This window comes from Coturnix japonica, chromosome 28 (genome assembly GCF_054131305.1).
Source record: "Coturnix japonica strain WE chromosome 28, WE-NBRP24, whole genome shotgun sequence".
NCBI classification, from domain to species: Eukaryota; Metazoa; Chordata; class Aves; order Galliformes; family Phasianidae; genus Coturnix; species Coturnix japonica.
This window is the reverse complement of record NC_140690.1, coordinates 6402280-6472093: the sequence shown is the minus strand read 5'-3', so window position 1 is coordinate 6472093 and position 69814 is coordinate 6402280. Positions and strand designations below refer to the sequence as shown.

The window sequence follows — 69814 nt, the reverse complement described above, 5'->3', positions numbered from 1 at the left end:
AGGGAGTTGGACTGTGTAGGGCCATCTCGGTTGGCTGATCCTCGGGTGTTTACCAGCCAGGTGGCTTCTGCTAGATGTTTCTCCCAGTTCTTAAATGTTCCACCACCCATCGCTTTCAGCGTGGTTTTCAGCAAACCGTTGTGGCGCTCGATCTTACCAGCGGCTGGTGCGTGATAGGGGATGTGATAGATCCACTCGATGCCATGATCTTTGGCCCAAGTGCTCACCAGTGAATTTTTGAGATGAGTCCCATTGTCTGATTCGATCCTCTCTGGGGTGCCATGTCGCCACAGGATTTGTGTCTCTAGGCCTAATATGGTGTTTCTGGCAGTGGCATGGGGTACCGCATATGTCTCAAGCCACCCGGTGGTTACCTCCACCATGGTGAGTACATAATGCTTACCATTACGAGTCTTTGGCAGGGTGATATAATCAATCTGCCATGCCTCCCCATATTTATACTTTTCCCATTGCCCTTCCCCCCAGAGAGGTCTCATCCTCTTGGCCTGTTTGATCATGGCACAGGTGTCACACTCATGGATGATCTGCGCAATAGCATCCACAGTTATGTCCACCCCTCGGTCTCTAGCCCACTTATGTGTTCCATCTCTGCCTTGATGGCCTGAGGTCTCATGGGCCCACCGAGCTAGGAATAACTCTCCCTTATTCTGCCAATCCAGGTCTATCTCAGCCACCTCAATTCTGGCAGCTTGATCTACCTGGTGGTTATTTTGTTGCTCCTCTGTTGCTCGACTCTTGGGCACGTGGGCATCTACGTGACGCACCTTTAGGACCATGTTCTTTATTCGGGCAGCAATGTTCTTCCATAGTTCAGCGGCCCAAATAGGTTTACCTTTCCGCTGCCAGTTGTTTTGTTCCCATTGCTGCAACCACCCCCATAAGGCATTGGCCACCATCCATGAGTCAGTATAGAGGTAAAGCACTGGCCATTTCTCCCGCTCAGCAATGTCTAGGGCCAGCTGGACAGCCTTTACCTCCACAAATTGACTCGATTCTCCTCTTCCTTCCGTGGCCTCTGCAACTTGTCGTGTGGGGCTCCACACTGCAGCCTTCCATCTGCGATGTTTCCCAACAATGCGGCACGATCCATCAGTGAACAGGGCGAACTTCTTTTCATTTTCCAGAAGTTCATTGTATGGGGGAGCCTCTTTGGCGCGTGACACCTCTTCTGCTGGTGGTGCTTCAAACTTTTTACCTTCGGGCCAGTCCATGATCACTTCTAGGATCCCTGGACGGCTGAGGTTCCCCATCCGGGCCCGCTGTGTGATTAGTGCAACCCACTTACTCCATGTGGCATCTGTGGCATGGTGAGTGGAGGGAACCTGCCCTTTAAACATCCAATTCAGCACTGGAAGTTGAGGTGCCAGGAGAAGCTGCGTTTCGGTGCCAATTACCTCAGAGGCAGCCCGGACCCCTTCATATGCGGCTAAGATCTCCTTCTCAGTTGGAGTGTAGCCTTCTTCCGACCCCCTATATGCTCTACTCCAGAATCCTAGGGGTCGGCCTCGGGTCTCATCTGAGGTTCTCTGCTACAAGCTCCAAGTGGGACCTTTCTCCCCAGCAGCCGTGTAAAGGATGTTCTTCACATCCTGTCCCATCCGTACTGGCCCCAGGGCCACAGCACGGGCTATCTCTTGCTTGATTTGCTCAAAGGCCTGCTGCTGTTCAGGGCCCCACGCGAAGCTATTCTTCTTTCGGGTCACCTGATAGAGGGGGCTCACAATGAGGCTATAATTTGGGATGTGCATCCTCCAGAAGCCTACCACACCCAGGAAGGACTGTGTCTCTTTTTTGTCAGTGGGCGCAGACATTGCAGTAATTTTGTTGATCACGTCTATTGGGATGTGGCGACGCCCATCTTGCCATTTCACCCCAAGAAACTGGATTTCTTGGGCAGGGCCCTTCACTTTGTCTCGCTTAATAGCGAAACCAGCAGACAGGAGGATCTGGATTATCCGTTCTCCTTTTTTAAAAACCTCCGTCGCTTTATCACCCCACACAACGATATCATCTATATACTGCAGGTGCTCTGGAGCACCGCCCTGTTCCAATGTGGCTTGGATCAGCCCATGGCAGATGGTCGGGCTGTGTTTCCACCCCTGGGGCAAACGATTCCAAGTGTACTGAACACCCCTCCAAGTAAAAGCAAACTGTGGCCTACACTCTGTGGCCAAAGGGACAGAGAAGAATGCATTGGCAATATCAATGGTGGCATACCATTTTGCCTCTTTTGATTCCAGTTCATACTGGAGTTCCAACATGTCTGGCACTGCAGCACTCAATGGGGGTGTGACCTCATTAAGGCCACGATAGTCTACTGTCAGCCTCCATTCTCCACTGGCTTTGCGCACTGGCCATATGGGGCTATTGAAGGGTGAATGGGTCTTACTAATTACTCCCTGACTTTCTAGTTGTTGAATGAGCTTATGAATAGGGAGCAAGGAATCCCTATTAGTACGGTACTGTCGTCTGTGTACTGTTCTCGTGGCAATTGGTACCCGTTGTTCTTCCACCCGTAGTAACCCCACAGCAGACGGGTCCCCTGATAGGCCAGGCAAATCAGACAGCTGCTTAATATTGTCTGTTTCTATAGCAGCTATTCCAAAAGCCCATCTGTATCCTTTGGGGTCCTTGAAATGTCCCCTTCTTAGGTAATCTATTCCAAGTATGCAAGGAGCCCCCTGGCCAGTCACTATGCGATGTTTCTGCCAGTCTCTACCAGTGAGGCTTATCTCGGCCTCCAATACAGACAGTTCCTGCGAACCCCCAGTCACCCCATGTATATGTATCCGTTCTGTCCCTTTGAAACCTGAGGGTATCAGAGTGCACTGTGCACCGGTATCCACCAGTGCTTTATATTTTTGTGGTTCTGATGTGCCAGGCCACCGAATCCACACAGTCCAATACACTCTATTATCCCTTTCCCCCCCCTGGCTGAGGGCAGGGCCCCTCTATTGGTTGTCTGAGGCGGTAGAGGCAACCTCAGTAGTGGCTGACCTCTTTTGTAATTTTCTTACCCGTGCTCGCAGTACAAAATTGGGTCCGTCATGCCACTTCTTCATATCCTCTCCATGGTCACGCAGGTAGTTCCACATGGCACCACGTGACATAGGCTCACTGCGGTCCTTCACTCGGACAGGTGTGCATTTGCGTCTGACAGCTGAGACTGCCACAGGATCACTGTGGTTCCTTGCCGCAGACCAGCTCTTCTGCATGTTGTCCTGTCTTTTCTCCATTCGGTCCATTCTATCCACCATTTTACAGATGGCTGCGATGGTGGTACGGTGTGGCAGTAGTGAGTATTCGATATTTTGCAGTGAAAGGATGAGCTTAAAAATTTCAGGTCTCCTATTCAGCTCATCATACCTGTTAGAGTTCGTTAATAGTATACTGGAATACTTCACTGGTGCTGACCGTATGAGTTTCTTGCATATTTCCGGAGTACCGCTCACCTTTTCTGGGTCATGGTAATCCTCTGGGTCCCCAGGGACAAACGTGGGATCGAACAGCATTTCTGCCACAGCCATTTCTCTCAGGTACTGGATACCTTCCTCAGCTGTACTCCATTTTTCCAGTACAGGCTCCAAATCACTTTTGAGAAGACAGGTTGCCTTTACAGCTGATAGAATCCTCTCCCAGAGATTGGCGACTCCATCGAGACATCTGCTGATCCCTCTATCAATAGATGAGTCTCGAGCAATGTTTCCTAATTGACGAGCCTCATCGCAGCTTAGAGACATGCAGGAGGCCCCATTGTCCCAACACCGGAGCAGCCAAGTGACAAGGCGTTCACCTGGGAGTCGGGCAAACTCCTTTCTCGCACTTTGGATTTCAGTAATTTTCAGAGGTTTACGAGTAGAGGAAGCAGTGACTTTTCCCTCATCATCACTATCTTCTCCGCATCTGTTAGTCTTCTGGGTTGCCTTTCTCAGTGGTTTTGGGGAGGGTCCCTCACCAGGATCTTCCTCTACTTCCTCCATCCGTTCCAGACGTGAGGGCACACGCTCCCATCTCTGGCCTTCATCGTCACTATCTTCTCCATGTCTGTTAGTCTTCTGAGTTGCCTTCCTTGGTGGTTTTGGGGAGGGTCCCTCGCCCGGATCTTCCTCTACTTCCTCCATCCGTTCCAGACGTGAGGACACACGTTCCCATCTCTGGCCTTCCACTGGGGCGACTGACACTGATGCTGGTGCTTCCTGTGGTCGGCTGGGATTAACTTGTTGCCTTCCCCTTAGGGTTTGGATCTCATTCTCGAGACTCTCTATCTTTTTCATAAGCCATTCGTTCTGAGATCCCCCTGATCTCCCACACTCACTCAGGGATTCTATTAATTTCCCAAGGTCCCTCTGGTGTTCAGGGGTGAGATTACCTGATACTGGGGGTCCCGATGCTTCTGGCCCTTTTCCTGAGTCTCTCTGCACTATTCTTTGCAAGTCTCTCTGCAATTTATAGTAAACTACTACAATTAGAGAGACTAACAACACAGTATTCCAATTGACACCCCAGTCATACTTAAGGAATTCAGAGCATTCGTGAGCCAGTTCAAGCACGGTGCCTGTGATGTTCGTTAGTCTGGAAGGGAGCCAGGCAGATATCTCTATCCCTGCCAGCCATCGGCTTAATAAATCTACCCCTACCCCCAACATCAGGAAGTCCTTAAGCCAGGACCACAGGAACCTACGGACTATCAGTCCTACATACAGGGCTGCTGAAAAAAAACACCTAATTACTGTCCAAAACATTGCCCTGAGCTCTGCCCGCATTCTCCACCAAAAATGTCACGGAGTTCTCTCTAGAGCTCACTCCGGGACAGTGGGCACAAACCCGGGGCAGCAGGAACAAAAGCCCCCCCCCCTTTTCTCTAGCGGCAGTGCGGCGCGGCCCGGCCCGGCCCGGCCACGTGCGTTTAGGGAGACGGGGAAGGGAAGGGAGATTGCGATTAGGTCTAACAAAAAATAAGGGAGAAAAAAGGTGATCTGAGAACGAATGGCAGTTTAATAACCTAATAACACTAAACAACAACAAGAGAGTTTCAACAAAGAGAGTACCAAGACCCCAATCTCACCTATGGAGCTGTGGAAGGCAGGAAGCTCTGACCACGTTGTCTACTAGCAGGGAGCCGGCCAGCAACCCCGTCCCCTTCCTCACTTCCCTTCCGGTGCCCCTCCCCATATGCCCATTAAGGCAGTCCACAGAAAAAAAAAAAAAAACTTGTCCCCTTTACTCCCATTATGAAGCATGGTGTTCTGATGTGGAATACCAACACCAACCAAATTGCAAAACCATAACAGAGGTGCTCAAGAGCCACGGGTATGTGGCACTGGGGACGTGGTTAGTAAGTCCAGTGAGGGTGGGCAGGGGTTGGACTCAGCTATCTCAGTGGTCTTTTCCAGCCTTGGGTGCAACTTGTAAGAGGGAATGAAGCAGCAAACTGCCCAGCACTGAGCTGCATTCTTCCGACACGTGGTATCAGTGAACTGCTGTATTTCCCTATCTTCTCTGGAGCTATTCATCTAACCTAACTGAAAAAGTAAGCCTGAACCTAGATATAAATCAGGATCATAGTCACCAGTGGTTGCTTATATATTCAGAAAGATACTCTAGAGGGTAATTCAGTGCATCTAGAAATTAAAGTAGAAGTTCTTTAGTCAAAAATATTCCACAGCCAGGTTTTCAGCTCACTACCACTACATTAAAAAGGAGAATCCAATTAGTGGTGTGGGTCATTGATATTGTTCCAGGGGGAACTGTGGCTGTTCCATGCCCACAGGGTAGAAGACAGCCAGTCTTCCTCTAAGCCACATAAACAGCTGCTTAGTGCTCCCAAAGCCAATGCTCACCAGTTGATTCCAACTTGAAGGTCATCTTCTGGCCAGCAGCCTCGCAGATGTATTCTCCAGCATCTTTCTTCTCCAGCTGCTCCACAACCAGACGCCGTGTTTTGTCCACAGATTCCAGTTTGAACTTGTATATCAGCTATAGAGAATATCAGCTCTTCTGTTGAAACAAAGTGTCAAATCTAGGCAAGAAAGAACCCAGGAACTGAAGGAACCAAGAGGGTCCTTGAACACCAGTCCCATGGTTGCAAGTCACTATGCAAACATATTGAACCCAAAAGAACATCTGACCTTCAGGCAACCAAAACCTGAGTTCCTTTTGCTTAAGACCCACTGTGAAACATCAAAACACATAAACATGCGATAGTCAAACCACTGGCTGCCTTTTCATGCCCCAGAACAGTACTCCTGGCTTCCTGAACAGACTCCTCATGGCCTCTACCATTGCCACAACTGTGACTGTCAAAGGCACAAAGGAAATATGCTCACCAATGCAGTCCTTTGTTCTTTGTGTGTGATTTGCAGATATCTATTTTGCTTTGAGCTCTGGGAATAGTCAGCTCTACCAGGTCTCTTACTGTGAGTAGCAGACTCACCTATCCAGATGCAGCCTCCAACATAAAGGCATAGTAAAAAGGCAGTGTACTACTAGGAGAAGTTCCTGCTTCTCCTGCCACGAAAGGCTGCACGTAGAACATGCACTCCAGCCTCACTGCACATACTTATCTTAGTCAAATGTTTCGGTGAACAAGAATTACAGTTTGGGATCTCAGGCACAGGAGAGATTTGAATAATATCTTGAATATTGCTTCCACTGTACATATATTACTAATTATTGTTCTACAGACAGACTGAAACAGGTCTTTGTGTCATACTGAAACCAAATACTTTCTACAAACGCAGGCAATCAAGTACAGGGAAAAAACCTCAGCACAGACTACTGCACCTGGATCACTGTATAATGGAAACTAGATTTTACTTTACTGTTCTCTGCTGTATTTCATACAACACCTGTCTTACCTGTGACATGAATCTTGAAGGTGAGTTTCTGGCCAGCAGCCTCGCAGCTGTACTCCCCTGCATCTTTCTTCTCCACCTGGCTCAGCACCAGCCGACGCTGTTTGCCCTCTGACTCAGCCTTGAACTTCTTGCTCGAGGTGATCAGTTTCCCCTCCTTGTACCACTTCACCTCCGTCTTCACCTGGGCCACCTCGCAGCTCAGCGTGACATTTTCTGTTGGTGCAGCCTTCACCTCCTTCTGTACCTTCTCCTTGTTGATAAAGGCATCTTCTGCTTCTGGAATTGAAGGCAAATGGGCACATTTAAGACATGAATCTTTTCTACACAGCCTTCCCCAAATGCCCAAATTAGTCTTTGGACTGTACCGTTGAGGACAGCTTTATCACTCACATTTCCTGACAGTGCTATGAACTGAATGCCAACATCTGAACTATATCAATTGCCAGTGAAGAACTTCCTCCCTGCCAGACCAAAACAGCTTAGATAGCCCTAAACTTGTTTTCATTTCCACCAGTAACATGTTCCAAAATCTTCAAAAAGAAAACATCACCCCTTTCCCCACTGTCCAGCAGCACACCAGCATACGCAGTCATTGAAAAGTCTGTTTCATACAAGGGGACAGGCATTAAATTGTCCAAACAAGCTGACAGCTGTAAGTTGCTTTGCCAGCAAAAGCCAGGTGAGAGTCAAGGTTAAATTCTGTTTGTGATTAAGTCATAGTGAGGAAATATATTTTTCTCACCTACTTATTTCTGAAAACAATTCTAATATCTCCTGAGTTTTCAGAGGCAGTAATAAAATGGTTTCCCCTATGGAATCATAGAACGGTTTGGGTATAGAAGGAAGCTTTAAAGATCATCCAGTCCAACCTCTTGCCGTGGTCAGGGACATCATTCACTAAATGAGGCTGCCCAGGGTCCCCATCCAGCCTGCCCTTGGACACTCCAATGATGAGTCACCCACAACCTTCACTGGACAATCTGTTCCAGTGTATCACTACCCTCATCATAAAGAACTTTTCTCATGTCCAAACTGAGTCTACCCTCTTCACTTTTGAAACCATTGCCCTTTGTTATGTTGCTACAGACCCTGGTAAAAAGCCTTTTTCCACTTTCTTATCAGACTCTCCTAATAAATGAACGCCTGTCTTCCTCCATTTTTGGAAAGAAAAGCACCAGCTTGAAGCCTTTCTATTTTTAAGCATTTCTTTTGTACCTGCTATAGAGAAGAAAACAAAAGAAAATACGGGAAAACCTTTTTAGTTGCAGGTTTCTTTAATTTAATAGAAACCACCAATGCTGCCGTCTAGCATTGTGACCAAATGCTGTCTCTGAGACTATTTAGGAAGAAGCATTTGCAGGGGTGTGCTTGTGCCCTGAAGATACCTTTAATATTCTTTAATTTCCCCTGAAATTATTGACTTCTCATTTTGCTATCATTGCATCTACTTGAGATCCCCAGGGAAATTCCCGAATTATTTCCAGCCTGTCTTAAGCTGAGGCTACCCAAGTCCTCTGTGTTCATAGCTTCAGAAGGCAAACAGGAATGTACACAAATTAAACAGAATTTAAGCACCATCTACATCACTGAATGCTGGGGTTGAATGTGTCAAACCACTTAACATTCCCCTCCTTCTTTGTTGGGGGGTTCAATACAGTCAAAACAATTTCTCTCACCTGTGACATCAATCTTGAAGGTGAGTTTCTGGCCAGCAGCCTCGCAGCTGTACTCCCCTGCATCTTTCTTCTCCACCTGGCTCACCACCAGCCGACGCTGTTTGCCCTCTGACTCCACCCTGAACTTCTTGCTCGAGGTGATCAGTTTCCCCTCCTTGTACCACTTCACCTCCGTCTTCTCCTGGGCCACCTCGCAGCTCAGCGTGGCATTTTGAGTCAGTACAGCCTTCACCTCCTTCTGCACCTTCTGCTTGTTGATAAAGGCATCCTCTGCTTCTGGAACTGGAAAACACTGGGTAAAATATACATTACATATGAACAACTTGTGACTGGAAGACATTAAAAGTTGCTTCTATGTTGTATTGGACCATTTCCTGGAGCAACACTGCTTCACAGTGTTTATCACACATTATAATGCATCTCAGCACAGTCCCTATGGTCATCCCATCCCTCTGGGTAGTCTTTACTATCAGCTAGGACTCCTAATTTTCAGATTTCTTTTAATGAAGACAATGACAGATCTTCATCTGTGTGTCTTTTTGATATTGCTCCACTCTGCGCTGGAGAGCAGCCAAATACAGCTCAATTATGAAGACCTCAAAATCAGGAAACCATAGAAATTTAAGAGCAGAAAACCATCTTTTGACTCTACCATATGGCAGTGATATAGCCCTTAATATTGTGAATACTTGGCCTACATTAGGTTTTGTAGCTCGGTTTTATGCATAAAGCATGGTTTTCTACTCTCAGCAACCCCTGATTCTTCAGAGAACTGGCTGAGGTCATCTCCTCTTAATACCTAACACATATAGAATAAAGTGTTTAAAGCCCACCTTACCCTTTGTGTCAACAAATGGAGTTAGCATCAGAAAGATAGCAAGTGTAATTAGTTAGGCATACACACTTCAGTTAAGGTGATTCAGTTAATCACTTTGCTAAGTGGGATCGATTGATACATTGAATCTTTTATTGATTACTTTAATGACTGCTTTATCTGATTCTCCTTTTACCAACAACTGGTTGCTGAGAGCTTTCATGCTAGCTCCTATTTGAGGCGTGGGAGAACAGATAAACCCTAAATAAATGGGCTTCCATTTCTATTCCATGGTTTGCCCTACAAAAGGCTGTAGAAGTGCAGAATATTTCTGACGCACTTACATCATGGACTTCTCTAGTGCTAGCCAGCTTCTAACAGCAGAGCAATTTTGAATAAGCTTCCTATGCTTGTTTGGGTCCCAGGAAAGATCCCAGGGTCCTGATGTTGATACCAAGACAGAGGCTCCAAGCATGAATGCAGGACTAGCAGGTGTGAGGGGGATTGACATTGCCTTTTATTTGCAGTGGAGACATGGAAGACCACTCATTCAGATCATTCATGCAAGCATATTCAGGCATACCCAGCTCAGGTGACCGGGAAGGCTCCTGCTCCCCAGCAGTCATGGCAAACCCTTCCATGACCTGTCCCCTATCTCCTTCCTCCCCGCTGTCACTCTGTGAAGCCTTCTGCTGCCATCCCTTTCCCTTCCTTCATGACTTTCTCCTCTGCATGCTGTCTGAATTCTGAGTGGCAGCAGCTGCCCAGGAGGGTAAGTTCAGCTCAAGTTCCTGTGCTGCTGACCGTTGCAGTATGTGCAATCCCAGGATTCACACCACAGCTCTACCACCAGCACTGCAGTCCACTGAAGGCGAGGGAGCAGGGCAGCAAGCCAATGCAAGAATGCAGTTGATACACTCTACATTTGATCTACCTGCTTGTATTGACTGCAGAAGCATCATTCTCTCCGCCCATCTACAACAGCCCCTGTTCTGACTGATGATTTTCAGGGGAGGTTCAAGTTGGATGTTAAGAAAAACTTCTTCTGAAGAGGAATGGTGATGTGGTGGCACAGCTTTGCAGGGAGGTGGTGGGGTCACCATCCCTGGGAGTGTTCAATAACCATGGAGATGTAGCACTGAGGGACGTGGGCAGTGTGCATGGTGGGATGGGGTGAGGCTGGATGTGGGGATCTTTGTGGTCTTTTCCAACCGCAATGATTTGATGAAGATCAGAAGGGTTGCTTATTAGCAAGACAACAAACATGGCCTAGACCAACCAGGTGATGCAAAACTTCTCACAAATGCAATGGAGCTTTGGCCCACTTCAAATAAGGATTTCAGCGTGCACCACAAATACTGAGATAATGAGATGGCAGAATCAGCCCTTTTTACTATAGTTTTCTATAGGTTTCCAAGGTGTACAGCACTTGTTTCTTTTAAGCAAGAAGGTCTAATCTGCATCCCGTAATGCTCAACACTCAGCACCTAACATTCAACATGTCCTTAAAATGGGATTGTTCTGTGCTACCAGTGGAACCCTGGGGTAGAGGAACCCTGAAAATCTTTCTGAGTGCAATGGTAAGAGGAGAAATTAAGACTCAGGAAGCCATTGCACTTTGGGAGAAGCTAGTAAGATGAGGATTTCTGTAGTGAAAGAGCCAACCACTCCAAGAGTACTCATAATCCCTCCTGACTTTCACACCACATCATTTTGCAGTGAGTGCTGGACTTGCACGTCATGTTACAGTGGTAAACATGAGAAATACAGCAACGGTAGCTAGGCAAGCACTCTCCACGTATGGCAGAGGAGGAAGTATTACATTACCCTGTGCAGCCATGAGCTCATCCGGTCTGAAAGAGAACAGAAAACCTTTGGTTTCTGAGGCAAACAGCTAATAATAGCCCTCAGCTAGCAAAATTCAAGTGTAAAAGCACTACATTGCTGGGTTTTCTCCCTACGCCTCTGCAATAAGACGTGGGCTGGCTTTGGCTGCTGAGGATTAACTTGGTTGATTCCAGCTGTTGCCATAGTCTTTCTGTAATCGTTCATATTTCATTTTCTCTGACAGATACCTCCCAAATCTACCCTTTCTGTAATCCACTCTTTGCTGAAACTGCCAGTTTCCTGAGCCAAAATCATGAGCGACACAACTCACGGAACAGATCCAAAGGCCCCAGAATCACATCCACATGGTGTGGGAAACGTAAAAGCTGATAGTTTAGAGTCTACACCACAGGCAGCAGCAAAACTGTCTACTACAGGAGCAGAGATATATTGCACACCAGGGACTGAAGGAGCAGAATGCCCCAAGATGGAGAGAGCAAAGACTGCAACCTTTACAAGGGAACAGAACGCAAGCTATGCCCTGCAAGGACACCAGGTCTGCGTGAGCAGAAAGGCAGTAGACTCCCAGTACAGTTGCTCCTCCACATAGCTGATCAAATGCCAAACCTTGACCAGGATTAAGCTCCAATGTGTTCACTGCCATAAGAAAGAAGAGGAGAAAACAGATTCCCTGTCCTGATCAGCTCAGAATACAAGACGAGAACTGTAAAGTTAACAGAGAACAAGTTGACTTATGAGCAAAAACCAGTAGAGTGCAGCTACAAATAAAACAGAAGACAAACCCTCGTCATCAGCCAGCTCACTAATGGTCACTCAGAATGCAGCTGATGTGCCCATGGCTATCTGGAGTCTATGTTAAAATTTACTGGATCTTGTGCAAAATATACTGACACCAGAGCAATCTCTACTGCAGCTGGAGTGAGAGATCTGCCTGTGTTCTAAACCCTCAGACTAATGAGAAACGTACAATTAGAAAGGTATCAATGGATTCATGACTGGTCATTACATTTACAGAACATGGAACGAATGGTTGTCAACGTGGGATTCAACAAACCAAAGGCAAGTGCAATGCCTATGACTAAAAGTTCTTAGGACACCGACAACCAAACCTTCTCAGTGCAGCCACAGTAGAGATCTGTAACTACTACTGTTGAAATATCAACTGGTAGAGCAATGTTGCACATTGTACAAATCACAGTTGGACATCTATGGACAGCTGATGATAAAGTAGTTGTAGCGGAAGAGCTGGATGAAACACTGTTAAAAACAAATAATCATTTTAGCTGCACGTTTGTAAGCATTTCTTTTCATCCTCCCCAAAACAGTTTCATGGCAGAATCAAGACACATTCACACAGACGTTTCCACAGCCAGACTATGGAATAATCAAAGAATATCAACCAAAATGTGTTTCCTACCAGTTACATGAATCTTGAAGGTGAGTTTCTGGCCAGCAGCCTCGCAGCTGTACTCCCCTGCACCTTTCTTCTCCACCTGGCTCACCACCAGCCGACGCTGTTTGCCCTCTGACTCCACCTTGAACTTCTTGCTCCAGGTGATCAGTTTCCCCTCCTTGTACCACTTCACCTCCGTCTTCTCCTGGGCCACCTCGCAGCTCAGCGTGGCATTTTGAGTCAGTACAGCCTTCACCTCTTTTTGTACCTTGTCCTTGTTTGTAAACACGTCTTCTTTCTCTGCAGGGACATCACAACAGTCACACCGTTTTGCTGTAGTCTGCTGCAGAGCTTACTCCAGTTCCCCGTTTTCACTAAACTTGCCCTTCACAGGGAGCATCATGATACCTCATTAAGACAGGAAAATACTTTCCCCTCTATCTTGCCTTGGGAAATGATAGGCATATCATTTCATATCATATCATATCACATCATATCACAAAGCTAAACATTTCGCAGTCTGATAGCAGATTTGGACATGAGATTTAGAACACCTGCATGCACTGCTGAACCTCCTCCCTTCTCTTTTTTTCTTCTCATGTCTCTCTACATTACCAGTAAATCAGAAGGGAACGGCCCTCTAGAACAGGTTGCCCAAGGAGACTGTGGATGCTCCATCCCTGCAGGCATTCAAGGCCAGGCTCGATGTGGTTCTGGGCAGCCTGGGCTGCTGCTTGGCAACCCTGCACATAGGAAGAAGGGGGTTGGAACTGGATGAGCACTGTGGGGCTTTGCAACCCGGGCCATTTATGAGTCTGATTATTGGCATTTTCCACCTAATTGTGTCATTCAAATTTTGTAACCAGATCTCTTCAAACACCTCCCCTTTTCTCACTCCTTGCATGCCTGGTGTGCTCTTGCACTGTAACCCTGCAGACACCAGATGACTACAAGAGCTGCACAAGTTACCCTCCTTGCCTATGGTTTGTTGCAGTAATTCATTCCTGGATGGAAAAGCACATGTAGAAAAGTGTTGCTATGACACTAGATGACAAAGAAAGTCCTATAGCCAAAATGTTTTGCACCAGAGAGGCTGTCAGTTGATCCTCCCAATGCAAGACACACAACATGAAGGGTTCCTTTATCTCTGGGATTTCAAGCATTTTCTCACCTCTGACTTTCACCTGGAATGTTGCTTTGTCATCTTTTGTTTCACAGCTGTAGCTCCCTTGGTCTTTCAGGGTCACATTTTTGACCATGAGGTTGCAGTGCGTCCCCTTGGAGATGATGGTTGTCCTCTGGTCCTGCTTCACCTCTGTTTGATCTTTCTTCCATACGACAGCTCCGCTTGCAGCTGACACCTCACACACCAGCTCCAGGTCTTCAGAAGGACTGACTGATATTTCTGGAGTTGTTTTGGGCTTGTTGACAAAATTAATGGCTTCATCTGAAGAAAAAAAGAGAAAGTGGTTTACATCCTGACTCAGGCTTATTCAGCACAGCATGAAGATACAGTTAGAACTGATTGTAATGTCTCTGCTCATTACATTTGGGTGATTGAGTTTCACCTCTGGAGGTACTCACATACAAACGTGTGCTTGATTCTCCTGTGTAAAGGAAAGAGTAAGTTCTATGCAGACAGTTCTTATTTCTTTTAATCAATTCTGTATTCTGCACACGTTCTTCTGAAGCTAGAATGAAGGCAGCTAAGTAACATGTTTGCAATACATGAACAAACCTATTTAACACCTTGTCTCTAAGCTAACAAGCAGCGTTTGATGAGCACATCAGTATTTCATGCCCTTTATTCCATCCAGACAGAACCTGCCTGAGGAGCAAGCTGATGGCTGTCAGCTACAGGCAGACCTAGCTTAGTATTGCATTTCTTAGAGCAACAACTGTTGCTTTCAGTCACTGAATATGAATCCTTGGGACCTGATGAGGTGCATCCATAGGTGCTGAGGGAGCTGCTGGAGGTCGTTGCTGAGCCGCTCTCAGTAATCTGTCAGAGGTCTTGGAGAACTGGTGAGGTGCCTGAAGACTGGAGGACGGCCAGTGTCACTCCTGTCTTCAAAATGGCAAGAAGGAGGACCCGGGTAATTATAGGCCACTCAGCCTCACCTCTGTCCCAGGGAAGGTGATGGAACAGCTTGTGCTGGATGCCATCTCCAGACAACTGGGAGAAAAGGAGGTTATCAGGAGTATTCAGCATGGGTTCACCAAGGGGAGGTCGTGCTCGACCAACCTGTAGGCCTTTTATGAAGATGTCACTAGCTGGGTGGACAGGGGGAGAGCAGTAGATGTAGTCTACCTTGATTTCTGTAAGGCTTTTGATGCTGTCCCCCTTGACATCCTTATAACAAAGCTGAGGAAGTATGGGATAGATGAGTGGACGGTGAAGTGGGTCGAGAATTGGCTGACTGGCCGAGTGCAGAGGGTTGTCGTTGGTGGTGCGGAATCTGGCTGGAGGCCTGTAACTAGCGGCGTCCCCCAGGGGTCTGTGCTGGGTCCGGTCTTGTTCAACATCTTCATCAGTGACCTTGATGAGGGGATAGTGACCACCCTCAGCAAGTTTGCTGATGCCACGAAGTTGGGAGGATTGGCTGACACGCCTGAAGGCTGTGCTGCCATTCAGAGAGACCTGGACAGGCTGGAGAGCTGAGCAGTAAGAAACCAGATGAGGTTTAACAAAAGCAAGTGTAGAGTCTTGCACCTAGGGAGAAATAATTGCATACACCAGTACAGGCTGGGGGAAGAGCTGCTGGAGAGGGGCTCTGCTGAGTGGGACCTGGGCGTCCTGGTGGACGACAGATTGACCATGAGCCAGCAGTGTGCCCTTGTGGCCAAGAAGGCCAATGGCATCCTGGGGTGTATTAAAAAGAGCATGGCCAGCGGGTCGAGGGAGGTGATCCTCCTCCTCTACTCTGCCCCGGTGGGGCCTCCTCTGGAGTGCTGTGTCCAGTTCTGGGCTCCCCAGTACAAAAAGACAGGGATCTCTTGGAAAGAGTCCAGCGGAGGGCCACTAAGATGGTGGAGGGCCTGGAGCATTTCCCCTATAAGGAGAGATTTAGCAAACTGGGTCTGTTTAGCCTTGAGAAAGGAAGGCTGAGAGGGGATTTGATCCAGGTTTATAAATACCTGAGGTGTGGGTGCCATAGTGGCGTGGCTGGTCTCTTTTCAGTAATGTGTAGGGACAGGACTAGGGGTAATGGGATGAAACTTCAGCATTGGAAGTTCTGCACGAAGATGCGGAAGAACTTCTTTACGGTGAGGGTGACGTAGCACTGGAACGGGCTGCCCAGGGAGGTGGTGGAGTCTCCTTCTGTGGAGATATTCAAGATCCGACTGGACGCCGAGCTGTGCGACGTGGTGTAGGGAGCCTGCTTTCCAGGAGGGTTGGAATCGATGATCTCTAGAGGTCCCTTCCAACCCCTGCAATTCTGTGATTCTGTGAGGCAACCACAGCCTCACTGGGAAGACTGTTCCAGTGTTTCACCACCCTCACAGTAAAGTTCTTCCTGGTATGTATTCTAAATCTACCCTCTTCCAGTTTAAAACCATTTCCCTTCATCCTGTCACTACATGCATTTATAAAAAGTCCCTCCCAAGCTTTCCTATGCACTCCCTTCAGATACTGGGAGGTTGCTATAAGGTCCCCCTGGAGCCTTCTCTTCTCCAGGCTGAAGAGCCCCAGCTCTCTCAGCCTGTCCTTCTAGGGGAGGTGCTCCAGCCCTCTGATCATCTCCATTTCCCTCATCTGGACCTGCTCCAACAGCACAGTGTCCTTGTGTTGGGGTCCCCTGAGCTGGACGCAGTACTCCATGTGGGGTCTTACGGGAGCAGCGCGGAGGGGCAGAGTCGCCTCCTCGACTCGCTGGTCACACTTCTCTTGATGAAACCTGGGATATATTTGGCCTTCCAGGCCGCAAGCGTACACTGCCACCTCGTGCTGAATCATCTGAGACCCCCAAATCCTTCTCCTCGGTGCTGCTCTCAAGCCATTCTCCACCCAACCTTTATCTGTGCTTGAGATTTCCCCAACTCAGGGCACTTGTCCTTGTTGAACTTCATGAAGTTGACATGGGCCACCAAGTTTGTCACGTCTGACTTGCCCATGGTGAAACCATTTTGATTACCACCAGCCACCTTGTCTTTATTTTTCCGTGTGGTGCAGTAGGGCCTTCAGTTGGATCTACCCCGCGATCTTACCAAGCACAGAGGTGAGACTGACTGGCCTGTAGTTCCCTGGATCTTCTTTTTTCCCGATCCGGAATAGGGGGGTTATGTTTCCCCTTTTCTGATCAGTGGGAACTTCACCAGACTGCCATGACCTTTCAAATACGATGCACAGCAGCTTGGCAAGTTCATCCACCAGTTCCCTCAGAACCTGCGGATGGATCCCTTGGACTTGTGCAGCTTCAGATTCTTTCGATGGTCTAGAACCTCATCTTCACTTACAGCACTTACAGATCCACCTTTTCCAAGTTTTACTGTTGCTTTCTGCAGTTTGGGCTCTGGGCCTAGAGCACTTGCCAGTGAGGCCTGAAGCAAAGAAGTCATTGAGCACCTCAGCTCTCTCTGTATTCCTCATGACCAGGCCTCTAGTTGCCTTCCAGAGAGGGCCCACATCCTCGCTTACCTTCTTTTTAATCACTGATATACCTGTTCCCCTTTCTGTCCCCAGCTAGATTTAGTTCTGCCTGGGTTTTAGCTTTCCTAACCTGATCTTTGAGGTTCCCATACTACTTGGAAGAGGAAGTTATCATCAGCACATTCCAGAAACCTCTTTGATTTCTGGTGCAATGCTGTGTTGTCCCTCCCACAGATATCAGGGTGGTTGAAGTCCCCTGTGAGGACCTCATCCTCCATGTCCTTCTTGTAGTGAGGAGCCCAAAACTGAACACAGTACTTGAGATGCGGCCTCACCAGAGCTGAGTACAGAGGGATGATCACCTCTCTGCTCCTGCTGGCCACACTGTTTCTTATACAGGCCAGGATGCCCTTGGCCTTCTTGGCCACCTGGGCACACTGTGGGCTCATGTTGAGCAGAGCATCGACCAACAGCCCCAGGTCCCTTTCCTCTTCACAGTCATCCAGCCATTCTGTCCCAAGCCTGTAACACTGCATGTACCCCCAGCAGAGAACAACTACATCCCCCAGAGGATTGCTTGCTGCTCTGTCACCCTTTATGTTCAGTGCAAAAGATAAAAGCCATCCGTATATCACTTGATCTCCCCTTTCCTTTTTGATCCCAGCAGCACGAGAACTCCCTGGGTTGTCTCACCTCGGCTTTAGAATAAGGACTTCAGTTTTCGGACACACTTTGTAATGTTATTTTTTTAATTTTTTTTATTGGTTTTAATTCTAATTCTGATACTAATTATGATATATTGTACTGTAGTGTGTTATCTTGCATTCTGGTATCATCTTTGGTCAATTAATTAAACAAATTAAAACGAATTAAACAAATTAAAATTAATTAAGCCAATTAAAACTAATTTGTTGCCACTGTTTTGGTTTTTGGCCAATCTCTCTACTTGTTTTCCCCTTTTTTTCCTTTTCCCTTCACTGGGGCCTGGATGCTTCTAGGGACTCTGGAGTTTGTTTTTGGGTCAGAAGCAGTACGAATGCTTCTGGGGAGTTTGGAGTTTGTTGTTGACGCAGAAGTAGTCTGGATGATTCTGGGGACTCTGGAGTTTGCTGTTGGGTCAGAAGCAGTACGAATGCTTCTGGGGAGTTTGGAGTTTGTTGTTGACGCAGAAGTAGTCTGGATGATTCTGGGGAGTTTGGAGCCTTCCCTGCCCAATGCAGGTTTGGGTGACTTCTCAGGCAGCTTCATTGCACGCCCTGTGCTCCATGAGTCTCCCTGAAGGCCACGCTCCATCAAAGCCACATTCCTTCTGCATTGTCCAGACAGAAGATTATAGCATGAAGGAGAGGGGCCAGCTGGTTTATGAAGCATTGTGGGTCTGATTTTCGAACCCGCAATGTAATCCACGGGACCGGGCTGGAACTTGTCCCTGGCCATCTGTAGTCTGTGGATCGATTTCTTCAAATTGGAAATCTCCCGAAGAAGCTCATCCTGGAAGGGAACAGAGGGTTTATGCTTGGTCTTGTCTTAGAGAGTGCTTCCCACCCTAAGTACTGCTGCTTTACGCAGAAGAGGGCAAGCACACTGCTTCAGCCTTGCAATGAGGGCAGAAGAGAACGGCTGCCACAGTGCTCTGCTTGTAAGCAAGCAACTTTCCAGGCTGCCTTTACACCAGCACGCTGTGCTAGCTCAGCTCTGAGCTGAGCTGTCCTTTCCATGCCTCAATGCCTAGACCACCAGCCCGCCCCTCACCTTTTCTGCTTTCCCCATCTCCCTCAGATCCATCAAGTAAAGCCCGTGCCCTCAGTGCCATGCTGCTGACACGTGCCTACCAATACTGGGCTTTGCCTACCTCTTCTCGCCTCTTTGCTTGCTTTTTCTCCAGCTTCAGCCTGGTCAGGTACTGCCTGTACTCGTTGAACTCCTTCAGAGTGCAGACAACCTACAGAAGAGACAATGACAGATGGTTGTAGTGTCAGGCCCCTGCCTGGCAGACTGGAAAGCCCTCCTGAGGAGACCCGTGTTGGTCAGCCCAACAGCCAAACTTACGTCGCCATCCTCGGTGACCAAGCCCCGTTTCTTCAGGTTCCGCAGGTTGTTTTTGCGGTTGTGGAACTCCCGCAGATGCGGGTCATGCAGGCTGTTGTACTCTGTGCACAGATTGCGACTGTACGGATCTCTCAGGTCAAACTGAGGAGAAGGCTGGTGGAGCTGGAAGAGATGTGTTGTAGAGTGTGAATGGGGAAGGAGAGAGCAGCAAAGAGACAGAGACACTTCCAAGCTGCTCACACCCACAGGCTGGCCTCTTGCCTCTTTCCCAAACAGTCATGTCTGGGTTTTCCTAAGTCCTCCAAGAGGGAGAGCAGAGGGTTGCACCCTCCTCCAGGAACGACCCGGTCTCCACATTTCTGTGCCTGATGGGTGCCTGGCCCCAGCATCCCAACACATGGGATTGGCATCCCAACACAAGGCCTCCTTGGCATGGCGGCAACCCCAGGAAACAAGAGCCCTTTTTGACGCTTCCTTACTCCTCTCACCTTTTCCCCCAGCTTTCTCCTGGCGAAAAGGAGCTTGGTGCCGGGCTGCACAGGGATTTTAACCCCGAGTGGAAGGTCCAACAGCCAGCTACCTCCTGCTCCAACTTCCTGTCCTCTGGGTCGGAGCTAGAAAGACAAAGACACGCTTGGACACTCAGACACTCCATTCCCCTCTCCAGCCCACCTCCGCTCCCTTTGGCAGCTCCCTCCCCACTTCTGTAACCGATGCTGGGATGTGCAGAGAGGTGCGATTCCCTGCAAGCCTTCTCCAGCACCAGCATGAGGAGAAGTGTCCCTCAGCCTCTGGAGAGCATCTACAGCCCCAGAGCAGCCCTGCATACCCCAGGCTACTGCACTCAGCCCTCTCTTGATGTAGCAGCGCTCACCTTTCCGCTCTTCCCCGCTCTGCTCAGAAATTCATCTGGATTTTGGAATCCAGCACTGCAACAGCACTCCATGGCTCCTGGTAGGAACTCTCTGAGAGCTGCAACCCTCCGCTACCACCTCTCGCTCCAGCAGCAGCGAACTGAGGCCACCCCAGCCGGAGTTCCAGCCTGCAGCTTTATGTCACGCTCACCCACTGTTGCATCACAATGACATGCAATGACATGCGGCAAGCCTGCAGCTGCATGGAGGCCCTTCTGGGTGCACTCGTGGTAAGCTGCTCCAGCTGGCCCTGCTTTGAGCCAAAAAGGCTTGCTGAGTCCTGAGGCCTGCTGTAGGCTTCCTTGGTTTCTATCACAGGTGATGCTGCACGTGGAACAAATACCTTCTCGGGTTGTCCCAGAGCTTGTTTTATAAGTAAATGACACTGAAACAATGTGGGAGAGCTGGCCTGTTTTTCTGTCCTAGAATCTTAGAATGGTTTGTGTTGGAAGGGACCCTTAAGATCACCTCGTTCCAACCTGCTATAGACAGGGACACCTCGCTGTAGACCAGGTTGCTCACAACACATCCAGCCTGGCCTTGAGTGCTTCCAGGGAGAGGAGGGATGCTGAGGAGGTGGAAATAGTGAACGCCTTTTTTGCTTCTGTCTTTAGTGAAAGGGCTCTCCCTCCGGAATCCCAGGCCCTGGAGGTTAATGAGAGAGTGTGGGGAATGGGAGATTTCCCTTTAGTCAGGGAAGAGGTGGTCTGTGAGTGCCTAGGAAACATTAAGGTCCATAAATCCTTGGGACCTGATGGGGTGCATCCACAGGTGCTGAGGGAGCTGCTGGAGGTCGTTGCTGAGCCACTCTCTGTAATCTATCAGAGGTCTTGGAGAACTGGGGAGGTGCCTGAAGACTGGAGGACGGCCAGTGTCACTCCTGTCTTCAAAATGGCAAGAAGGAGGACCCGGGTAATTATAGGCCACTCAGCCTCACCTCTGTCCCAGGGAAGGTGATGGAACAGCTTGTGCTGGATGCCATCTCCAGACAACTGGGAGAAAAGGAGGTTATCAGGAGTATTCAGCATGGGTTCACCAAGGGGAGGTCGTGCTCGACCAACCTGTAGGCCTTTTATGAAGATGTCACTAGCTGGGTGGACAGGGGGAGAGCGGTAGATGTAGTCTACCTTGATTTCTGTAAGGCTTTTGATGCTGTCCCCCTTGACATCCTTATAACAAAGCTGAGGAAGTATGGGATAGATGAGTGGACGGTGAAGTGGGTCGAGAATTGGCTGACTGGCCGAGTGCAGAGGGTTGTCGTTGGTGGTGCGGAATCTGGCTGGAGGCCTGTAACTAGTGGCGTCCCCCAGGGGTCTGTGCTGGGTCCGGTCTTGTTCAACATCTTCATCAGTGACCTTGATGAGGGGATAGTGACCACCCTCAGCAAGTTTGCTGATGCCACGAAGTTGGGAGGATTGGCTGACACGCCTGAAGGCTGTGCTGCCATTCAGAGAGACCTGGACAGGCTGGAGAGCTGAGCAGTAAGAAACCAGATGAGGTTTAACAAAAGCAAGTGTAGAGTCTTGCACCTAGGGAGAAATAATTGCATGCACCAGTACAGGCTGGGGGAAGAGCTGCTGGACAGGAGCTCTACTGAGTGGGACCTGGGCGTCCTGGTGGACGACAGATTGACCATGAGCCAGCAGTGTGCCCTTGTGGCCAAAAAGGCCAATGGCATCCTGGGGTGTATTAAAAAGAGCATGGCCAGCGGGTCGAGGAAGGTGATCCTCCTCCTCTACTCTGCCCCGGTGAGGCCTCCTCTGGAGTGCTGTGTCCAGTTCTGGGCTCCCCAGTACAAAAAAGACAGGGATCTCTTGGAAAGAGTCCAGCGGAGGGCCACTAAGATGGTGAAGGGCCTGGAGCATTTCCCCTATGAGGAGAGATTTAGCGAGCTGGGTCTGTTTAGCCTTGAGAAGGGAAGGCTGAGAGGGGATTTGATCCAGGTTTATAAATACCTGAGGTGTGGGTGCCATAGTGGCGTGGCTGGTCTCTTTTCAGTAATGTGTAGGGACAGGACTAGGGGTAATGGGATGAAACTTCAGCATTGGAAGTTCTGCACGAAGATGCGGAAGAACTTCTTTACGGTGAGGGTGACGTAGCACTGGAACAGGCTGCCCAGGGAGGTGGTGGAGTCTCCTTCTGTGGAGATATTCAAGATCCGACTGGACGCCGAGCTGAATATACCAAGGCCAATTGCTATGCCAGGCACATTTATGGCATCAGTGAACAAATAATGCCTTAAAAATTGTAATAGACAGGAGCCATCTATTCTTTTAAAACTAGGTGACCAAAGAAGAACAGTCCCTCTAGAGTCAAGCTGTTAAGAACTAACAGCATCAATCAATATCACATAGATAGATTACTTCCCTGCCCTAAGACCATCTTGTGACCATTTGGTGCTCCTAATTAAGCCCTCTTGATGGCATTTTGTGTGAGCCATGTGACATTTTGTGATAGGAGTTACTGCCAGTGTTCCCTTCACCCTACACCAAAGTAGGAGGTATCCATTCTCAGGGAATCATGCAGGCTTCCTCCGTATTTGATGCTCAGAGACAGCCCCAGAACTTTTTAAATCTTAGCTTAGCTCTCATCCAATAATGTTCATCAAACAGTGCAACTTGTCCTTTGGGGATGCCTTTGTTCTGCATCAACCAGTTCCAACGGAGTCTTCTTGGCTTGTTTTAGATCAGTTTGTCAACAGATAAAGCCAGGGTCTTTGAATTACAAAGTGAAATTGCAGAATGCATGATTCTCAACCAAACAGAACGGGAGGTGGGATACAGGGTGAATACCTGAGCCAACACCACCTGCAAGCAATCCTTCAATATCTTAGGAATCTCTAGCCATCCCAAATCCAGTGTTGTGCTTGATCTATCATCTCTGCTGAGTTTTTAGCTAGCTGATGGTGAGCATCATGGTGGTGATGGGTGAGCAGTCGGACTAGAGGGTCTTAATCAACCTTAAGGATCCTGTGATCAGAGGAATGTGAATGTGCTGTTAAAGGTCACAAGCGCTGCACTGCAGCATGAGCATACACAGCGAAAGGCTTTCAGTAGAGCTTCAGTTCATAAATGAGGACTGGTTTATGGAAAATAGGCTCAAGATAGAAACCAGAAAACAGATCTTAACGCCAGGTTCTGTGAATGCAGCCAGCTGAATTTCACAGATATTGAATTTCAATGACAATTTCTTGTGTTATTTTACCCTCCAGCTCCACCCTGAACATGACCATGTCAGTGACAAGCATTACTCCTCCAGGCTTGACCTGACAGTGCTTTACTTGTACTATGAGCTAATGCCAGGAAGAGCAGGAAAAGAGTTTCATCCACGTGCCTTCTCCTTCCTTAGTAAAACCAGTGTGAAACTGCAGCCACGTCAGGCTGAAGGAGACGTCTCAGATGTCCTGCCTGGATGCAGGAGGTCACGTGTCAGAGGATGTCTGGCACGTCAAGTCTCATGGCAGTGCAGTGCATGACAAACTGCAACAACACTTTCCTGTGGGCTCCTTTGGGCACGAGGCCCAGCGGGTGACACACCTCTGGCTGCAGCTCTTCAGAGCCTCCCAGCAGCCACGTGATGCCCATGGGAGAGACACAGCTGACCCGCACAGCAGATGATTTACCAGCTCGCTCTGATTTACAGCAAGAGAAGATACAAGTGGTGATGCTGAATGGTGAAATACTGCGAGTGTGTGGCATAGGTATAAGATTTGTGAGCCTGACGATGTTCAAAGTCAGGCTGGACAGGGCTCAGAGCACCTGATGGAGCTGCGGTGCCCCTGTTCATTGCCAGGCAGTCCAACTAGCTGACCCTTAAGGGTCTCTTCCCTATCTACGAGATACACGAAAGCTGATTCTGCAGTAATCAAGCTACCAACAGCAGCTGTTTGTCTTACAGCTTGCCAACACAGGTTTTAAAATAACAGCATTGATTACTCATTTGATAGTCACATTACAGTGCAAAGCACATGGAAACGTCCATCAGCTAATTCAATTAATTCTGGGGGCAGACCTGCCTGTATGAAATATTATGCTAACATGACTGAGAGAAGAAAAGCAAAATTAAGACTAGCTGACAAGCCTTGGCAGGAATTCTGCTCTCCATCAATTTAGTCCCATTATTCAATTCTGTTTGGAGCTGTCTCCATGTCTCTCTGGAGTTTGTTCTTTGAGAAGAAGCAATTAAGTAAGCTCTCCAATGCCAAAGTGCATACACTACTCTAGGGCTTTGTTGTTTCTCCATGGATCAACAAGGGTGACAAGCCAGCAGAATATGATGAAGAGCCTCATGCATACTCAGTGTGAAAAAAAAAAGGCAATTGTTGCTGGGAAGAAGGTGCATTTGCATTTGTGTCATCTGCAGAGGGTACTGCAGAAATGGAAAGTCTTCCACTGGAGAAAACAAAGGGCTCTCATTTATTGCAATCAAGGCCCAGCTTGTGGATCTCAGAGATCAGACCTACACCCTGCAGCAAAACAGAGACCTGCGTGGGAAAGTTAAGTTTCTCTCTACATCTGTGCAAGAAAAAGCCCACCATGGAATGACAGCTAAGTAAACATCCCTGTGACTCTTCACAGGTCTCTTCTACATTTGGGATCACTGCTACAAAAAGAGCTGTTTACATCATCTCTCGTGGCCACCCTGGGAGAAGAACAGGAAGACTGGGATGCTCTTTTTCCTATCTTTCCCTTGATTTCCTCTATATCTTAGGGACGAATCACAGGACAGAACACAGAAATCAAATGGCTCTACAAAGTAGATTGGCCAGTTCAAGTAAAAACAGCCACTGAAAACACCCCAGATGCTGTCTGACAACAGCTGGACTGTCGGGGAGTCAGGTGAATGCAGTCTGCTGGCCCTGGGCAGGAAGAGGACAGCCCAGACTGTCACATACCTTTCACTGAAAGCTGATAGAGCATTTTATCCCCCTCACAGATGCACTGACAACTTCCAGCATCATCCATTGAGACGCTGTGAATTTTCAGGGTGTGTTTCTTCCCCACAATGTGCAGTTCCTATTTTTCACTGGCCTTGAGCTCCTTCCCATCCTTCATCCACTCCACAGTAGCACCTGTGTCTGAAAGCTCAGCCTGAAGTTTGGCTTCCTCACGCAGCGGAGCAGAGATCTTTTCTACATCTTTGCTCTTATTGGTAAATCTCACTGCAGCACCTGTCAGGAGCAAAGGCCTCGTTATTTCAATTTATATCAGGCTAACGTGGTCAATGTTTGCTGCAACATCTCTGAAAAAGTATCACCTTCTGTTCCTGCACTCATAACTGGGTCAGTGCTGAGCAATTCAAGATATTTCATTTATTCTTCTTGCCGGATTTACTAAGTAAAAATCAACCAAACATCTCCTTCTACTGATTAAGAATGCTCTAAACATGCTTCTGCAGAGGTTTCCACCCAATGACAAACAGCTCCTCCCATAATGAATCTTTATTTGTTTTCTTTTGTCATGCAAAGCTGATTGATAGAGATATTATTGGAATGATTGCTCCCCTACTTCTAAACTATTCCAGTGCAACCAGAAAGGCTGTCTGAACCTGGAGCTGAAAGTACTGCTCTATGGTGATGCAGTGGTAAACCTGCTGACTGAATGCACTGGCCAGTAGCTGTGAACTGCAGACATTCATCAGCTGGCATGGAGCAATCTGGTTCAGATACCAAGCAGCTGGGTAGATTGGCTTACCCTACACTCAGTGCTATCATGTTTAGGTCATTACCAGGACTCACGTCAGTCCATGGGATGCAATTTCAGGTATTTGGTACAGTCAGTGAATGCCTGCAGCCCCTGTTCTAATCATCAGATCACAGCAACTATGCCTTGACTGTAAGAGGAAAGGAGAAGGATCAAAGCAAATACCTCTCACTCTCATCTTGCTGCTGACATCAACATTTTTGGCAACAAATTTCACTTCTGCTCCATCATCGTTCTTGGTGACGTTCTTTATCATTAGGCTGTGAGTAGTTTGGGTTCTCTTGATGATCCAGGTCTCGCTTTCCTGTAAAACTTTACCACTGAGGTACCAAGTGCCGCAACACGTTGTTGTAAGGTCAATAGTAAACATGGCATCCCCTCCAGGTACAGCTTCACCAGCTGTTAGGGGGGATTTCACAGCCAGGACTGGGTCTGAGGAAGAACAACATGGATGTCTTAATGCTCTTTAGATGCAAGTCTGGTATCTCATTTAGAGATGGAAGATTAAATCATAGGTACATTTCTACTTCTCCCTTTGCATGAGTGCTGGAAGAAGCACTTCTATGCTTAAGATCTGTTACAGAAAGTTCTGCCTCTTGCACATGTGAGATATCAAAAGATAAGGATATTCATGTCTCTGTCACAGAAATAGAACTTGTATCACTTTAGTGGTAGCTGGAGGTTGGTAGGAGATAGGAGAACTAGGAATAAAGGAAAGCCTTTGGTGTGTTAATGCACTACTGTCCTTAAAGTCAAAGGAAACATCTTTAGGGAACCAACACAGCTGCTCAGCACACACTGACCCATTTCCATTGGGGTTTTTGTGCTTACCAAGGTGCACGCTCCCTGGGAATTCCAGAGACGGGCTCTGTCCATGCGCATTGACTGCAGACACTCGGAACTGATCATCAGCCTCTTCAGACAGATTGCTCACCGTGAACTCTGGGACGGGGACATGAGACTCGTGGCACCTCACCCACGTGAAGCCAGTTAGTTTCTTGCATTCCACGACGTAGCCATTGATTGGAATGGGGCACTGCATCTTCGGAGGGGTCCATGCCAGCATCACTGACATTTCTGTTTTATTTTTCACCACGGGGTCAGCTGGGGGCTGGGTGGGAGGTTTTCTGGGAGCTGAACAGAAATAAATACAGAAATATTAGCATAAGGTCATGTAGGCTGGAAAAGACCTTCAAGATCAGCAGACTCAACTTTCAGCATGACCTACTGAGTCCCACCATTAACTACTGTGCTACCTGAGGACATACATGACAAGCTTATTCCTGCAGGTATTTGCATAGTGAATATATTGACCCTCTGGTTGCTTTGGAACATTTTAGAGGTTAAAATCCCATCAGACTTTTTCACTGTGTGCAGCCACTAATACAGGCAGGAGGCAGGGAATTACCTGATGGGCTCTAGTTACAGACTACTGACACAGTAAAGGATTGAGTTCATTTCATTTTGGCCATCAGAAAGTTTGGTGGCTGGTTTGAGTCACCCATCTAGACTCCAATTATAAGCATATGGAGAACAGCGCATTTAGGAGAACTCATTTCATCTTAATAAACCTGAATGAAATCACAGAATCATAGGATCACGGGAGGGCTTGGGTTGGAAGAAACCTTCAAGATCATTAAGTGCTAGATGCCAAAGGTCGCACTAACATAGCATGAAGCCGAAAGTGAGATGCTGGAATCAGATCTCCTGACCTTACCATCAGAAACTGAGATGTCATATTTTGCTCAGAGGTGCCTGCTTGTAGGAGGGACAGCTTCCGAGCTTTTTCTGCTCCAGGAAACAGCTCGAGCTTCAGAATTTAAACAGCAGTCAGAAATTAAACTGAGCTTTGTCACCTCCATCAAACAGAAGGAGTGGTTGGGTGGTACAGCTTTCCAAATAACTTAGAAACTGTCACAACAATCAGATGCCTACCTTTTCTTTTTGAACTTGTTAATACATAGAGCTTAATAGCATCAGAATGCCCCAAGCACTTCAGATAACACGACAGCTGTAAACCCTTCTTTAAGGATTCCTTTGTTTAACCACTGAGTAACTGTAATTCAGTGGTGCTGGTGGGAGAAGGGAAGTCCTAATCTTCCCAGACGGTGAATAGAGTTGATGTTCACATGCAGACTGGTGCTGCAGCACAGCCAGAAACCACTCATTTGGGACACACAGCACCAAGAAAATAATGGGAATAGCTTCATAAAATCAGGCAGCTTCACCCAAATTTCATGGCAGGTCCATTATTCTTCCTATTTTCAGGAAGAAAGGGTTTCCCTTTTTCTTGTAGTTTTCGTTTCATGCAAGCAGCTTTGTAGCTTACAAATTGTTTTCTAATCACCTCCTGGCGTGGACAAATCACACAGGTTTGACTCCATGTTTTACATAGTTAGCATTTTATATTTGTTCCAGTATGGAACTGTACAGTCATAGAATGGCCTGGGTTGAAAAGGATCTCAAAGATCATCCAGTTCCAACCCCCTGCTTTGTGCAGGGTCGCCAACCACCAGACCAGGCTGCCCAGAGCCACAATCCAGCCTTTCCTCATAGGAGAGCTGCTCCAACCCTCTGATCATCACAGTGGCCCTCCTCTGGACCCACCCCAACAGCTCCACATCCTTCCCCGGCCTGGACACAGTGCTGCAAATGGGGCCTCACAAGAGCTGAGCAGGAGGGGACAATCCCCCTCTGCCCCCCCACAGCCCCACACCCCCCTGTCCTCCCCGCACTCCCCATCAGCCCATCCCACCTCAGTGCTGCCTCTGTCTCTTCTCTCCTCTCCCCGTCCCAGCGCCGGCCTCCCCCGGCCTCCCATTGGGCAGCGGCAGCTCCGCCGGCTCCGATTGGCTGAGCCGCAGTGCGCGGGAGTGGCCGTTGTGGGGGGGGCAGAGGGGGATGTGGGGCTGCAATGTGTCAGCGTCAGGAGCACAGGTGAAGGCAGCTGAGCTGTGTGAGCAGTTGTGTTTGAGTCTGGCTGCAGCTCTCTTAGACCCCACTGAAGGGCTGAATGCGACTGGGAAAGGATCTCTGTGTGGAGATTGCTTCTACTAGAGGTAGTTCTATCAGACTGTTCTATAGAGCTGTGCAGGGGCTGTAAAGGGAGCTGAGGGGGACTGTAGGGGGGATATGGGGCTGTGGTGGGCCATAGGAGGACTAGGGGCTCTAGGGTGCTCTGAGGGTGTGTAGGGGTTGTGGGGAGCTATTGGAGGATATGGGCAGGTATGGGGCTTTAAGGGGTGGTGTATGGAGAGATAGAGGGTTGTGGGGGCCTTAGGGTGATATGGGGCTACTGGGGGCTGTTGGGGGCAAATATGGGAAGGAATATGGAGGAGTACTGCTGCCCTGCAGCCAACAACAGCCTGAATGAGATCCTGGAGTCCCAGACGCTGGAGGATGAGCCGGGAAAGAGCAGAGGCTCCCCACAGAAGGGCAAATCACGTCTGATAACGTGAGTGTGGAGCACAGCCAGCCCCTTCCTCACATGTGTGGGGCTTCCATGTTCCTCTGTGCCCATTGCAATGTGCCACCCCAATCCTGCTGCCCAGCCAGGAGTGGATGGGATGAGCAGGTTGGGATGCACAGAGCAGTGCTCAGACATTGCTGGGACATTTGTGCACTGCTGTTGAGCTTCCCTTTGTGCAGCAGGGGAGAGGATGGAGGTTTACAGGTGGATGGTTGTTCTTTCTATGGCATTGCACAGGTGGTAGAACCTTGTCCATTCCCAAACTTATTCCAGGGCATGCGGGAATTTGTGCAGTTGTAGTTCCTGAATTGTGCTATTTAAAACCCTCCTGTAAATGGGGATGTTTTGTAATGCCTGCTGGGGCTGCAGGCAGCATTGCCTTCCTCCTTAGGGGGCAGGTTTAATCACAAACCTCCCTATTTCCTCTCACAAACGTCCTACAAACCATGTCTGGGCATTGCTGTCTCGGCCTGGATCTCAGCTCCTGAGACTGTCAGATGTGAAGCAGCAGCAGCTGGGACAGGGCTGGCTCTGTGTGCCCTCTGTGGGTCTGTGGGCACAGAGTGGGGCAGAGGGATGACTGTGAGAGGGAGGAATTGCCCAGCCACTAGAAAGAGGAAATCAGCTGAAAAGGGGAGATTTGAGAAGCACTGAGGCTGTGGCTGCTTTGACAGTAAGAAGAAACCAAGCTGTCACTGTGCAGATGGGAACTCCAGTAGGAGAGCTGTGGTGGCTTTACAGATGGCAGACAGCAGCTGGAGTGTAGAGCCAAGGGTAGGGGGGGGATCTTCCTCTTAGCAATGCCATGCAAAGAATGATGCAGACTCCTGCAGGGTCGGCTTTGCTGTGTGACCCTGGGTGGAAGCAGCTGGAAGGTCTCAGCCCTTCTGCGTTATCCCAGGAGCTGGGGCAGTGCTCGATCTCATCCCACCTCTGCTAATAGCAAATGCAGAATCCCTTATCTGAGTGCCCTTTTCTCTCATGTAGACTCACCAACCCTGGGAAGTTCACAAAAAGTTTGGGTGTTGTGTTGAGGGATGTGATTTAACTGGGAAGTATTGGTGATGGTTGGACTGGATGATCTTATAGGTCTTTTCCAACCTTGATAATTCTATGGAGTTGTAGCAGATTGTGGGGGTGTAGGTGTGGTATATATATGTACATCTATGGGAATATACGTATGAAAAAGATAGATCCATGCACATAGCAGGGGGTTGGAACTGGATGATCTTTGAGATCCTTTTCAAACCAGGCCATTCTATGACTGTACAGTTCCATACTGGAACAAATATAAAATGCTAACTATGTAAAACATGGAGTCAAACCTGTGTGATTTGTCCACACCAGGAGGTGATTAGAAAACAATTTGTAAGCTACAAAGCTGCTTGCATGAAAGGAAAAGAAAATGATACTACAAGAAAAAGGGAAAACCTTTCTTCCTGAAAATAGGAAGAATAATGGACCTGACATGAAATTTGGGTGAAGCTGCCTGATTTTATGAAGCTATTCCTGTTATTTTCTTGGTGCTGTGTTTCCCAAATGAGTGGTTTCTGGCTGTGCTGCAGCACCAGTCTGCATGTGAACATCAGCTCTATTCACCGTCTGGGAAGATTAGGACTTCCCTTCTCCCACCAGCACCACTGAATTACAGTTACTCAGTGGTTAAACAAAGGAATCCTTAAAGAAGGGTTTACAGCTGTCGTGTTATCTGAAGTGCTTGGGGCATTCTGATGCTATTAAGCTCTATGTATTAACAAGTTCAAAAAGAAAAGGTAGGCATCTGATTGTTGTGACAGTTTCTAAGTGATTTGGAAAGCTGTACCACCCAACCACTCCTTCTATTTGATGGAGGTGACAAAGCTCAGTTTAATTTCTGACTGCTGTTTAAATCCTGAAGCTGGAGCTGGTTCCTGGAGCAGAAAAAGCTCGGAAGCTGTCCCTCCTACAAGCAGGCACCTCTGAGCAAAATATGACATCTCAGTTTCTGATGGTAAGGTCAGGAGATCTGATTCCACCGTCTAGCTTTCGGCTTCATGCTATGTTAGTGGGACCTTTAGCATTTAGCACTTAATGATCTTGAAGGTTTATTCCAACCCAAGCCCTCCCGTGATCTTATGATTCTGTGATTTCATTCAGGTTTATTGAGATGAGATCTCCTAAATGCGCTGTTCTCCATATGATTATAATTGGAGTCTAGATGGGTGACTGAAACCAGACACCAAACTTTCTGATGGCCAAAATGAAATGAAATCAATCCTTTACTGTGTCAGTAGTCTGTAACCAGAGCCCATCAGGTAATTCCCAGCCTCCTGCCTGTATCAGTGGCTGCACACAGTGAAAAAGTCTGATGGGATTTTAACCTATAAAATGTTGCAAAGCAACAAGAGTGTCAATATATTCACTATGCAAATACCTGCAGGAATAAGCTTGTCATGTATGTCCTCAGGTAGCACAGTAGTTAATGGTGGGACTCAGTAGGTCATGCTGAAAGTTGAGTCTGCTGATCTTGAAGGTCTTTTCCAGCTTAAATGACCTTATGCTAATATTTCTGTATTTATTTCTGTTCAGCTCCCAGAAAACGTCCCACCCAGCTTCCAACTGACCCCGTGGTGAAAAATAAAACAGAAACCTCAGTGACGCTCGCATGGTCCCCTCCGAAGATGCAACGCCCCATTCCAATCGATGGCTACATTGTGGAAGGCAATAAACTAACTGGCTTCACGTGGGTGAGGTGCCACGAGTCTCATGTCCCCGTCCCAGAGTTCACGGTGAGCAATCTGTCTGAAGAGGCTGATGATCAGTTCCGAGTGTCTGCAGTCAATGCGCATGGACAGAGCCCATCTCTGGAATTCCCAGGGAGCGTGCACCTTGGTAAGCACAAAAACCCCAATGGAAATGGGTCAGTGTGTGCTGAGCAGCTGTGTTGGTTCCCTCAAGATGCTTCCTTTGACTTTAAGGATAGTAGTGCATTAACACAATAAAGGCTTTCCTTTATTCCTAGTTCTCCTATCTCCTATCAACCTCCAGCTACCACTAAAGTGATACAAGTTCTATTTCTGTGACAGAGACATGAATATCCTTATCTTTTGATATCTCACATGTGCAAGAGGCAGAACTTTCTGTAACAGATCTTAAGCAAAGAAGTGCTTCTTCCAGCACTCATGCAAAGGGAGAAGTAGAAATGTACCTATGATTTAATCTTCCATCTCTAAATGAGATACCAGACTTGCATCTAAAGAGCATTAAGACAAACATGTTGTTCTTCCTCAGACCCAGTCCTGGCTGTGAAATCCCCCCTAACAACTGGTGAAGCTGTACCTGGAGGGGATGCCATGTTTACTATTGACCTTACAACAATGTGTTGCGGCACTTGGTACCTCAGTGGTAAAGTTTTACAGGAAAGCGAGACCTGGATCATCAAGAGAACCCAAACTACTCACAGCCTAATGATAAAGAACGTCACCAAGAACGATGATGGAGCAGAAGTGAAATTTGTTGCCAAAAATGTTGATGTCAGCAGCAAGATGAGAGTGAGAGGTATTTGCTTTGATCCTTCTCCTTTCCTCTTACAGTCAAGGCAGAGTTGCTGTGATCTGATGATGAGAACTGGGGCTGCAGGCATTCACTGACTGTACCAAATACCTGAAATTGCATCCCATGGACTGACGTGAGTCCTGGTAATGACCTAAACATGATAGCACTGAGTGTAGGGTAAGCCAATCTACCCAGCTGCTTGGTATCTGAACCAGATTGCTTCATGCATGTCTGCATGATGAATGTCTGCATGATGAATGTCTGCAGTTCACAGCTACTGGCCAGTGCATTCAGTCAGCAGGTTTACCACTGCAGCACCATAGAGCAGTACTTTCAGCTCCAGGTTCAGACAGCCTTTCTGATTGCACTGGAATAGTTTAGAAGTAGGGGAGCAATCATTCCAATAATATCTCTATCAATCAGCTTTGCATGACAAAATAGAACAAATAAAGATTCATTATGGGAGGAGCTGTTTGTCATTGGGTGGAAACCTCTGCAGAAGCATGTTTAGAGCATTATTAATCAGTAGAAGGAGATGTTTGGTTGATTTTTACTTAGTAAATCCGGCAAGAAGACCAAATGAAACATCTTGAATTGCTCAGCACTGACACAATGATGAGTGCAGGAACAGAAGGTGATACTTTTTCAGAGATCTTGCAGCAAATATTGACCACGTTAGCCTGATATAAATTGAAATAACGCGGCCTTTGCTCCTGACAGGTGCTGCAGTGAGATTTACCAATAAGAGCAAAGATGTAGAAAAGATCTGCGCTCGGCTGCGTGAGGAAGCCAAACTGCAGGCTGAGCTTTCAGACACAGGTGCTACTGTGGAGTGGATGAAGGATGGGAAGGATCTCAAGGCCAGTGAAAAACATGAGCTGCACATCGTGGGGAAGAAACACACTCTGAAAATTCACAGCGTCTCTATGGATGATGCTGGAAGTTGTCAGTGCATCTGTGAGGGGGATAAAATGCTCTATCAGCTTTCACTGAAAGGTATGTGACAGTCTGGGCTGTGCTCCTCCTGCCCAGGGCCAGCAGACTGCATTCACCTGACTCCCCGACAGTCCAGCTGTTGTCAGACAGCATCTGGGGTGTTTTCAGTGGCTGTTTTGACTTGAACTGGCCAATCTGCTTTGTAGAGCCATTTGATTTCTGTGTTCTGTGCTGTGATTCATCCCTAAGATATAGAGGAAATCAAGGGAAAGATAGGAAAAAGAGCATCCCAGTCTTCCTGTTCTTCTCTCAGGGTGGCCACGAGAGATGATGTAAACAGCTCTTTTTGTAGCAGTGATCCCAAATGTAGAAGAGACCTGTGAAGAGTCACAGGGATGTTTACTTAGCTGTCATTCCATGGTGGGCTTTTTCTTACACAGATGTAGAGAGAAACTGAACTTTCCCACGCAGGTCTCTGTTTTGCTGCAGGGTGTAGGTCTGATCTCTGAGATCCACACGCTGGGCCTTGATTGCAATAAATGAGAGACCTTTGTTTGCTCCAGTGGAAGACTTTCCATTTCTGCAGTACCCTCTGCAGATGACACAGATGCAAATGAACGTTCTTCCCAGCAACAATTGCCTTTTTTTTTTTTACACTGAGTATGCATGAGGCTCTTTATCATATTCTGCTGTCTTGTCACCCTTGTTGGTCCATGGAGAAACAACAAAGCCCTAGAGTAGTGTATGCACTTTGGTATTGGAGAGCTTACTTAATTGCTTCTTCTCAAAGAACAAACTCCAGAGAGACATGGAGACAGCTCCAAACAGAATTGAATAATGGGACTAAATTGATGGAGAGCAGAATTCCTGCCAAGGCTTGTCAGCTAGTCTTAATTTTGCTTTTCTTCTCTCAGTCATGTTAGCATAATATTTCATACTGGCAGGTCTGCCCCCAGAATTAATTGAATTCGCTGATGGATGTTTCCATGTGCTTTGCATTGTAATGTGACTATCAAAAGAGTAATCAATGCTGTTATTTTAAAACCTGTGTTGGCAAGCTGTAAGACAAACAACTGCTGTTGGTAGCTTGGTTACTGCAGAATCAGCTTTCGTGTATCTCGTAGATAGGGAAGAGACCCTTAAGGGTCAGCTAGTTGGACTGCCTGGCAATGAACAGGGGCACCGCAGCTCCATCAGGTGCTCTGAGCCCTGTCCATCCTGACTTTGAACATCCTCAGGCTCACCAATCTTATACCCATGCCACACACTCGCAGTATTTCACCATTCAGCATCGCCACTTGTATCTTCTCTTGCTGTAAACCAGAGCTAGCTGGTAAATCATCTGCTGTGCGGGTCAGCTGTGTCTCTCCCATGGGCATCACGTGGCTGCTGGGAGGCTCTGAAGAGCTGCAGCCAGAGGTGTGTCACCCGCTGGGCCTCGTGCCCAAAGGAGCCCACAGGAAAGTGTTGTTGCAGTTTGTCATGCACTGCACTGCCATGAGACTTGACGTGCCAGACATCCTCTGACACGTGACCTCCTGCATCCAGGCAGGACATCTGAGATGTCTCCTTCAGCCTGACGTGGCTGCAGTTTCACACTGGTTTTACTAAGGAAGGAGAAGGCACGTGGATGAAACTCTTTTCCTGCCCTTCCTGGCATTAGCTCATATTACAAGTAGAGCACTGTCAGGTCAAGCCTGGAGGAGTAATGCTTGTCACTGACATGTTCCTGTTCAGGGTGGAGCTGGAGGGTAAAATAACACAAGAAATTGTCATTGAAATTCAATATCTGTGAAATTCAGCTGGCTGCATTCACAGAACCTGGCGTTAAGATCTGTTTTCTGGTTTATTTTCCATAACCCAGTCCTCATTTATGAACTGAAGCTCTACTGAAAGCCTTTCGCTGTGTATGCTCATGCTGCAGTGCAGCTCTTGTGACCTTTAACAGCACATTCACGTTCCTCTGATCACAGGATACTTAAGGTTGATTAAGACCCTCTAGTCCAACTGCTCACCCATCACCACCATGATGCTCACCATCAGCTAGCTAAAAACTCAGCAGAGATGATAGATCAAGCACAACACTGGATTTGGGATGGCTAGAGATTCCTAAGATATTGAAGGATTGCTTGCAGGTGGTGTTGGCTCAGGTATTCACCCTGCATCCCACCTCCCGTTCTGTTTGGTTGAGAATCATGCATTCTGCAATTTCACTTTGTAATTCAAAGCCCCTTTCTTTATCTGTTAAAAAACTGATCTAAAACAAGCCAAGAAGACTCCGTTGGAACTGGTGGATGCAGAACAAAGGCATCCCCAAAGGACAAGTTGCACTGTTTGATGAACATTATTGGATGAGAGCTAAGCTAAGATTTAAAAGGTTCTGGGGCTGTCTCTGAGCATCAAATACGGAGGAAGCCTGCATGATTCCCTGAGAATGGATACCTCCTACTTTGGTGTTGGGTTAAGGGAACACTGGCAGTAACTCCTATCACAAAATGTCACATGGCTCAGACAAAATGCCATCAAGTGGGCTTAATTAGAAGCACCAAATGGTCACAAGATGGTCTTAGGGCAGGGAAGTAATCTATCTATGTGATACTGATTGATGCTGTTAGTTCTTAACAGCTTGACTCTAGAGGGACTGTTCTTCTTTGGTCACCTAGTTTTAAAAGAATAGATGGCTCCTGTCTATTACAATTTTTAACGAATTATTTGTTCACTGATGCCATAAATGTGCCTGGCATAGCAATTGGCCTTGGTATATTCAGTGAATGAAAGCGACAGTTGTTGCTATAAGAAATGCAATACTAAGCTAGGTCTGCCTGTAGCTGACAGCCATCAGCTTGCTCCTCAGGCAGGTTCTGTCTGGATGGAATGAAGGGCATGAAATACTGATGTGCTCATCAAACGCTGCTTGTTAGCTTAGAGACAAGGTGTTGAATAGGTTTGTTCATGTATTGCAAACACGTTACTTAGCTGCCTTCATTTTAGCTTCAGAAGAACATGTGCAGAATACAGAATTGATTAGAAGAAATAAGAACTGTCTGCATAGAACTTACTCTTTCCTTACACAGGAGAATCAAGCAGATGTTTGTATGTGAGTACCTCCAGAGGTGAAACTCGATCACCCAAATGTAATGAGCAGAGACATTACAATCAGTTCTAACTGTATCTTCATGCTGTGCTGAATAAGCCTGAGTCAGGATGTAAACCACTTTCTCTTTTTTTCTTCAGATGGAGCCATTAATTTTGTCAAGAAGCCCAAAACGACTCCAGAAATATCAGTCAGTCCTTCTGAAGACCTGGAGCTGGTGTGTGAGGTGTCAGCTGCAAGCGGAGCTGTCGTATGGAAGAAAGATCAAACAGAGGTGAAGCAGGACCAGAGGACAACCATCATCTCCCAGGGGACGCACCTCAAGCTCATGATCAAAAATGTGACCCTGAAAGACCAAGGGAGCTACAGCTGTGAAACAAAAGATGACAAAGCAACATTCCAAGTGAAAGTCAGAGGTGAGAAAATGCTTGGAATCCCAGAGATAAAGGAACGCTTCATTTTGTGTGTCTTGCATTGGGAGGATCAACTGACAGCCTCTCTGGTGCAAAACATTTTGGCTATAGGACTTTCTTTGTCCTCTAGTGTCATAGCAACACTATTCTACATGTGCTTTTCCATCCAGGAATGAATTACTGCAACAAACAATAGGCAAGGAGGGTAACTTGTGCAGCTCTTGTAGTCATCTGGTGTCTGCAGGGTTACAGTGCAAGAGCACACCAGGCATGCAAGGAGTGAGAAAAGGGGAGGTGTTTGAAGAGATCTGGTTACAAAATTTGAATGACACAATTAGGTGGAAAATGCCAATAATCAGACTCATAAATGGCCTGGGTTGCAAAGCCCCACAGTGCTCATCCAGTTCCAACCCCCTTCTTCCTATGTGCAGGGTTGCCAAGCAGCAGCCCAGGCTGCCCAGAACCACATCGAGCCTGGCCTTGAATGCCTGCAGGGATGGAGCATCCACAGTCTCCTTGGGCAACCTGTTCTAGAGGGCCGTTCCCTTCTGATTTACTGGTAATGTAGAGAGACATGAGAAGAAAAAAAGAGAAGGGAGGAGGTTCAGCAGTGCATGCAGGTGTTCTAAATCTCATGTCCAAATCTGCTATCAGACTGCGAAATGTTTAGCTTTGTGATATGATGTGATATGATATGATATGAAATGATATGCCTATCATTTCCCAAGGCAAGATAGAGGGGAAAGTATTTTCCTGTCTTAATGAGGTATCATGATGCTCCCTGTGAAGGGCAGGTATAGTGAAAACGGGGAACTGGAGTTAGCTCTGCAGCAGACTACAGCAAAACGGTGTGACTGTTCTGATGTCCCTGCAGAGAAAGAAGACGTGATTACAAACAAGGACAAGGTACAAAAGGAGGTGAAGGCTGTACTCACTCAAAACGCCACGCTGAGCTGCGAGGTGGCCCAGGAGAAGACGGAGGTGAAGTGGTACAAGGAGGGGAAACTGATCACCTCGAGCAAGAAGTTCAAGGTGGAGTCAGAGGGCAAACAGCGTCGGCTGGTGCTGAGCCAGGTGGAGAAGAAAGATGCAGGGGAGTACAGCTGCGAGGCTGCTGGCCAGAAACTCACCTTCAAGATTCATTTCACAGGTGAGAGAAATTGTTTCGACTGTATTGAACCCCCCAACAAAGAAGGAAGGGAAGGTTAAGTGGTTTGACACATTCAACCCCAGCATTCAGTGATGTAGACGGTGCTTAAATTCTGTTTAATTCGTGTACTTTCTGTTTGCCTTCTGAAGCTATGAACGCAGAGGACTTGGGTAGCCTCAGCTTAAGACAGGCTGGAAATAATTGGGGAATTTCCCTGGGCATCTCAAGTAGATGCAATGATAGCAAAATGAGAAGTCAATAATTTCAGGGGAAATTAAAGAATATGAAAGATATCTTCAGGGCACAAGCACACCCCTGCAAATGCTTCTTCCTAAATAGTCTTAGAGACAGCATTTGGTCACAATGCTAGAAGGCGGCATTGGTGGTTTCTATTAAATTAAAGAAACCTGCAACTAAAAAGGTTTTCCTGTATTTTCTTTTGTTTTCTTCTCTATAGCAGGTACAAAAGAAATGCTTAAAAATAGAAAGGCTTCAAGCTGGTGCTTTTCTTTCCAGAAATGGAGGAGGACAGGCATTCTATTTATTAGGAGAGTCTGATAAGAAAGTGGAAAAAGGCTTTTTACCAGGGTCTATAGCAACATAAGAAGGGGCAATGGTTTCAAAAGTGAAGAGGGTAGACTCAGTTTGGACATGAGAAAAGTTCTTTATGATGAGGGTGGTGATACACTGGAACAGATTGTCCAGTGAAGGTTGTGGGTGACTCATCATTGGAGTGTCCAAGGCCAGGCTGGATGGGGACCCTGGGCAGCCTCATTTAGTGAATGATGTCCCTGACCACGGCAAGAGGTTGGACTGGATGATCTTTAAAGCTTCCTTCTATACCCAAACCGTTCTATGATACCATAGGGGAAACCATTTTATTACTGCCTCTGAAAACTCAGGAGATATTAGAACTGTTTTCAGAAATAAATAGGTGAGAAAAATACATTTCCTCACTATGACTTAATCACAAACAGAATTTAACCTTGACTCTCACCTGGCTTTTGCTGGCAAAGCAACTTACAGCTGTCAGCTTGTTTGGACAATTTAATGCCTGTCCCCTTGTATGAAACAGACTTTTCAATGACTGCGTATGCTGGTGTGCTGCTGGACAGTGGGGAAAGGGGTGTTTTTTAATTTTTGAAGATTTTGGAACATGATACTGGTGGAAATGAAAACAAGTTTAAGGCTATCTAAGCTGTTTTGGTCTGGCAGGGAGGAAGTTCTTCACTGGCAATTGATATAGTTCAGATGTTGGCATTCAGTTCATAGCACTGTCAGGAAATGTGAGTGGGAAAGCTGTCCTCAACAGTACAGTCCAAAGACTAATTTGGGCATCTGGGGAAGGCTGTGTAGAAAAGATTCGTGTCTTAAATGTGCCCATTTGCCTTCAATTCCAGAAGCAGAAGATGTTTTTATCAACAAGGAGAAGGTGCAGAAGGAGGTGAAGGCTGCACCAACAGAAAATGCCACACTGTGCTGCGAGGTGGCCCAGGAGAAGACGGAGGTGAAGTGGTACAAGGAGGGGAAACTGATCACCTGGTGCAAGAAGTTCAAGGCTGAGTCAGAGGGCAAACAGCGTCGGCTGGTGGTGAGCCAGGTGGAGAAGAAAGATGCAGGGGAGTACAGCTGCGAGGCTGCTGGCCAGAAACTCACCTTCAAGATTCATGTCACAGGTAAGACAGGTGTTGTCTGAAATACAGCAGAGAACAGTAAAGTAAAATCTAGTTTCCATTATACAGTGATCCAGGTGCAGTAGTCTGTGCTGAGGTTTTTCCCCTATACTTGATTGCCTGGGTTTGTAGCAAGTATTTGGTTTTAGTATGGCACAAAGACCTGTTTCAGTCTGTCTGTAGAATAATAATTACTGATATATGTACAATGGAAGCAATGTTCAAGATATTATTCAAATCTCTCCTGTGCCTGAGATCCCAAACTGTAATTCTTGTTCACCGAAACATTTGACTAAGATAAGTATGTGCAGTGAGGCTGGAGTGCATGTTCTACGTGCAGCCTTTCATGGTAGGAGAAGCAGGAACTTCTCCTAGTAGTACACTGCCTTTTTACTATGCCTTTATGTTGGAGGCTGCATCTGGATAGGTGAGTCTGCTACTCACAGTAAGAGACCTGGTAGAGCTGACTATTCCCAGAGCTCAAAGTAAGATAGATATCTGCAAATCACACACAAAGAACAAAGGACTGCGTTGGTGAGCATATTTCCTTTGTGCCTTTGACAGTCACAGTTGTGGCAATGGTAGAGGCCATGAGGAGTCTGTTCAGGAAGCCAGGAGTACTGTTCTGGGTCATGAAAAGGCAGCCAGTGGTTTGACTATCACATGTTTATGTGTTTTGATGTTTCACAGTGGGTCTTAAGTAAAAGGAACTCAGGTTTTGGTTGCCTGCAGGACAGATGTTCTTTTGGGTTCAGTATGTTTGCATAGTGACTTGCAACCATGGGACTGGTGTTCAAGGACCCTCTTGGTTCCTTCAGTTCCTAGGTTCTTTCTTGCCTAGATTTGACACTTTGTTTCAACAGAAGAGCTGATATTCTCTAGTGAAGGCTATTAGTTTGGGCCCAAGTGGTAACCTAAACCTGTTCCAAGCTGTACATACAAACCTGCAAGATGGTCTCATTTCAGTCCTTCTGTTTTTCTTTTCTTCCCTCAGAGCCAAAACCTGTGTTTATAAACCAGGAGCAGGTGCAGAAAGAGGTGAGTGCTGCCCTGGCAGCAAGTGCCTCCCTCAGCTGTGAAGTAGCACAGGATCCAACTGGAGTAAAATGGTTCAAGGATGGAAGACTGCTTGCCTCCTCCAGAAAGTTCAGAATGGAATCTGTGGGCAAAACACGGCGTCTGGTTGTGGAGCAGCTGGAGAAGAAAGATGCTGGAGAATACATCTGCGAGGCTGCTGGCCAGAAGATGACCTTCGAGCTGGAAACAACTGGTGAGCATTCAGAAATTCTCAGCCAGGATTTTGTAGCCTTGTTGTGAACTGGGTTTTAGGGTGATATCTCAGTTTTCTTTGCACCTGACAGCGTGAGAATTTGCTCTGGCCCTTTGTGTACCTCCCCGGTGCTCAGCTGTTCCTTCCCTTACTTGGGGATAACGTCATTTATTCAAGGTGATGTCCAAACGGGCTTGTTAACAGTCCTCTGCAGTGCTTTAAGCTGTCATATGTCAGCCAGAATTTATGCATGTTCTATAGCCATTCCTACATGTTGAAAACACTGCACTGTGCTTAAGCTTCAGCATATGTGCCAGTAAGCACAGTTCCATTAATTCTAGGGAATTGGGTGAATTAAGCATAGATGTGAAGGCTGCCTTTACTCAGTGCAGAGATGGAAGGACTAATGTAGATTTGACTTGATATTTTCCCTTCTAGGATGGGAAGGAGCTCTGTCAAAGTAAAAAAGTGGGCATTACTTCCCAGGGAAATAAGAGAAGTCTCATTATTCACAGGTGGTGAACTCTCATTTTCTCTCTCAGTCTGCAACCAGGTTGGGTTGCTGTTTCAGTACAGGCTGTTTTATGCAGGAACTCTGCTCCTGAGGTTAATCCAAGTTATATCCAGGCCCTTCAGAAGGAAAGGGAAATAGCAGCACAGAAATATGGTCTGATTCTGACATAAATAAGTGCAGACCTGGATAGTTAAAAAGGATTGTGTGATGTTCAAGGGATTTTGAAGCAAAGACGTCCCCTAGGTAAGATTTGTGGCTGACATTCCCCATACATTGTGGGCACACAAGCTAAGGAGAGACTAGTGATGAGCATGCAGAGAAGCCAATGGTTCAGACAGGTTTGTAGTGACACGACACTGTAGAGTTCTGTCTAGTTCTCCTTGGCATAGTTTGGAAAATAAAGATGAGGAGATTGGTGGTAACCAATATGGCTTCCTAAAATTCAAGCCATGCCTGACAAACTTGGTGGCCTTTCATGATGGAGTAACAGCATCAGTGGATAATGGGAGAGCAACTGACATCATCTACTTGGACTTGTGCAGAGCATTTGATCCCGTCCTGCATGACATCCTGGTCACCAAAGTGGAGAAAAATGGTTTTGATGGATGGACCAGTTGCAGGATAGGGAACTGTCTGGATGGTCACACTCAGAGAGCTGCAGTCAATAGCTCAGTGTCCAGGTGGAGGGTGGTGTTGGGACCAGTGTTATTTAACATTTTTGTAGGCAACATGGACAGTGGAATCAAATGAACCCTCAGCAAGTTTGCAGATGACACCAAGCTGAGCGGTGCTGTTGATGTGCTAGAGGGAAGGGATGCTACCCAGAGGGACCTGGACAGGCTGGAGAGGTGGGCCCTTGGCAGCCTCATGAACTTGAGTGTGGCCAAGTACAAGGCCCTGCACCTGGGTCAGGGCAATCCCAAGCACAGGCACAGGCTTAGAGGAGAATGATTTGAGAGAAGCCTTGACCCTGAGGAGAAGAGTTGGTCTGGAGGGAGGTGTCCCTGCCTATAGCAGGGGGACTGGAACTAAATGACCTTAAAGATTCAGTCAGTTCTATTGTTTTTCTACCCTTAATTTTGCTTGAAAGGTTTTAGAATAAATGAGATTCTGGTTTCCATGAAAACTGTTTGCAGGGAGCTCCATTGTAGCTAGTAAGTCTATCTTTAAGTTCAAGGGCAATAATGCATTGACTGTGTTGAAGAGAGAAATGACTCAGGAATGGATGATGGTTTAGAATGAAACATAATCCTACTTATTTTCTATGCAAATATGTGTAAGGAAAAGATGCTGCACTCAGTTCTGGAAATATCCTGACAAATATATCTCTACTGTTTCACAGCTGGAGATATCAAGATTGTTAAACCACTGGAAGATGTGGAAGTGAATGAATATGGGAGTGCATCTTTTGTCTGAGACTTCACACGATGAGGTTCAGAGCCAGTGGTACAAAGATGACAACAAGCTGAAGGCTGATGACAACATCAGAATGCAGCAAGATGGTAGGGTGTAAGAGGGGGATCTTTCTCCTGAGTGGGGGGTGGGTTGGAGATCAAGCATTTAAGACATCTGAAATGAAGTGAAGAGGGTTCAGAAGGGAGTTCCCCTTTTGTTTTGGGACTGAGGTTAGGGTGGAACAAGTGACATGGTGGGATGCTTAGTGTGGGAAGTGTGATGCTATCCCACCATCCCACACTGCCAGGAGCAGGTAGGAAATGAGTGCAGTTATTTCCAAAGTGGGGGTGAACAGGGCAGTCAGTTCACCTCTCCAAAGAGGTTTTGTCTGACAGTGAGTGTGATCCTTCTGTATCAGGTACTTTGAAGGTGACAACAGCCACATTTGGTCAGTCCTTGTAGAAGCCATGTTTAGATTACACTTTGGTGGGGATGTGGACGTGGGGGAATGGGTGGTTTCATTGACATGAGAGAACAGGCAGTGATGCTGTGAAACCAGATGGATGATGCTCAGCCTGGCCATGTGCCTCAGAGCTCTTTGCTCAAGGAAGCCAAGTGTAGTTGTGGGTTTGCTCTCAAGAGCACAGTTTGGTAGGGATGAGCTGGTGGTTGGACTAGATGACCTTAGTGGTCTTTTCCAGCCTTAGTGACTCTGTGGTTCTCTGCTTCAGGAAAGAGCTACTCGCTGACTTACACACGTGTCCAAGTCAAAGATGCAGCAGAAATAAAATCTATAGCAGAAAAGGCAGAATCTCGTGAATCTTGTGTCCATCTTACAGTTAAAGGTAATTATGCTTCTGATGACAATTTTGATTAAATTATCTTATATTATAAACGAGCTAACATCCTTTGCTTTAATGTCAAGGAAGTTAAACACCACCAGGACCTTTCACAGAAATGAAAACTCCTACCTACCTACCTTTCTGCCCACAAAATATCCAGCTTCTCTTTTGGAATTTACTTTTGCTAAGTAAAACAGATTATTTTCTTAGGAGGTTGATTTTCTATGTTTAGACTTCAGATTTGTGTTTGAACGTTGAGGGATAAAAAACATAGCTTGACTTTTTCTTCATTTTCTCTTGCTGTTTGAAAAGAGCACTGGGTTTTGTGTTTTTTTTTTAATATATACAATGTTAGGGTATACATATATGATGTTAAGTGTTACAAAGAAAAGGGAGACATTTGAATTAGCACACTACTTAAGAGTTCAGTCCCCAGCTTTGCCACTGTTACAATTATAAGGGCAAGAACTTCCTGGAAAATGAATTTCTCCTAAGTAGAGTCATTACATTTGAGCTACAGAGACCTTTACTAGGAGAAAACTTGTTGTTCAGAGCTAAGTTGCTGTATTTAACCAAAGTAATTATCAATGTCCGTGTTTCATTGAACCTCTTTTCCATTTCGTAATGCGAGGAGTTTGATATTGGGATGGGAAGGTCATGGTTTGATTTGGATGTTGGACTGGGAATCAGAAGATCTGGGCTCTTTTCAGGTTGTCAATCTTATTGACTGACTTCTTAACAACATTCATTTCTTTCTATTATTTTTTAATGATGTTTTAAGGCATTTTGAGCTGATAGGTGTAGTGTTCATGTGCAGTAATGCTGACGTGACTAAGTAGGGTGATAATGTAAGGGTTTTTTACATTCCTTCTAAATCTCTGCTTTCTCTTGTTCCATCCTTCTTAAAGAGCAATCCATTAATCTAGTAAAGGAGCTGTGTGATGAGGATGTGACTGAGCCTGAAAAAGCCAAATTTGAATGCGAGATATCCATTCCTTCTGTGAAACCTCCCAAGTGGTATTCCTACGTGGGGAAGTCTTACAGGCTGGCAGAAACTTGATTATGCAGCAAGAAGGCACCATCCACCAGCTGACCATACCGAAAACCACCACTGATATGACAAGCATGATTCAGTTCTCAATTGGCAAATCAAAATCCACAGCCAATCTGCTTGTCAGAGGTAACATATCCTGGCTTGGTTTACATCATGAAGATGAAGAATTAATTAACGTACAGCCTTCCTTCACTGGGGTCTTTGAAATACTGTGTGTGTCTGGAGGGTCTGCTCCATTTCCAGTTCAAAGTCGTTGGACACTAAATGAGACAGCTGCATCTCAGTAAAAGATCTGTTTGAATAGCTGTGATGTGCTTACTATTCAGATCTACAGAGCTGAGGTTTTGTCCTTGGCTATACCAAAGAAGTCAAATCAGGTGAAATTAATTGTATTTCTGAACTAGACAAGGTTAAGTTTGGTAGCACCTAAATTTGATGCAGTTTGTCATTGATTTCATCTGAAAGAAACTTGCAGGCTTTTTATCTGCTGTTGTCCCCAGCGTAAGAGTCTCCATTCACATCCTGAAGTATTTGTTATATTTTCAATTCACTCTTATTTGAATAAAAGCCTCAACAATTTGGAGCAATTTAATAAGCACAGAACAAGAGCTGGACCTTGCATTTGGTAGATAATATACAGTATTACTTTATAGAAATGTAGTCAATGGCATTCCCTATAGACAATCGTTTGTTTTATCTTTAGAGTGGTTCAAAGAACCATTGTGAACTTGACATTAATTGGAATGGAATACACGCAAGAGACTTTCCTCTTCTTCCAATTGTCCTCATCCTTTCTTCTCTTCCACCCCTGCTTTGCAGATTACCATATAGAAATCACCAGGAAGTTGGAGGACAAGACAGCTTTGGAACGTCATTCTGTCATCCTGTCCTGTGACTTCAGGCCTTCTCCAAAGGTTGTGAAATGGTTCAAAGGCCACACACTCATCAAGCCCTCTGAGAAGTACAAGATCAAGAGGGATAAGCATTCAGCAGAGCTCAAGATTCTGAAGCTGAAGCCCGATGATGCTGGTGTGTACAAGTGCAAGGCAGGAATTGCAGAGACTGAGGCCACGCTGACAGCTGAAGGTATGAGCAGGGAGGGTGGCCTCTTCCATGTCCTATTTCACCTCAGATTTCTCTTCTTGGGGTTGATTTCTGCCGTTCTCTCCTGCTAACTTTATAAATGTATAATCTTCACTGATAAGATTACACAAAGATCATCTAGTCCAACCATTCTACCTCATCCCAGTATGATTTATAGTAACAGTGGTAACAGTTCACCTTGTTTCCCCACAGCCCGCAATGTAGAAGTAACGAAGCACCTGCAGGATGTAGAAATTGAAGAAGAGAGCTCTGCTGTCTTCTCCTGCGAGCTGTCCCATAATGACGAGGACATGGAATGGTTCCTGAATGGCAACCTCCTTTACACCAACAATTACAATGACATCAAGAACGTTGGCAATTGCTGCACACTGACAATGAAGCAGGTTAAGCCTGAGGATGCTGGCACAGTGACAGTGAAGTCAGACAAGGTGTCAAAAAGCGCACCTGAAGGTGATAGGTGGGTCTGATCACACCCCTCCTGGATGTAAGAGATGCTAAAGAGCTCCAGTTCATTCTATTGTGCAGCAATCCTGCTTCTAAAGCTGACCTCTATGGGGTGACAAGTCATCAGAGGCTTTCTTCCAGTGGAAGGTTCCATTGCAGCAGATATCAAGGAAGGAGGATGGTTTTGGTGTCCTGCCAAAGCATTCCATTGCTTTTTATCATCATTTTATTTACTACAAGGAGAGTTACAAGAGCAGTTTCTTTTACTGCTTCAGTAACATGCAGTGTCAATGCTGTTGTCTCCAAGGATTTATGACTGCAGGGAGAGATCATTCAGTGTGTGTTTTGCCTCTGGGATGACTAATGACCAGGCTGTGAGCAACCTGATCTAGCTGTGAATGTCCCTTTTTATTGCAGGGGAGCTGGGCTAGATGGCCTTTAAGGGTCTCTTCCAATTCTAAGGGTACTGTGATTCTAATCTGCTCTCCCCAGCAATTAAGCTCTTTTACTCTATGCGCTCAGAGTTTGAAGGATTTCCTCTTTCTCCTTTCTTTTGCATTTGGTGGAAGTTTTTTCCCCAGTATAAACATCTGATGTGTGAAATAGAAGAGAGATAAAAGGAGTCAATAAAACAGGAAAATCAAAAGTGTTCAGCAGCTTATCCTCTTAATCCTGTGGCCTGCTGTATGAGCTCTGCTCCATGTGAGGGCAATGCCAGCTCTCCAGCTTTAGAAGAGCTGCATCCCAATTACTTCATATGATATCAGTCATACCCAAGGCAATGCAGGCTGTCCCTCCTGTTCCCTGTATTCTCCTACTGATTAGTTCAGAATTACATAAAGTGCATTCAGTCAACAGACATGAAACCGCTTTAGGTTCTATATTGGTGTCTTCAGTGCTGGTAAAGATTTATTTATCCCTCTTTAAAAATCTGAAAGCAACTGGAAATGTCTCAGCTTCTGTATCACATTGTTCTGTTTTGCCCTTTTAATTGCAGAGAAGCCTGCTGTCTTCATGAAGTCCTTGGATGATGTTTTTGGTGAGGAGCGGGGTGTGATTAAATTGGAATGCGAAGTCTCTAAAGAGAAGGTCAAACCAGTGTGGAAGAAGGACGGTGTTCTGCTCACTTCTGGCAACAAGTATGAGCTGGTACAGTCTGGGAAGACCCTATATCCCCTTATCCATGACTTCGAGAAGTCAGATGCAGGTTTCTATACCTGTGATATTGTCCGTGATGTTGCCAAATCAAAGGTCGGCATTCAGGGTAAGTACTGTGGAAAGTAAAGGAGTGCTGAAAGCACATTCAGTGTCTTACACCTATTCCCCCACGAGCCTTAATAGTTTCTACAATAGAAGTGTATTACTGCAATTTAGCGCAGTGATGTCTGGAAAATTCCCATTGCTTTTGAAGTAAATGTATCTCCTTTTGCCATGAAAATCACAAAACACGTCAAGAATGTCCTGGAAATATTTCCTTTCTAAACATCCCTAAAATGGAGAAATGGTTTGAACACCAGTAGGGGTAGGATGGTAACAAATTAGCTAATAGAAACATTTAATTTCTTGTCATAGGCAAAACCCTTTTTCTCACGCAGCATCCTAGAGTTGTCCTCTCTGTTAGGTTGTTCCCTCTGTAGCTCATTGAATCTTCATTCTGCTCCATGGACTGAGCTGCTCTAATTGTAGTTCTTCCAGAGCAAAGACAAGAGATTCACGTCTCTTTTTTTTTTTATAGCTTTCTGGTAATTCTGAGTGGAGAATGTCTTAGAGAATACATCAGTGAGGAACGCAGCCATGTTCTGCAAATCCTGAGTTAAAACACCAGTACTGCTACTCATGTCAGTCACAAATGCCTTTTCTCCATCTAAACCTCATACTAACCTATCTCTTACCTTCCAGAGCTGAATAGTGGCATTACCAAACGGCTGAAAAACACTGAAATCCAGGAGGGAGAAGATTGTACTTTTGAATGCATTCTGTCCCATGAAAGCATTGATGAGTTCAACTGGACACTGAATGGAAGCAGAGTGGAAAGTGGTGGGCGATTTAAAGCTTCTAACGTGAGTCGGAAATATACTCTCATTATCAAAAGTGTGACTCCTACTGACGCTGGGGAAGTCGTTTTTACTGCCCGTGGTCTAACCTCCAAAGCCTCTCTGTCTGTGAAAGGTAATGAGATGGGAGAGATTCTGGGGTCTGATTCCTTCAACTGTCTTCTGATAAGATTGTCGTGAGAGCTAACTCATAATATGGTTAAAGTGAATAGCAACCTTCTACTTGAACCTCGAAGCACTGAGAATTTCTCTTAAAAATAAGTAAAAGGAGGAAACATTTTACACAAATGTGAGAACTACCTAAAGCACTGGGGTAGTGTTGGAAATGGGCATCTCACTACAGCTTGTTCCATTAACAGTAAATCAGGAATGATCTGTTGAGGGAACTGTGGGAGCAAATATCCTCTAAGTATAAGCTGAAGGGATGGCCTTCACATCATCTAGCTGTACAACAAATTCCTATCTAGAACATGTGCATCTGAGAGCATCATCCGAGGCTCCCAGTGTGATGAGTGGAGAGAAGAAAGAGGCAGTTTTCAGACATGGTTCATCATCCTCAATTGGGTAGATTTAAGAGAGAATAAATGCTGCCTGGAATTCTATTGTCTGTACTTTGCAGATTACTGCTGGCTGTAGGATGGCGTCTGTTGCAAGTGCCTCTCTAACTTATCTCCAGCATGTAGATGCATGTATTTTGAGAGAGGCATCCTACCCTAAGTGTATGTTACTCAAAAAGCATGTTTTCTTCCAGGAAAACCTACTGAGGTTTCAAAACAGCTGGAGGATAAGACAGCAGCAGCAGGGCAGGACATCAGCCTGAGCCGTGAGCTGTCGAAACCAGATGTGAACATCAGGTGGTACAAGGATGGCAAAGCAATCAGAAAAAGCCAGAAGTACGACTTGCAGCAGGAGGGGACTGGGGCCATTCTGATCATCCATGACTCTACTGCCAAGGACAGTGGGGAGTACCCCTGTGAGACAGAGGACTCCATAACAAAAGCCAGGGTCACTGTGCAAGGTGAGTTGAAAAGCACACTGGGGATGGCATGTAGAGAAGTCGAGGTAAATATCTGCAGCCTGTGGGTGATGTTTTTCTCTTCTGTTTCCTTGAGCAGGATCAATTCTTAGTTTTCAGAAAATATGATGGATTAAAATCTTTTCCTTAAAATAATCTGGAAACCGAATGATTCTCCAGTGTGATGTGGATCTGGGCAGCCTGGTCTAGTGGTTGGTGGCCCCTTGACAGGGGGTTTAAAACTAGATGCTCTTTGAGGTCCTTTCCTACTCAGGCCACTCTATGATTCTGTGATCATTCTATGGTTCTATGATCTTGGTTGTTAGTGAGCCAAGAAAAGATGGCAATCTGAATTAGTCTATATTGAATATGTGTAATCAAAACTATATGCAGTTGATCAGATGAGATCCTACCAGCGCATGTATAATGGTATTGAACTTTCCAGATATCTACTGGAATTGTCAAACCTATGTAAATGGGTGGACTCTGTGGTCTTCTTAGACTCTTTGCATCTCTATGTGATATTCTGAAATGAGGGCAAAGGAGATTCAAGACACCTCTGTATGCTTGGGACTTGTTGGGGTAACAAATCCCTTTGTCCTACACCCACATCCTTTTTTTTTTCCTTCCAGAAAAACCTAATTACTTTATCAAGGAACTTTCAGATGTGAAAATTGAAGAAAGTGGAACTACAATTTTTTCATTTCAGTGCGAGAAATGCTCATACACCGTCATATGGAGGAAAGGCATTGCTGAGCTCAGGCCTGGCAGGAAATACAAGAGGGCACAGAAAGGACAAGACCTGCAGCTGAGCATAAAAAATCTGGAGAAAAGTGACAGTGACGTGTACACCTGTGACATTGGTGATGCCCAGTCCAGAGCCAAGCTGGTTGTACAAGGTATGTGTGAGAGCCATATGACTGCGCATCCTGTTTCTCCACTACCAAGACATTATCCTGGTAGAATTTGTACATTTATGGCAGGTCTTTGGGGCTGCAGCTGTCTGGCCTGAATAGCGGTTCACAAGCCATGCACAGAGCAAGCTGCACGGAAAGGGAAAGAGCTACCGACTAGAGCAGTGCTATTGAGAACTTTATGTATCATTTAAAAACCAAAAATGCTGATGTACGGTGAGGCTGGTGACCCAGAAATCAGTGTGAACTTTCTATCTCTGACCTTTCTGAGTTACAAATAGTCCTCCAGAGTTCTAGGCAAAAATTCCCTTATGCTGCATTCTGGGTAGTTGTCACGGTTTAAACAAAAATCTACCTGTGTCCATGACAGGGGGGCCACAGGCAAGCGAGGTGCTAGAAGGAGCTGAACCTCTGTCCCAACTACTTCAGAAGCAGCCCAAACCCCCTCATACACAGCTAAGATCTCCTTCTCAGTTGGAGTGTAGCACTCCTCAGACCCTTTATATGCTCGACTCCAAAATCCCAGGGGTTGGCCTTGGGATTCTCCTGAAGCTCTTTGCCACAAACTCCAAGTGGGACCTTTCTCTCCAGCAGCAGTGTAGAGGATGTTCTTCACATCCTGTCCCGTCCGTACTGGCCCCAAGGCCACGGCACGGGCTATCTCTTGTTTTCTCTGCTCAAAAGCCTGCTGCTGCTCAGGACCCCATGAGAAATTATTCTTCTTCCGTGTTACCTAATAGAGAGGGCTCACTATGTGGCTGTAGTTTGGGACATGCATTCTCCAAAAGCCCACTACTCCCAGAAAAGATTGGGTCTCTCTTGTTGGTGGGAGGAGACATAGCAGTGATTTTGTCAGTCACATCTGCTGGGATGTGTCGATGCCCATCTTGCCATTTTACACCTAAGAACTGGATTTCCTGGGCAGACCCCTTCACCTTGCTGCGCTTAATGGCAAAACCAGCTTGCAAAAGAATTTGGATTATCTGTTTTCTTTTCTTGAAAATCTCTGCTGCTGTATGGCCCCACACGACAATATCATCAATATACTGCAAGTGTTCGGGAGCAGTAAAATTATTCATGCTTTATATGATGTTATGATGTGGAATACTGATAGCAAAATTACAAAATTATTAAACCATGACACCCTGGTATTTTTCTTTTTTTTTTTCTTCAATATTTTTCTTTTTTTTTTCTTAAATATTTTCCTTTTTACTATTTAAATGTTATGGGCACATCTTATAGCAACACAAGGCTGTTTACAAAGAAGTGCATGCTGTGTTGCTGTATGATGAGCAAGATACATCTATTCTTCATCTAGCAGGAATAGTTGCTGAGCCTTAAGAACAGTTTCAGAAAGCTTTGGGAATTTGGGCGTTTTCCTTGTTTCTGCAACACAAAATGAAAATTTACGCTGTATACAAAGAAAAGGGGAGTCCGAACTTGTACGTTAAATTTGAAGGAGATCAATCTGGGGTAATATTTTAAAAAAAAAAAAAAAAAAAAAAAAGGGAGCGTGGTCATCAAATACTATAAAATATATTAGCTGTTACTAGAATGCCACTTATCTTCCCCCCATACGAATCACTGTCATGTTGTATGTGAATTTGTGAGGTGGGTTTTGAAGCTGAAATTAAAAACTTCTTGTATGGCTGTCTTCATAGTGGCTATCCAGACTATCTGTAGAAATAACAGCTATTATGTAGTCAGCTCTTCACCAGTTTTAACTGATTATAAATTACGTTTCAGGGTGGAGAACATAGCATAGTGCCTGACACCTGTGTTGATCCTGAGGGCATTCTTGATTCTGTGCATTATGATGTCATTGATATTAAAGAGCAAGCTGAGGCAGCACATAGTTCCATTGTATCCCTGGAGGACCCGAAGGAAGATATTGGCTGGTTTGAAAAGCAGCTGGAGAAAACTAACTTTGAACTGATGGAGACCAAAGAAGAGCTAACAGAGAAAAACACCAAACTACTTAAAACTGAAGAAGAGCTGATGCAGAAGAACAAAGGTGAGTTATGCGATGTGAAAGGTAGAAGACAGAAATAGTTCATTAATCTAAAAGAGAAATAACCAGTTTGAGTAGGAATTAGAGGAGATGTTCTACCTTTGGAACCATAGCCTGTAGATAAGTGATAGTTTGTTCCTTGTGTATATTCAGGTTCAGCAATTCCACGCTTTTTGGTTATTTCTTTTCTTTTTTTCCCCCTCTCCTTTAAACTGCAACTAGCAGCTTTACGCTTTTGTAAGTATGGGGTTAAATGTCTATATCTTGATTTTTACTTTTATATTGTAATCTCTACTCTTCTTTATGTCTTGTTGATGCAATGTTTTCGTTCCAAGAAATATAGAAAACTTTTGAATCACTCCCAATAAGTGAAGACCACATGCAAATTAATTAATCTGTTCAAAAGCTACCTAAACGTTAGAATATCTGGAAAAATTGATTACTTAATAAACTATCTATTGGCTACTTATGTAATACAACCTTTTCTGTGTGTTACAGACTTTGAAATGCAGATGATTAAATTGGATGAGTCTGTTGAGCAACTTAAAGAAGCAACTGAGGTAACTTTATCAAGAAGATGTTGTGTAAAATTGTTTTAATACCAACTTGTGGTAGCTTAAAATGCTATTCCAGTAGGCTCCATTAATAGATTTCTTACCGAGCTTAGCTTAACTGAATTTGCCTTTAATGCATTGTGTAATTCAGCTACTTAACACTACATTAGAAACTGATGACTGAATTTTTTTTATTTTTTATTTCCAAGAAAATGAATGCACAAAATGAAAGGATTCGAGAGCTAATGGACATCGTGGTGCAGAAAGATGACATTATTACAGAGCTACAAGACTTAAAATCTCATTTAGAAGAAAAAGTAAAAGATTATGTGAGTTTTACACATCTCCGTATCCTTATACAAAAAAAGGAAAACACTAATTCTATGCTTGTAATCAACACAATTTTGGAAAACTGATTTTCTGTATGTAGCAGGTACTCTCTTGAAATTGTAAACAATTCAAATTTATCTGAAGGTAGTTGTTGTTAACACAAACAACAAAAATATCAGTGTGTTCCACTAACTCCTGCCTCACACTCCTACATCAGAGGAAGAGCAACAGTAAAAGTATGTTGAGTAGAAGTACGAGTATGAATGGTCAGGATATCTCCACGTTCTATGCAGTCCATAAAACTTTATCCTGACTAATGTACTGCGAGCTACTGAATATGTGAAGACTAGCTTGATTAAGTATGTGTGCATACCACTTCTGGTGGTTTTTGTTCATTTTTTGATGTTTGGTAGCCTGAAGTAGCTCTGAAAACATTTATAGTTAATTCTGTCACTCAGATCTCTAACCTTGTAAGCTTAGCAACTTGACCCTTCTTAGTCTTTGACTGTCTGCATCACTGCAACTTAGTATTTCCATGGTGTTAAAGCTGACTGTGATGAGTAGTCATGTCCTCACCTATTACTTCTTCCAAGAACAAGGCTCCAACTCTATCTGTGAGATTGTGTGGCCTGAACACTTCTGGGGCTTTTCTTTTCATAAGTTACTAAAGATGAATAATCAGTCCTTGGCAGTGCCAGCATGGCTTAACAATCGTCATCTTGTAAGTAAGGAAGCTTCACTTGTGGTCAAGGACACAATCTAAAATATGCGTGACAGAGCTGACTAAGCTTTAAGGTTGGATTCTATCTGTCACGATGAAAGTGATTTTAGCAGCTTAGCAGAAGTGTGATGTGATGAACTTGTATGAGAGCTGACCATTTGCTCTTTGACCATGTTTGTAATTTTGTTGACTTCTTGGAAACAGGAAATTCTTTGATAAACTGGTAAACTCTTGATTGTGTGCAAGTCTTTTACTTTGTAACCTGCTAGGCTCTTGCTTTCCCTTGTATACTCTACCGAGTATTGCACTTGTCATTATCTGAAGGTGTACTTGTTCTGTCTGCTATTGAGATTTGTAACTGATGTCTATAGAGTCACCGGGTAAATATTTTAGCTGTATGGTTTTGTGTAAATATTTGCCTACAGAAGATTACTGAGACTTAAGTGCTCCTTTTGTTAAGCTTCAATGTAACTGATCTTATATCAATACAGGAAAAGACTACCTACCATTTAACTACCATTAAAGCAGAACCGGCAGAAGAGAACACTAATAAAGGAACTGAAAGCAGCCAATTTTCAGTGCTTTCAGTTAAAGCACTGAAACAAGAGAAAACTGAGTTGGAAGTGGGAAGAAAGCGCAGTACTGATGAAGATAAGCCTACTGTGGAAGAGCCACCTCCAAAGAAAGGTACAGTTTCTTCCATCCTTGAACAGGGTGTCTTCCAAAACAATAAATTGCTTCCTATTCCGGATAGGAAGCAAAAGGCTGTGAAGCGTGTACCTTATGGTATAAGGAGAAAAGCCACTGTGTTAAACTGTAAATAGAAGTAACTGTTATGTAAATATCCCTTTTTCAGAAGGTCCTATGCTGTTCATTTTTGAATGCTTAAGAATAAAAGTTTTTTGCACGATTTTTTTCCTTTTTGCTGCTTTTTCCTCATCTGTTGATGCACTTGCAGATTTGGTAATAGTTTTAAAGCAGTTTCTTTAGGATTGTTTCAACTGCTGTTGCTGATCTTCTGAGTAGCATCAGCTGCTCAAGTGCTTTTTTTTGTTTGTTTGTTTTGTTTTTCCTGAAGCAACTATCAAAATTGTTGACGACCTGCTAATTGCTCGCTCATGGGCAATATTTGAGCAAAATGGTTTGGATAAGCTCTGATGCATTTAACTTCACTTCTGGGCACAGCTGAGCATCAGTGTTCCTAGAATTACGGAAGGCATATACAATGTAGAAGGGAAAATCTAAAACTTAGCTGTAGTCCCTTCCTTTCTTGTATTCCTCTTGCAAAATATGTGCAAGGGAGAAAGTCAAGGCCTTCTTTGGATGAGATGCTGTTCTTGGATGATTTGTCCCTGCTGCCTTTATTTGGCATAAATATTGAATCCTAATGTGACCACTGAATGGCATCACATATAAGCATCTTACTAGAGACTGAGGGAGGGATGTGGACTCCTCCATACTCCAAGTAGTAGTGGGTTTGTTCTAATCATATGACCAAAGCTCTCATTTAAAAATTAATGACAGCAATGCTCCACATAGGAATTAAAATGGGTAGCTGATAGTCACAATGTCAGCGTGAAGTTTTCGGTTAAGAAGTACTGAGTATTCAATCATGTTAAAATTTTCTTCTATTTGTGAGTATTAATAGCGTCCAATTTCAAAAAACTCTTAATATATATTCTTTAGCTATGTTAAATATACACAGTAGAACAATGAGCACAGGTATGTTGTGCTGGTTCTTTTGTAGAATTAGTTATATAAGTAGCACGAGCAAAAGTGTTTTAGGAGATGCTAGGTTATCTCAGCTTCAAGTTCATGGTATTTACACCATTCTCTGAGCTTTTAGATCTTGTTTCCTATGCTCTGTAATAATGCTTTTTCCCTACTTCCTCTGTAAGGAGCTTCTAGACTGAACATTACACATCTTCTCCCTAGTCTTATTTATCTTGCTTTAGTGCTTGCTTGTTGTTTTCAGCATAAAGTGTTTAGATTACTTATAAATCATATTCCCCTCACTAGTGTTGCTGGGAGCAGCAATCAAAACCAAAACCTGGTTTGGGGTGGAATACGCCACTGCTGTTTCTTCAGTATGACTTTTAAATCAGTTGAGGGCTGTATATAAAACTCCTTAGATGAGTTAAGAGGCTGTTTCCATGCAGTACATGTGAATCTGTATGTAATGCAGGCTGCACGTGGGTGCTATAAAATTCTGCATTGTAGTAATAAAAGGACTGTACAAGAATCACCATGGAATATATTGTTGTGGTGACACAATCCCTAGTAAGTCTTGACTTATATTTATTTTTTTTAATACTTAAAGTATGCATATTATGGAATGGGCATAACTGGATTCTAAAGCAATGATGAAATACAGCATAAGTTGCTTTTGATAGAAAGAAAATGCATGTGATTTTAGCTAATTGCTCACCAGTTAAAGAAAAAAACAGCCCCAAGCTAATGGAATATTTATGGAAACTTGAATCTGCAAATTTGTACAACTTTATGAGTGAACTTTATATGCAAAAGAGTAAGTGTGGACAGAAGTAGGAATCCTCATATTTTGTTTAGAGATGAACTGAATAAGAGAGACAGATATCAGCTCTTAAGTGATCAACTTGTCCAGGGTTTTATCTTTCTTTTGAAAGTAAGAGGACTGTGAGTTTGAATGAAATTTCTTAGAGAACTGTTTATCTACCATTTAGATGTAGATGGAGTGATTCCTGGCTGCCTTATAGGGATTGCTGAAGCACGGAAGATAGAAAGAATATAGCTGTGAATTATCTATCTCGTTCCCATGTTTCTTAAATGTAATTAGATTTTCTACTGGTGTGGAGTGGAAGGTTTGAGTAGTGCCATGGTAAAAGTGTTCTTCCAGACTGAAAACCTTTTGCTGTGAATTCTGTATAGAAATCTGAGGCACCTGATTACGTGTTCAGAGGACTTTAATTCCTTCACTAGTATCAAATACTATGTGATGTGAGGGTATGGCTTGCATATTACGACAGTGTTTCACTTAGAAGTTGCTACTTGGTGTTGTGAACTGCTATGTAATAATGATTTTAATCAATCTGAGCTACATTCCTTTTCCCTTTTTGTTTGTTTGTTTGTTTGTTTTACAGTAGTTGTAAATGAGAGAAAGAAAAAGAACACTGTAGAGCAAAAGACAATTGAACACATGAAACAAAAGTGCTCCGCGTACCGAAAGGAAGTACTAGCACTGAGGGAAAGAACTGAAATCTTGGAACGTCATTTAGCTGTGCTTGAAGAACAATGCGGAAGAGAAAAAAATAAAAAAGAAGACTTCAGTAAGCAGGTAACAAGCCTGCGTATTGAGCTTTCTTTTTCTGAAGAAACAGCTGATGCCCTCCGTGAACAAATTCTGCAGGGTCAAGCTGACTATCGGGAAATTGCTTCTGAACTGGATGAACAGAAATCTATAAATATGACACTAGAAGACAAAAATGCCCAACTAACTAACAACATAGAAGTTGCCAAGGAATATATAATTGATAAAGTGTCACAAGTAAAAAAAATGCGGACCAAATTAGATGAATTATACAAATGTCACTTAGAGTTTCGTGCCATCGGTACTGACTTTGTCAGTGTAAAGGATTCCTCAGACTGTGAAAAAGATGAGACAGGGACATCTCAAATTAGTTCTGCATGCATTCAGTCACAGACTTCTTCCATCTCAGATCTTGTGCAGGACCTCTCCTTTAACTATAGTCTTGAAAGGATTTGGGAGGTATGCAGAAGTATTGTTGATGTTTCCTCACAAAAAAGTCAGCACATCAAAGCACTGCTTCAAGACAATGAAAACCTAAAGGCGGGACTGAATAATGCTGAATATCATAATCATCAACTTGTAATGAAGCTATGTGAGATTACAACTCACACTAGTCAGGAAGATGATCTTGTGAATCAGTTACATGAGCAAATAGAAAAGAAAACTCAGGAGTTTGAAGAAAAGACTGCAGAAGATCAGAGAGTGATTGCACAATTTCAGGAGGAAGTTGCCAACTGTGAGGTAAAAATAAGAGAGCTTGAATATCGCCTGGAAGCTTCCAAGACAATGGAAGACAATGTGTCAAAACTCAATGAATTACTTAAAGAAAAAGAATCTATTATTGTTAATCTAGAGACAGTTACAGCAACTCTGCAGGAGAAGTCTGCAAATGCAGATAAAAAGGTTGAAGAGTTAAGTAGCAAAGAAGCAAATCTGATTCAAGAAGTTATGCAGCTGAAAAACAGCTTGGAGCAGATGAAACATTCTCTTCAGGAAAAGGAAAAGAGTGAAATGGAGAAAGTGCAACGTATAGAATCGTAAGTAACCACTGAGTTAACTTAGAGCCCTTTGAGAATGAACTAGAGTTAAAAATAGTTAATGGGAACATCCCTTCGACTTAATGCATCTGCATGCTTATCAATGGCCAAACTACTACTTTAGGATGCTTTGGTATGCTACTTGAGTTCCAAGGGAAAACAGGAGTGTGCAAGGAAATAAAGAATAATATGGGGATTTCTGGTGGTTTTGTTGTACATCCCTCAGAATAGCATCTGAATAATTTCTTGCTTCAGCATCTGATTATGAGAAGCAAGCTGAAATTCAAAAGTAATTGTTTAAATCTTGTCACTGGTCTAGATAGATTTAAGAGTCTATTTACAAATAGAAACCAACAGGCAGGGCATGGATGAAGCTGTAATTGCTGTTTCCATGAGATGTGTAACAGTAATGTTCTTTGTGTCTTTATTTTTAACATAAGGCTAGAAAATATTCTTTCTGAGAGTTCTGCCCTTGTACTGAATTTGAAAAAAGATTTGCAGAGGAAAGAAGAAGAGTATGCAGATCTAAAAGACAAACATTCTGATGCCGAGAAACAAATTCAGCAACTACAAAGCGAGGTTTGTAGTCAACTGAGATATTTTTTTCTGTAAGATTATGCTTGGCTTTCTGCTGTTAAAACTTCTCAAACTTTAACTATGAAGCTGGAAATTTCACACTAGTGTGGCTAGCAGCAAATCTTAGGTAAAGTTGCCATTGAAGCTCTAGAGGGGACCAGAAGTTAAAACATGGTTTCACATAGATAATGAAGAGAGGAAAGTAAAGTTGGTTGGTAGTCTGGAATAAGGTTTGTGAAGAGAATAGCTAATCTGCCTCTGGAGGGGACTTGTTATTATCTCTACGTTACTGGTGACTTGCCATTGGTATCCGTGGTAACTCCAAAGCCTAAAACCTAAGTCTTGTGAAAAAACGCTGATAACTGGGAAGAAGAATGCTATTTACTTGAAGAGAAATAGACTAATTTCCAGAGGCTCTTTAATATAAGCATGTATTTTTTTTTTCTTCAGTTTCAGCTTCAGTGATGCTCATAGTTAAAATTTAATTATTAAACAAGAAGATATCTTAAAACCCATTTTGCAGGATCTTAGTCTGAAAGTTTATTGGGTGTGCTTGGGATGGAAAATTGAAGCTTAAAAATGAATTCATGTCTTCCTTGGTAACCTTGCACTTGCTGTCGTTTTCCTACTCAGCACTTGTTTGTGAATTCCTCTTTATTTAACAAAGAAGTATTTGGCCAGGTTGGATTACAGAAGTCTTTTAATGAACCGTGAGCTGTGCTTACATTACAGGTGTCCACGATGCGTTCTGTGGAGGAATCCCTCAGGAACAGGATGGATGAACTTGAAAGGATTAATAACCAGTTTAAGGATGAGCTGGATTATAAAGACTATACTATCCAACAACTTAAACAGGTATTTTTCTTGTTCTTAATTTTTATTAAATGAATGATGCAGGTTTTCCAAGCAACAGGAAAAAGACCAAAAAAAAAAAAAAAATTGGAGCAAAATGAAAGTGGCCAACTGAAATTAGTGGTAGACCATGAAAGATATTCAAATAATTAGTCACTACAGAGCACTGGCAGATTGCTTTAAATACAATAATCTGCATAGTAAATACATATGTAATACATGCATATAACCTGATCTTGTTGAGTGACTTCACGATATGTTAATTGAAATGTCTTACCATAAACTCTTTTTATCAGCTTGAGTCCTTATTTATGCTATATGAAAAACTTATTAATTCTAGGCTGTCTTAAAGATTCTGCTTGTTTCTACTGTGTATGCTTTTGTTTCAACATGAAATATAGGAGCTGTTGGAAAAGGAACATAATCTTCAAAAGTGGCGTGAGGAGAGAGATCAGTTAGTAGAAGCTTTGGAAGAACAGCTCAAAACTTTGGCTTCTAATGCCATACAAAAAGAGACAGAAATAGCAGAACTGAGACAATCTGCCTTAAAGGATTCAAGCAAGGTCAGCTCGCCTTTCCTCCTACCTGATTAGCTACCCATAAATTCTGTAAAACTCCTATACCTGCTCTTTGTATTCTGGGTGTGGTTCTGTTCTTGAACACTGTCGTATTGACATCATGTGCAACTAACCAAAAAAAGCACCAGCTTTTATTTTTGTTCTTCAGAAACAGAATTTCTGTTAACTACTAAAATTTCAAATTTTTCAGTAGTTCAGATAAGCAGATGTCAGTTTGATGCTTATGATCCTACAATCAGACTGGACATCTGTAGCTTTTTCTGATAATTCACAGCATTTCCGGATCCCAAGCTAGGCTCAATACTCAGACAGTAGTTCTGTCTCAGGTTTCTTACTTTCTTTGCTTTCTCTGAGGTAGTATCTACAATGGCATGAAAAGACAGAAGGGGACGTGGAGAGAGATTAAGGGAAGCATCAAAAAGCAGAGGGGGGATGATCTCTGGAAGTTGCATTTCTTATTTCAACATCGAGCTTTTAATCAGGATAGCCAATCTAAGCCGTAGCATAGAATTTCAGAAGCTAAACAGAAGACTAAATGAGTTGTGCTCTTTTGAGAATGTTTGGATTCACTTTCTCTGAGAAGAAAGATGTTCTCATAGCAAAACTTCCCCTACAACTGCCGACTTTTTCACAGTACCGAGGATTTGGGAACAAATAAAAGCTCGGGTTATCATATCTTAAGGGAGATGAAGGCTGAAGCACATAAGTAAAATAGAAGAATCAAAATATATTGTATTACAACTTCCCAGGCAATTCGGTGACTACTGCACTTGTAACAGTGACCGTACAAATCCATGAAATGTTACTGTTCTTGAATAGTTAAGTGTTCTAGCCTGCAATTCTAAAACTGATGCTACTAAGTAATTGCAATACTGCTTGTGTGTGTTAATTCCTTTTGCCAATCCCACAACTCAGCAGTTTTTACTGTTTATTAGGATAATGCAACTGTGATAGAAGAGTTAAGAAAAGAACTGGCTGACAAAGATGACTATATAAAGGAATTAAAACAACGCATTAACCACAGTAGCCCTCAGTGTTTGCCAGAAATACCTTTACTTGAAGAAAGACAAAGTAGAAGGAATGACTCTGTAAATGAAAAGGTATGATTATATTTATAGAAAGTCAGTACTTAACATCTTGTTAACCCCTTTTTGTTCTTCTGTTTTCCTAGGAGATACTGGAGCTGGAATCATTTTTCTTAGCATATAGTCCTTTAACTACATATTCAGTGATGAGCACTTGTTGGTTCTTTTTGTCTTCCACTCAAACATGAGCTCTCATCTTCTCAAAAATATTTTATTTACTAGAACACCATCTCTCTGTGTACATTATGGAACTTTTCCATGCAGTTTTCCATGTATTCGTATGTGTATGCTGAAGATTAGGCAGAGGTTTAGCCTTTGGTGTTCTAACATAGCAGCTGTGAGCGTGCAGAGTATGGGGGGAATGGATGACAAAACAACCAGCGTTACAGATTTTGTCCCTAAATAATGTCTCGCTTTCTCTCTTTTGGAGGCAGAATACTGCCTGAGACTGTTAGTGAGACTCAGTAGGGTGTATCTGAAGATCACACAATGAATAGATGTTACTACCTTCCCACACTTGTGCTGTGTTTCAGCTTACGTGTTCATGTGGCGTCTGAGCTTGAGGTTTTACACTGTAACTTTAGAAAACTCGAGATATTTTGGAGGTCTAATGCATAGCCTAATCTTTACTCCTTTTAAATATTTACAGCCTAGGAAACAACAAAGCAAAACTAAAACTGGAGAAAGTATTCCATTAAGATGCAAAGCTGAAGACAATTATTTGTCACGTCGATGTACTAGGAGCCTCACTTTATTAAATGAATCTGAGGTTAGTATGAAACTTCAGATCTGAAAATGTTGTGATTGTATTGCTTTTGATAAGGAATGAGTAGGAAAAGATCTCATGTTCTCTAAACAATTCCCAAGTTTTAATTTATTTATCCCTTTCAAGGTGATCAGATCACCTGTTTTTATAGCCTTTGATAGGAATAAAAGCTGTTGAAACAATTGTGTGATGAATTTTTGTCAGGTGCTGTTGAAAACTCTCCTCATGTTAATGCTTATGAAGTGGCTCATGATTAGATAAGTTACTTGGAAAAAAATTCATGGAGCCACTGAAACGGGCACAGCAAATTGAACTTATTTTCTTCCTCTGCAGGATTTCTGGACATTGTTTTGTTAGCAGATGATGTTAATCATTCCTATATAAGTTTTTAATTGCTAACTTTCATAAAATAGCAGTCACATATATTTTAAAAACAAAGTATTTATTAACCAACTTAATTCTTGGAAATACAGTGGGTGGTGATACTCCATTCAGATTCTTAGCAGAGCCTGATAAAGTGGCTCTGACTACTTTTTGTCTTTCTACAATAAAAAAAAGCATTAAAAACAAGCATTAAAAAATGCTATTTCTACCTCAGTAAAGTAGTTGAAGAATTTAATCAATGAACTGCTTTAATGAACAAAACTAATAGCCAAGCTCAGTGATAATGGTTTAAGAGAAGGGAATTTCTCTTAACTTCATTGTGTATTTTCTTTGAAACCTGTAGACATAAATCAGCTTTTTAGACATCATGAGATGTCTAATACTGATATCTTAATGTCCTGTTTTTATAATTGAATGCTTATTTATTATTTGATTTACAGTGGAATAGCTACCACTAGCAAATACTTCCCTACTATTAGCAAAAGTGTTTAAACTGTTCACTTTTGTGACATCAATTGTTCTTTCCAAAAGAATCATGGCTGAAACGTGTCTTATTTTCCCAGGATTTTGTGAAAAGTGAGAACACGAAAAATACAAAATCTGTCATGGCTTTTAATTCACCCTCTGCAAGTGACGAGAAAATGGTTGGTTTTTGTTCTAGTTTTGAAGACTAGACTTGGGACTTCCTGTAATTGTGTGGTCACACGAAAGAAGCAGTGTCTTATCCTTATGTGTATACCTGAATGGGAATCTTACATGCTTATGAGCTCTTCCTATTAAATTCCATAAGCTAACCAAAGGGCAAGTCAGTCTGTCCCCAGAGCGTGTAATGGCTGTACTGTGTAATGATTTGGAGGGAAGGATATTGCACACTGAATAGTTGGGAAGGGAAGCTTTAGTGTATTATCGTGTGCTTTTGTAAGTGAAGCCCTTGTATTAAACTAAGGTTCATATCATTAATATGCATGGCAGTTATTAAAAACAGATGTTCACATGTGATAGCAGTATCCTTGGCATGGTCAGAGTATGAGTAGTAGATTTTTCCCATCTGTTGTCTTCTGTTTTGTATGTTTGTTTATTTTATGTAATTAGAACAGCTTATGTAAGAAACAACTCCACAGCTTGGGAGCTACTTTTAAAGAAACTACTGCCTTATTAAGAAACTTTAAGAAACGTATGCCTTGAAATAGCTGAGATTTTGACAACTCCCTAAAGGGTATAAAATTGTCTACATTACTTGCCGTTGTGGTATCATCAGCATAATGAACAGAGATGTCAGTAGTAAAGCTCAAAATATCAACTTAAAATAACGTTGAACTAAAATGAAGTTTAAACAATGCTCTTGTTTCACATGTTCACATCTCTGTTGAACAGAAATCCGGAAAAGACTACTTCCTGAGAAAGCGAGTACATGCTTCAAGACTGACTAAAAAGAAGGATGAAACACTGCAAAAAGTTGGAGATTTTATTCAAAGCTCTCCTTCTATTATACACTCTAAAGGTTGGTGTAGATTAAGTTTTATTCCATGTTTTCTAGACATTGTAGAATGGCTTGTTTCTGCTCTAGGCTATTAATGTATGTGTTCTTAGAGAACTTGTCTGCCATGTTAAGTTGTCCTTTGATTTATGAAGTAAATGCATTTATTCGTCTCTTCAGAGATTCATTATTACATTTGTGAAAACCTACAAGTATACAGAGAAAGTTGGTTCTGTCTTGTGCTTCTGTCAGTACGAAAGTTAGGCCTGTTGTTTAACTCCTGCTGAAGTTTCTGACTTCCAGCGACTTCTGAGCCATGATTGTCTTTCATACTCCATTTTAATGCGTGCTTTAAGCTGCCGTACCTGAACCTATAAACAGTTTCAGCTATAGAAGCAATAAAGAACCTCGATGAACAAATACAATTTCTGAGTATTTTCACTTAAATTTTACGTGTCATTTATAAACCAAGTTTGTTATGAAGCTTTTTTTGCATTCAGTGATTTAAAGACTCACAAAACCAGTAAGTTGATTGGTTTATGTATCAAAACAAATTTCTTCTAGCCAAGAAGCTGATGTCAGCAGTAAGTTCTCCTAAATCAAACGAACCTGAAAGTCTCGAAGAAGGAGAGACCAAGCCAAAACGATGCAAAAGGAAGCTGTATTCCACTGTCGTTTCTGGCCCTCTAGATATACCTGCTTCTTCGGTAAGCGATTATACTGTAGTCTTGGCTTAAAATAAACTACTAAGGAGTCCAAACAGACTGGAGGTTTCATCTATTTGCAGGGGGAGGTTGGAAGTACTGAGGTATTTCTTTATTCTACCAAGTCATTCTTGTTGGTCTTCCTGCTGTTCTGTTTTAGTTTGTCCTCAAAGATCTCTGTGTTTGGCTGGCTTACAGTTTACTAAGTAGGTGATGTAGCAATCACGGAGATGTCTTCTAATTTGGAATCATAGATAATTTCAGTGTGTTGGAGTGGGATTATTCTACTACACGCTTTTTTAGAGCACAACTTAGACAGCTTTTTAGGTATGCTTAAACTATGATCTCCTGTCTAAGACAACTTGCAAAGGATCTGATGTGCCAGTTTCATGACTCTGTCGGCAGCTATTGTGCTAAGAACATTCTTGCTCTGTTGGAACTGCATCTTTTAATTATATTAGAGTCCTTTTTCTGTTCAGCATAGTGATCATTTGCCCATACTGTAATATCCCTCTGAATTTTTTGATGATTTGACGAATGATAGGGGCAGAAACCAAAATGTTATATTTTTTTTGTTAGAGGATGAAGAAGATGAGACAATTTCTTTTCTCACTGTAGTTCTGAGAACATGGAACTGAACCGAGAACTGAAATTCTGGGCAAGTCATAGCTACAGGGATTGAGGCTAAAAATGTTTTCTGAACGCTTCATGTTTCACAAAACAAGTATTATAATACTCTTTTGAAAACAAGTATTTCAAAATGAAAGCTGCCTTCAGGCTTTCCTCAGATGTGTCTGCTTTTTTAAGATAAACAGGATTTTGTACATTCTCCATATTTGTTCCTTGTGATTAAGCTGCATTAAAATGATCTCGGTATCCCATAGTTTTCTGAATAAAATATAATAAACAAATGCCATTCTGAAATCCATTTAGGGGAAGAAATATGTTTGCGTGGGTCAAGAAGAGCTTGTCAGTCTTGTGTGAAAAGATGAGTAACTTTTGAAATGTTTTCTTCAGGAATCTGAGGAACAAAAGAAGGAAAGTGATCATCTGATCATCAAGCGACGGCTGAGATCCAGAGCAGCTAAAAAACCTTGAAGAAGCATGTTTGTTCCCCTTTCTCAGGACATACTTTTATCGTATAATTAAAACTGGTTGTTAATAAACAGTAACAGTTACTCCGTTGTGTTCTTAAATTTGTATATAGGTGTACAGTGTCTCTCTGACAGTTTCAAACTGACTCCATTGAGGCTGAAATAAATACAAGCTTTCTTAAACTGGGTTTGGATTTTATTGTGGTTAAGGGTTTATTTATTTTTGTCTTGCCTCCCCTGTATAGGAACAGTATCTCTAGGTCTGATTGCTATTTACCCATTGTGCAGTAATAACTGTACTTGTTCAGGATGGCCTGGCTTGCTTTTTTCACGTGACTGGTGTACTTAGCAGAACTCTGGAAGAGAGAAGAGCATGAATACACATTAATATTTATGTATACTTAATTTTTGGGCCTTTTTAAAGAATTTTCTTTGTAGAGAAGATGGTGCCAATTCCTCAGTGTGGAAGAAAGGTGCTTTCCCTCACTTGTGCAAATTCAGCTTTAAATTAATAAACTTAGAAAAATAAACCCAATACATTTGGGGGGAATTCTAATATCCCAAATACTGTTCTCCCCCTCAGTGAGCTTCGAACCTTTAGATGCTGTTGGATGAATTAGCTGAAAGGTTCTCAGCTGGCAGTATGTCCTTGTGTTGTCTCCAAGTCCAATAGTTCCTATAGATTCAATTGCTCAGGAGGTAAAAACATGGATGAAAGCCGACTTGGGTGAATATTTGAGAGTTTGATGGGAGTGAATTGCCTTAAAAGCAGCTGGTGATAGAACAATATACTGATTGTATTTAAAAAAACCCACAATCGTACTATTTGTTGCTGTGCCGAAAAGCTTTCTCCTTGCTTGTAGGCTTGTGAGATCCAGGTTTGCAGAAAACAATCTGTGAAAAATCATGGGAATCATGTGGTTTTATGCTCAGCAATCTCATTAAAAACTTGAACTGACTTTTAGAAGCTTTTCTCCATGGTGTTAGCTGGACAAATCTGCATGTGGATGTCAACATGGAGGCTTTTATTGACCTGGAGTAGAAAACAGCATTCGTACCTACCAGGTGAGATGGGCAGCTACTGCACAGGTACACAGAAGAAACTGATGGAAGCATAAGTACTTGAAATCACCCTCCCTCCTATTTATTGACCTATGTATGTGAATGCCGTGCATGAATGCCTCATAGCCAGATGTCAAAATGGAACAATGCTGCCTGAAGTGGTTGGTGACAATATGGAAGACGGTTCTGATTAGCTGCAGTTTGCAAATTACTTGCAAATATTTCATATCCAGAAGACTGCAATTTATCAGCCATGCAATATTGGAGGCAAAGTCATTGCAGGGGATGGGAGTGATCTACTTGTTCCAGAAGCTGTTAATAGAGCTCTCGTTGCTACTGGGTACATCATGATATACACTTAATTACACTACTTTTCAAATGGTATTTTTATTATGAGAACAGCCTCATTGCTGCCTGCTGCTGCATGGGAAAAGTAGTTGCACACTTGGTATAATTATATGTGGTTCTCTGCTGCAAAACTGACCTTTTACAAAACGTCACATGTGGTGTTTGGTGAGTCTCAGGCTTGCCTAATTTCTGTGCATTTTCGTAAGGCACAGCAAGTGCAGAAAACAGGTTGCTTTGTTTAGGGAAAAGAAAAACCAACCACAAATGTTTAGCTGACTTGCGGAATCAAACTCTATAATCCAGAGATGGGTTGTAAAGCAGGTATGTTTATTCCAGCGTTGCGCAGCGCCGGGTGCAAGGGGGATAGCTCCTCCAAACTTGCACACCGACTTGTAAAGCCGTGATACAGAAAGCAGGCAGAAGAAACATCCTTCAAATCCAGAAGGTAAACTCCACCTATTCATTCCTTAACTGGGTTAATAAAGTGCATGGATTTGCCACCACTGAGTGTATGCATTCAACAATTCTATTACTTGCCTTCAAGTGTTGTACCAAACTACAGCACTTGCTATCAAAAATTTTTGCAAAATTGGAGTCCAAACTCCAGAAAGTCTTCTATCCTTCTACAGTTCTGTATCCTTATAGGGTACCACTTTACCCTGACTGGGCAATCTCTTGCTTTTAACTTCTATTCAGGGCTTCATGTTTGGCCCTGATGCCCACACCCCTAAGTGCATCATGTTTGATATTGCTGTGACTCCTGGGGTACAACATTGTTTTTCACCATTTGTGCTAATGTCAGACTTACAGTTTTTAAACAGTCAATATTGTTGGACCCTTAGCTCCAGTTTTATTAAATTTCTTGCCAGAGCAACCTGGCAGGTACAAGAATTTCTGTATTCCTACTTAGTTTATATTTAATTAATCCAAAAAAAACGTAAACCTTTTCTTGTTGGGCAGTAGCTTCTATTACTGTTACAAAACCATCTATGAGTAGTAAGAAGCACCCATATCCACCAGAAAATAAATCTCTTTATCCTGCTTCCCTAGATGCAATTTCCCGTTGCAGTTTGCACACTGCTTTCCTTTCAGTGGGGCGGAGCCCTCCCTGGGCACTTCAAGCCCCCACTCCCCCCACCTCTCCCTGAGGGGATCTCTGGGTCCTACGGCCCTATTCTGGCACCACAACAGTAACAGCTGTTATTATCACCAATTCCCTTACTATCTGTTTGTCAGTCAGTTTTGTTTTGTTTTCATATCGTTCACCTCTTTTCAGTCCTGACATCCCTGTTATACCTTGCCAATCCTTACTCCTCCAGCCTGTGTCTGTCCCAAACTTTCTCACTTTCCAAACTCTCATCATTACAAAAACTACTAACATCCTATTTCAGTTTCACCTCCTTCTCTCCAGGTGTCCAGTGCTAACACTGGGATTTCAGGTTTCCTACATCTCTGCACATGAAGGCTATTCTCACTTCCATTGCCCCCTCCTCCCCACCTCCCCCCTTTGCTGCTTACAGCAACAGTCTCCGTACCCGGCTCTCTCTCACTCCAAGAGTTCTTGCAAGGGGGGGGGAAACAATACAGGGGGTTGCTCTCATACCAGCACACATAAACTTACTTTCTCTTTAACACTTTTTCCTTTGTACACGATTTCTCTATTTGTACCTTCAGTTACACTTCCACACACCCTCAATTATACTTCTGTATACCAATAGCAATTACACTTTCTTATACCATCAAAGCAGTTTGTCCCATTCCCTTCAAAACCCACAGATCAAACAGTACAATTTTTCAGTTTCCACAAACTAAAATTCCACAATCTTCCACAAACTAAACAATTACCCTTCAGGTACTGAAAGGCTGCAATGAGGTCACCCCGCAACCTTCTCTTCTCCAGGCTGAACAAACCCAACTCCCTCAGCCTGTCCTCATAGGGGAGGTGCTCCAGCCCCATGATCATCTTCCTGTCCCTCCTCTGGACCCTTTCCAAAATCTCCATATCTTTCTTGTACTGAGGGCTCCACACCTGGACACGATACAACAGATGGGGCCTCACAAGAGCTGAGTAGAGAGGGACAATCACCTCCCTATCCCTGCTGACCACCCATCTCCTGATGGAGCCCAGGATCCCATTTGCTTTCCGGGCTGCCAGAGCACACTGCTGGCTCATGTTAAGTTTCTCATCTATCAGGACCCCCAGGTCCTT

General features: G+C 44.1%; 5 protein-coding genes across 6 annotated transcripts; 4 read left to right on the top strand and 1 right to left on the bottom strand.

Moving 5' to 3' along the window:
• Positions 1-19110: 19110 nt before the first annotated feature.
• LOC146756203 (fibrous sheath-interacting protein 2-like) lies at positions 19111-25286 on the bottom strand. 2 transcript variants are annotated; one of them, XM_085524995.1, is made up of 3 exons: positions 20124-21330; positions 19738-19863; positions 19111-19411 (listed from the first exon to the last, which is right to left on the bottom strand). In XM_085524995.1, the coding sequence occupies exons 1-3, from the start codon at positions 20193-20195 to the stop codon at positions 19127-19129; spliced, it is 483 nt and encodes a 160-aa protein (XP_085381121.1). In that variant the 5' UTR covers positions 20196-21330; the 3' UTR covers positions 19111-19126. The 2 variants fall into 2 exon arrangements, 1 of the variants encoding a protein (XP_085381121.1); XR_014937679.1 differs by lacking the exon at positions 20124-21330 and adding an exon at positions 25058-25286 and having other exon boundaries at positions 19121-19411.
• Positions 25287-45056: 19770 nt separating this feature from the next.
• On the top strand, positions 45057-46361 carry LOC146756202 (obscurin-like). The gene is made up of 3 exons (XM_085524827.1): positions 45057-45335; positions 46029-46295; positions 46342-46361. The coding sequence occupies exons 1-3, from the start codon at positions 45134-45136 to the stop codon at positions 46359-46361; spliced, it is 489 nt and encodes a 162-aa protein (XP_085380953.1). The 5' UTR covers positions 45057-45133.
• Positions 46362-46622: 261 nt separating this feature from the next.
• Positions 46623-48991, top strand: LOC146756201 (obscurin-like). The gene is made up of 3 exons (XM_085524826.1): positions 46623-46770; positions 47755-48021; positions 48657-48991. The coding sequence occupies exons 2-3, from the start codon at positions 47772-47774 to the stop codon at positions 48989-48991; spliced, it is 585 nt and encodes a 194-aa protein (XP_085380952.1). The 5' UTR covers positions 46623-46770; positions 47755-47771.
• Positions 48992-53428: 4437 nt separating this feature from the next.
• Positions 53429-59291, top strand: LOC146756200 (kinesin-like protein KIF20B). The gene is made up of 4 exons (XM_085524825.1): positions 53429-53634; positions 54848-55043; positions 57476-58679; positions 59120-59291. Exons 1-4 carry the CDS (start codon positions 53482-53484, stop codon positions 59289-59291), a joined length of 1725 nt encoding a protein of 574 aa, XP_085380951.1. The 5' UTR covers positions 53429-53481.
• A 702-nt stretch (positions 59292-59993) lies between these two features.
• Positions 59994-66273, top strand: LOC146756199 (kinesin-like protein KIF20B). The gene is made up of 8 exons (XM_085524824.1): positions 59994-60110; positions 60509-60670; positions 61621-61785; positions 62420-62539; positions 63484-63564; positions 64295-64421; positions 64962-65104; positions 66119-66273. The coding sequence occupies exons 1-8, from the start codon at positions 59997-59999 to the stop codon at positions 66197-66199; spliced, it is 993 nt and encodes a 330-aa protein (XP_085380950.1). The 5' UTR covers positions 59994-59996; the 3' UTR covers positions 66200-66273.
• Positions 66274-69814: the final 3541 nt, after the last annotated feature.

Excerpts from the sequence above, each read along its gene's own strand:
- LOC146756203 (XM_085524995.1), bottom strand. The coding sequence starts at position 20,195 with ATGGAGTGCTGTTGCAGTGCTGGATTCCAAAATCCAGATGAATTTCTG. Across the intron at positions 19,864-20,123 it reads GAGCGGGGAAGAGCGGAAAG|CTCCGACCCAGAGGACAGGA; the intron begins GTGAGCGCTGCT and ends TTGTCTTTCTAG. Across the intron at positions 19,412-19,737 it reads GGAGAAAGCTGGGGGAAAAG|CTCCACCAGCCTTCTCCTCA; the intron begins GTGAGAGGAGTA and ends CATCTCTTCCAG.
- LOC146756202 (XM_085524827.1), top strand. The coding sequence starts at position 45,134 with ATGCGAGATATCCATTCCTTCTGTGAAACCTCCCAAGTGGTATTCCTA. Across the intron at positions 45,336-46,028 it reads AGCCAATCTGCTTGTCAGAG|ATTACCATATAGAAATCACC; the intron begins GTAACATATCCT and ends CCTGCTTTGCAG. Across the intron at positions 46,296-46,341 it reads GGCCACGCTGACAGCTGAAG|ATTTCTCTTCTTGGGGTTGA; the intron begins GTATGAGCAGGG and ends ATTTCACCTCAG.
- LOC146756201 (XM_085524826.1), top strand. The coding sequence starts at position 47,772 with ATGAAGTCCTTGGATGATGTTTTTGGTGAGGAGCGGGGTGTGATTAAA. Across the intron at positions 48,022-48,656 it reads ATCAAAGGTCGGCATTCAGG|AGCTGAATAGTGGCATTACC; the intron begins GTAAGTACTGTG and ends CTTACCTTCCAG.
- LOC146756200 (XM_085524825.1), top strand. The coding sequence starts at position 53,482 with ATGACTGAATTTTTTTTATTTTTTATTTCCAAGAAAATGAATGCACAA. Across the intron at positions 55,044-57,475 it reads AGAGCCACCTCCAAAGAAAG|TAGTTGTAAATGAGAGAAAG; the intron begins GTACAGTTTCTT and ends TTTGTTTTACAG. Across the intron at positions 58,680-59,119 it reads AAAGTGCAACGTATAGAATC|GCTAGAAAATATTCTTTCTG; the intron begins GTAAGTAACCAC and ends TTTTAACATAAG.
- LOC146756199 (XM_085524824.1), top strand. The coding sequence starts at position 59,997 with ATGCGTTCTGTGGAGGAATCCCTCAGGAACAGGATGGATGAACTTGAA. Across the intron at positions 60,671-61,620 it reads CCTTAAAGGATTCAAGCAAG|GATAATGCAACTGTGATAGA; the intron begins GTCAGCTCGCCT and ends ACTGTTTATTAG. Across the intron at positions 65,105-66,118 it reads TAGATATACCTGCTTCTTCG|GAATCTGAGGAACAAAAGAA; the intron begins GTAAGCGATTAT and ends TGTTTTCTTCAG.